Source organism: Bufo bufo, chromosome 8 (assembly GCF_905171765.1).
Source record: "Bufo bufo chromosome 8, aBufBuf1.1, whole genome shotgun sequence".
Classification (NCBI taxonomy): domain Eukaryota; kingdom Metazoa; phylum Chordata; class Amphibia; order Anura; family Bufonidae; genus Bufo; species Bufo bufo.
In genome coordinates this window covers 30,897,742-30,969,830 of record NC_053396.1, presented here as the reverse complement: position 1 = coordinate 30,969,830, position 72,089 = coordinate 30,897,742, and the positions used below count along the sequence as shown (strand labels likewise).

At 47.3% G+C, this 72,089-nt stretch overlaps 1 protein-coding gene and 2 non-coding genes across 5 annotated transcripts; all 3 read left to right on the top strand.

Annotated features, from left to right (window-relative positions):
- The first annotated feature begins 26,024 nt into the window (after positions 1 to 26,024).
- LOC120977109 (H/ACA ribonucleoprotein complex subunit DKC1) lies at positions 26,025 to 45,346 on the top strand. 3 transcript variants are annotated; one of them, XM_040404878.1, is made up of 17 exons: positions 26,025 to 26,141; positions 26,267 to 26,319; positions 31,571 to 31,657; positions 32,613 to 32,704; positions 35,738 to 35,922; positions 38,035 to 38,099; positions 38,419 to 38,545; positions 39,328 to 39,458; positions 39,667 to 39,810; positions 39,899 to 40,019; positions 41,253 to 41,371; positions 41,929 to 42,032; positions 42,107 to 42,161; positions 42,360 to 42,422; positions 43,664 to 43,711; positions 44,595 to 44,702; positions 45,038 to 45,346. In XM_040404878.1, exons 1-17 carry the CDS (start codon positions 26,126 to 26,128, stop codon positions 45,092 to 45,094), a joined length of 1,575 nt encoding a protein of 524 aa, XP_040260812.1. In that variant the 5' UTR covers positions 26,025 to 26,125; the 3' UTR covers positions 45,095 to 45,346. The 3 variants fall into 3 exon arrangements, with proteins under 3 accessions (XP_040260812.1, XP_040260813.1, XP_040260814.1); XM_040404879.1 differs by lacking the exon at positions 45,038 to 45,346 and having other exon boundaries at positions 42,360 to 42,426; positions 43,667 to 43,711; positions 44,595 to 44,697; XM_040404880.1 differs by lacking the exons at positions 42,107 to 42,161; positions 42,360 to 42,422; positions 43,664 to 43,711; positions 44,595 to 44,702; positions 45,038 to 45,346 and having other exon boundaries at positions 41,929 to 42,036.
- On the top strand, positions 39,179 to 39,251 carry LOC120978321. The gene has a single exon (XR_005774071.1). It is a non-coding gene; the product is annotated as a small nucleolar RNA SNORD83 (small nucleolar RNA).
- LOC120978323 lies at positions 41,424 to 41,494 on the top strand. Its single transcript, XR_005774073.1, has one exon. It is a non-coding gene; the product is annotated as a small nucleolar RNA SNORD83 (small nucleolar RNA).
- Positions 45,347 to 72,089: the final 26,743 nt, after the last annotated feature.

Here is a 72,089-nt window from a genome sequence, read left to right as displayed (position 1 = left end):
GAACTCTTCTTTGGTCGTCTCAAAGTTCTCTCTAATCTTTTGTGTTGGCTTGATAACACGTTTAGATCGTACTGCTTGTTCTTCAGTTAGCATGGACACTGCTTCCTGCATATCTGAGCTTTTGGGAGCAGGGTGACTTTCTGTATGTTCAGTTACTGAGAGATCCACTAAGCTTCTTGTGGACATGTTATTCCTATTTAAGCGGTACTGTCTCTTTAAGAGGGTATTCCAGCTTGTGCACTGTGCTTATGAAGCCACGTGCGTGTAAGATGGCGGACAGCTCTAAGCTCGCTGGCAGACTGTGTGTAGACATGCAAGACTGTAGATTTAAGCTTCTTTTTGACTATTTTGCCACAGATGTACGTTAGAGATTATCCCCTGATTGGTTGTGAGTGATAGCCCCTGTACAAGCAATGGTAGATAGCTGAACTCACTAATATCTCCAGATATAGGCACCAGTTGCATGTGATGATCCAGTGAGGCGAATACAATGGTGAAGCTTTGATCATTTATTGATTTGCCTTGAAAACAAATGCAGGGAATCAGGATATGCTAGAGGATATTAGAGGTCAAAAAGAATAGCTCTCACCAGCTTGAAGGTCTGCGACAAAGAGGAAGTACGAAGGACCTTACAGAGGATGTGATGTCACAAAAGAGAGAGGAGAGCAATGCAATGGAAATTTACATAACACACTATAAATGGTATCATAAGAATAACCACAGGGTGGCAGCGTTACACAACATAGTAAATGATAATATAATGAAAACACAACAATTGTAGAATACAAGAATAAAGGCTGGAACAGCACACCGTGGACACATCTGTCAATGGATTTTATCACTGACTTACCTTTGTCTGCGGGTAAAACAGTTATTTTGGTAGTAGTGGACAGGTTTAGCAAAATGGTACACTTCATTGCGTTACCCGCACTACCTAATGCTAAGACTCTTGCTCAGGTATTCGTCAGTGAAATCGTGAAGCTTCACGGGGTCCCCTCCGATGTTGTTTCGGATCGGGGTACCCAGTTTATTTCTAAATTTTGGAAAGCTTTTTGTTCCCGTTTGGGGGTACACTTGTCCTTTTCCTCAGCTTTCCATCCTCAGTCGAAAGGACAGACTGAGCGTACCAACCAAAACCTTGAGACATATCGAAGATGTTTTGTGTCTGAAAACCAAGAGTTGTGGTCATCATATTTACCACTAGCTGAGTTTGCCATAAATAATCGTCGTCAGGAATCCACTAGCAAGTCACCATTTCTTGGTGCATATGGTTTTCATCCCCAATTCTGTACTTTCAAAGAGGGGGGGGTCTTCTGGGGTTCCCGAAGAGGAACGGTTTTCGTCATCTCTTTCATCGGTATGGCAGAAGGTGCAAGCTAACTTGAAAAATATGGGAGGTAAATACAAATGCATGGCTGATAAGAGACGGTCGCCAGGTCTGGACCTAGGAGTGAATAACTATGTGTGGTTGTCTACTAGGAATATTAAATTGAAGGTTTCCTCTTGGAAACTGGGTCCTAGGTTTATTGGCCCTTACAAAATTGTAGCCATCATCAACCCCGTGGCTTTTCGCCTGGAGTTACCTCAGACTTTTAAAATTCATAATGTCGTTACTCAAAAAATATGTTCCACCTCTAGAACCGTCACCGCTGCCACCCCCTCCTGTTGTCGTGGATGGTAATCTAGAATTTCAGATATCCAAAATTGTTAATTCTCGTCGGGTCCACCTCTCTCTTCAATATCTGGTGCATTGGAGAGGTTACGGTCCCGAGGAAAGAATGTGGGTTCCTGCGTCTGAGGTAAACGCCGACAGGCTAGTTCGGGTTTTTCATGCCTCTCATCCTGAGAGACCTGGTCCTGAGTGTCCGGAGGCCCCTCGTAGAGAGGGGGGTACTGTCACGAGGGTGTCGAGAACCACGCCTGACTCCGTTATACCCGGGGTCAGGAAGTCGCAGCGGTTGGCTGCACGCTCTATTTAAGATAGGGCTCTTTTCCTTATGGTAGCTTTCTGGGTTTGCTTTGCAAACCCTTTTGGCTCACTCAGGGATCCGTAGCTCCTTCTCCTCAGCTGTTCCTTGTCCAGCACTCCCAAACCTCCTTATATTCCTCTCTCACACTTCTCTGGTTGCCAGATATAGAGCTTCCTGCCTGGACATCTATTCTGACCTTCTGGAGCTGTGTTGCTGTGTTCTCTGGTAGTTGGTCCAGAACGCTACCCTCCGGATCCCTGTTGGACCTTTGTGGTCTATTGTGGTCGCCCACCTGGGTGTATGTGTTTGTCTGTTTTGTCTGTCCTCTCCCTGGTGTTTCCCTCTTAGTGACAGTGGTGCCGACTAGCGATCCCACCGGCCTGTTCACTATCTAGGGCTCATTTTAGGGAAAGCCAGGGTTTAGGCACGTGATCGCCGCACGGGTGAGGAACCCGTCTAGGGACGTCAGGGCAGTCAGGTGCCAGCCGCAAGGTGAGTTAGGGGTCACCACCTTTCCCTCTCCCTTGGGCAGGGCCTTGCCTTTTTCCTCCCTGTGCGTGACGTCGGTCATTACAAGATCCTACAGAGGGAAGCCGCCCATTTTCAGGCCCTGGGCAATGTTCTCATCTTTGGAGACCTCAATGCAGGAACAGGGAGGGAGAGAGACAACCTGACAACTGACGGAAATGTCTATATATTCGGAGAAGACACTGACTGTGACAGCTCAGTGCACACCGAGAGGAACAGCTATGACAGCACAGTAAACAAAAGTGGCAGAACATTGCTGAACTTATGTCGAAGCCTCGGACTTCATATTCTCAATGGCCGCACCAAGGGAGACTCTCTTGGTAGATATACCCTAAACTCCCATGTAGGCAACAGTGTGGTAGACTATGCCATCACAGATATGGACCCCAAAAATGTTGGTGGCTTCATAGTCACCCCACAGACACACCTGTCAGACCACAACCAACTGCTCCTATACATAAAATCCACAAGTAAACTACCGTCACAAACATCTCAGCAGACCGGCCTTTTTAACCTACCTCCATCTTTTAAATGGTCCAAGATGTCAGCCCCAAAGTATATGGAGACCATAAACAGCGCAGAGATCCAGGAGATGCTCCATAACTTCCATAGGAAAGTGTATGAGCTGAATCCAGAAGGAGTAAATCTCGCGGTAAGGGACTTTAATAATATACTTTGCACCATGGTAGAAATGTCTGACCTCAAAAGATGCAACAAAAAGCAAAAAAAGCAACAACCCAACAGTTGGTTCGACCGGGAGTGTAAATATATAAGGAAGGCGCTAAGAATGTCCTCAAATAGGAAACACCAAGATCTGAACAACCCCAGTCTGAGGGAAGCCTACAACAACATACAAAGGCAATACAAAAATACCCTCAGAAAGAAAAAGCAAGTCAACATCTCAACCAAGCTCCTCCAACTCCAAGATGCTCTCCAGGACAACTACTTCTGGGAACTATGGAAGCAGATGGACAAAACCAGCAAGAATACCAACCTCCACATCCAAAACGGCAACATCTGGCTCCAGTACTTCAAGGATCTTTACAAAGCCGACTCGAGGGAGGACCAAAGCCCAGAACAAAAAGATATCACGAAAAAGCTGAAGGATATGGAGGAAAAAAATCAAAGATTTCCAAAACCCTCTAGACACACTGATCACGCTGCAGTAGGGTGACCACATTTCCAAACTGCCATTCAGGGACACCCGCCCCGGCCCCCCCGCACCCATGTCCACTCCCCAAAAAATATGATTTTTGATACTTTTTTAAAAAAATTAAGTCACTTAGTGACAGCGGCGTACTTTGTACTTACGCTGGCAAGTTCATTGCATCGAAGTTATGCTTGAGATTGCTATAAACATAACTGCCTGTGCATTGTTCAGTAATTTGTGATTGTGCCCTGCACACAATCACTGGCTACCTAAAACAGGTCATATTTTTAATGTGTTAGACATCTCTTAATCCCCTTTTATAGAGAGGGGGATCTGTGGATGACACTGCTATGGGGGGGATCTGTGGATGCCACATACCGTATATAGCATCTTATGCTATATGTGTCATCCCCAGATCCACCCCATGACAGTGTCATCCCCATTTCCCCCTCCATAACAGTGTCATCCACAGATCTCCCTCCCTATAACAGTGTCATCCACAGATCTCCCTCCCTATAACAGTGTCATCCACAGATCTCCCTCCCTATAACAGTGTCATCCACAGATCTCCCTCCCTATAACAGTGTCATCCACAGATCTCCCTCCCTATAACAGTGTCATCCACAGATCTCCCTCCCCGCCTCTCACAGGAGTGTACATATATAAAAAAAGCATATTTCACATGAACACTTACAGTTACTTGGCTTGGCCCTTGGGGATCTCGGACGCCACTTCAACACTTTGGCCGGGGGCTCGGCGGAGCTGATGTTGTGTTTTATCCTAATGAGAAAGATTTCATAATAAGGATTTGGAGAAGGGGCAGAGGGATAGCAGAGCAGGGAGAGGCTGGTGCTGCTACTAGGGGGTCATACCATGGGGGAGTAATAAAACCCACCATAATGCCCCCCAGTAGAAAGAATTCTCTTTATAATGTGCAAAACATACCCCCTTGTAATGCCCCCAGTTGAGCTAATGTCCCCCATAATGTGCCAGTATAAAATACCCCTATATAGTGCCCCAGTAAATGGCTCCATAGTGCTCCTCTCCCCCCTTCCTGCTAGTGCCCCCCATAATGTACCAGTATAAAATGCCCCATATATCGTGCCCCAGTAGATGCCCTCAGTGTCCCCCATAATTTGCAAGTATAAAATACCCCTTCTTAGTGCCCCCCGTAGATGACTCCATAGTACTCCTGTCTCCCCTTCTCCATAGTACCCACCATAATGTGTCCCAGTATAAAATGCTACTGTACAGAGCCCCCCATATAAAACACCCCTTCTTTGTGGCCTCAGTAGATGCCCCTATAGTGCCCACCAATAATGTGCCAGTAATAAGTGCCCTCAATAACGTGCCACTGCCAGTAACAAGAGCCCCCCAATGTGCCAGTAACAAGAGCCCCATCACGTGCCAGTAATAAGCCCCCCATCACGTGCCAGTAATAAGCCCCCCATCACGTGCCAGTAATAAGCCCCCCATCACGTGCCAGTAATAAGCCCCCCATCACGTGCCAGTAATAAGCCCCCCATCACGTGCCAGTAATAAGCCCCCCATCACGTGCCAGTAATAAGCCCCCCATCACGTGCCAGTAACAAGAGCCCCATCACGTGCCAGTAATAAGCCCCCCATCACGTGCCAGTAATAAGCCCCCCATCACGTGCCAGTAATAAGTCCCCCATCACGTGCCAGTAATAAGCCCCCCATCACGTGCCAGTAACAAGAGCCCCATCACGTGCCAGTAATAAGCCCCCCATCACGTGCCAGTAATAAGCCCCCCATCACGTGCCAGTAATAAGCCCCCCATCACGTGCCAGTAATAAGCCCCCCATCACGTGCCAGTAATAAGCCCCCCATAACGTGCCAGTAATAGGCCCCCCATTACGTGCCAGTAATAAGCCCCCCCATTACGTGCCAGTAATAAGCCCCCCATTACGTGCCAGTAATAAGCCCCCCATTACGTGTCAGTAATAAGCCCCCCCATTACGTGCCAGCAATAAGCCCCCCCATTACGTGCCAGCAATAAGCCCCCCATTACGTGCTTGTAATAAGCCCCCCATTACGTGCCAGTATTAAGCCCCCCCATCACTTGCCAGTATTAAGCCCCCCATGATGTGCCAGTATTAAGTCCCCCCATCATCATGTGCCAGTATTAAGCCCCCCATCATCATGTGCCAGTATTAAGCCCCCCCATCATCATGTGCCAGTATTAAGCCCCCCCATCATCATGTGCCAGTATTAAGCCCCCCCATCATGTGCCAGTATTAAGCCCCCCTATTGTAATAAGCCCCCCCCCATTGTAATAAGCCCCCCCATTGTAATAAGTCCCCCCATTGTAATAAGCCCCCCCCATTGTAATAAGCCCCCCATTGTAATAAGCCCCCCCATTGTAATAAGTCCCCCCCATTGTAATAAGCCCCCCCCATTGTAATAAGCCCCCCCAATGCCAGTAACACTATTGTAAAAAAAAAAAAACAACAAAAAAAACCACTTATACTTACCTCAGTGTCAGCGATGCGATGCAGACTCTTCCTGTGTCCCGCACTGTAAGGCTCGGGCGGTGCGATGACGTCATCGCCCCGCCTTCGCCGGCCTCTGATAGGCTGCCGGCCTAGTGCCTGCAGCCTATCAGAGGAAGGGGAAGGGACACGCCTCTCCCTCCCCTGCACCTCCGCTGGCACAGGCAGATTACTAAGGAGATGAGCGCAATGGAAGCGCTCATCTCCCTGTGCCCGGCGGCAGCGGCTCACTTGGGGGGGCATTTTAGTTGGGGGGGCACATGGGGGGGCACAGCATGATGTAGGGGGGGCCGTGGCCCCCCCCTGGCGACGCCACTGAAGTCTGGCAGGCAGTTGATTCCGGGACTCTCTATTGTCCCGGTTTGAAGGCTCCCAGGACACGGGACAAAAACGTAAATTACGGGACGATCCCGGGCAAACCGGGACACGTGGTCACCCTACGCTGCAGGAGATAACAGAGAGGATCTCAGTGATAAAGAGTAAAAAAGCCAGCGGCCCAGATGGGATCTTTCCAGAAATTATCAAATACAGCTCGCCAGGTATCCAGGCCGCATTAGTAAAACTCTACAATGTTGTGCTGAGTGTCGGCTACTTCCCCCAGAGCTGGAACCAGGGCATTATCACCCCCATACACAAGGGCGGAGACAGGTACGACCCAGCCAACTATAGAGGGATATGCGTCAGCAGCAACTTGGAAAAACTCCTCAGCAGTATCCTGAATTAGAGGATCCTCAGTTTCCTCACCAAGCACAACATCCTCAGCAGAAGCCAAGCAGGCTTTATACCAAGCCACCGCACCACGGACCACATCTACACTCTGCAGAGTCTCATCAAGAGCCATGTCCACAATACAAAGCATGGAAAGATCTATGCCTGCTTTGTGGACTTTAAGAAGGCCTTTGACTCAGTGTGGCATCCGGGCCTATTCCTGAAACTTCTTGAAAGCGTGATAGGAGGAAAAACATATGATGTCATCAGAAGTTCCTACACTGAGAACAGATGCAGCGTGAAGGTAAATGGGAGGAGAACGGCTTATTTCCGGCAGAGCCGAGGAGTCAGACAGGGCTGCAGCCACAGTCCAACCCTGTTTAACATCTACATCAATGAGCTGGCGGCGGCTCTGGAGTCCTCCACAGCACCTGATCTCTCAATCCATGACACCGAGGTGAAATTTATCCTTTATGCAGAAGATCTTCTGCTACTATCGCCAACTGAGAAAGGTCTCCAAGATAACCTAAAAATCCTGGAGAAGTTCAGTAACACGTGGGCACTGCCCATCAATCCAAAGAAAACCAACATCATGGTATTCCAGAAAAGAAACCGAGAAGCAGCCGGGCGTCCTCCCTTCCTGCTAAACAACTGTCCAATTTCAGAAACCGACAGCTACACCTACCTGGGCCTAGAAATCAGTCAATCAGGGGTTTTAAGAAAGCCATGGAAACACTGAAAGACAAGGCGAGCAAAACCTTCTATGCCATAAGAAGGCGTCTGTATCACCTTAAAGCACCAGTGACCGTCTGGCTTAAAATCCTTGACACCATCATCGCCCGATCCTTCTGTATGGCAGTGAAGTCTGGGGCCCAGACATATACCCAGACCGGGCAAAGTGGGACATTTGGCCAACAGAATTATTCCACCTAGAACTCTGCAAACACTTTCTCCAGGTCCACAGCATCACCTCAAACAGCGCCTGTCGAGCAGAACTGGGCAGATTCCCACTCTACTTTGCGGTCCAGAAGAGGGCGCTATCATTCAGAGCCCATCTTCATAGCAGCAGTCCCAGCTCCTACCATCACAAAGCCTTGCTACACCAAGAAGCCCCAGAAAGACAAAGCACCCTGCAACAAGTCACCCAAACCCAGCCTGCCCAAGCCACCAACCAATACAGCCTGACAAAGGGCGAAATCCAGAGGACGATACACAAGTACAAAGAGGAGTATATTAGCATCTGGAGGAACGAAATAAGAACAAGCTGACAGTATACCAGAGCCTGCAGAGGGAGTACAAACTGGCCCCATATCTAGAGAAACTCCCCAATCCAAAAGACCGACAGATCCTGAGCCGGTACAGACTGAGCGCCCACAGCCTGCTCATTGAATCCGGGCGTCACCGACAGAGGTACATGCCCAGGGAGAGCAGACTGTGCCAGCAATGTGACCAGGAGGCCGTGGAGGATGAGGCTCATTTCCTGCTGCGGTGCCCCAAATACTCAGCAGTGAGGGAGACTCACTTCAGGAGACTGTCTGATCTCTGCCTAGACTTCATCTCCATGGAGGAGGAAGAGAGACTCTCCATACTGCTGGGGGAAGAGGAGAACACAGCGGCCACGGCAGCACAATATATTACTGCCTGCTGTAGACTGAGAGGAGCCTGATATACCATGGACTCCTATACCCCCACCCTGTATATGTCCCCACCCCCCAACCCTACCCAATTATTTCCCACTTGCTTTGGCAATGCTAAAATGTATTTAGTCCTGCCAATAAAGCTTATTTGATTTGATATAAGATAGATAGATATGAGACAGATAGATAGATAGATATGAGATAGATATATAAAAGATAGATATGAGATAGATATACACTGCTCAAAAAAATAAAGGGAACACTTAAACAACACAATGTAACTCCAAGTCAATCACACTTCTGTGAAATCAACCTGTCCACTTAGGAAGCAACACTGAGTGACAATCAATTTCACATGCTGTTGTGCAAATGGGAAAGACAACAGGTGGAAATTATAGGCAATTAGCAAGACACCCCCAATAAAGGAGTGGTTCTGCAGGTGGTGAGCACAGACCACTTCTCAGTTCCTATGCTTCCTGGCTGATGTTTTGGTCACTTTTGAATGCTGGCGGTGCTTTCACTCTAGTGGTAGCATGAGACGGAGTCTACAACCCACACAAGTGGCTCAGGTAGTGCAGCTTATCCAGGATGGCACATCAATGCGATCTGTGGCAAGAAGGTTTGCTGTGTCTGTCAGCGTAGTGTCCAGAGCATGGAGGCGCTACCAGGAGACAGGCCAGTACATCAGGAGACATAGAGGAGGCCGTAGGAGGGCAACAACCCAGCAGCAGGACCGCTACCTATGCCTTTGTGCAAGGAGGAACAGGAGGAGCACTGCCAAAGCCCTGCAAAATGACCTCCAGCAGGCCACAAATGTGCATGTGTCTGCTCAAACGGTCAGAAACAGACTCCATGAGGGTGATATGAGGGCCCGACGTCCACAGGTGGGGGTTGGGCTTACAGCCCAACACCGTGCAGGACGTTTGGCATTTGCCAGAGAACACCAAGATTGGCAAATTCGCCACTGGCACCCTGTGCTCTTCACAGATGAAAGCAGGTTCACACTGAGCACATGTGACAGATGTGACAGAGTCTGGAGACGCCGTGGAGAACGTTCTGCTGCCTGCAACATCCTCCAGCATGACCGGTTTGGCATTGGGTCAGCAATGGTGTGGGGTGGCATTTCTTTGGAGGGCCGCACAGCCCTCCATGTGCATCTCCATGCACAGCCCTCCAGGTAGCCTGACTGCCATTAGGTACCGAGATGAGATCCTCAGACCCCTTGTGAGACCATATGCTGGTGCAGTTGGCCCTGGGTTCCTCCTAATGCAAGACAATGCTAGACCTCATGTGGCTGGAGTGTGTCAGCAGTTCCTGCAAGACGAAGGCATTGATGCTATGGACTGGCCCGCCCGTTCCCCAGACCTGAATCCAATTGAGCACATCTGGGACATCATGTCTTGCTCTATCCACCAACGTCACATTGCACCACAGACTGTCCAGGAGTTGGCAGATGCTTTAGTCCAGGTCTGTGAGGAGATCCCTCAGGAGACCGTCCGCCACCTCATCAGGAGCATGCACAGGCGTTGTAGGGAGGTCATACAGGCACGTGGAGGCCACACACACTACTGAGCCTCATTTTGACTTGTTTTAAGGACATTACATCAAAGTTGGATCAGCCTGTAGTGTGTTTTTCCACTTTAATTTTGAGTGTGACTCCAAATCCAGACCTCCATGGGTTGAAAAATTTGATTTCCATTTTTTTATTTTTGTGTGATTTTGTTGTCAGCACATTCAACTATGTAAAGAACAAAGTATTTCAGAAGAATATTTAATTAATTCAGATCTAGGATGTGTTATTTTTGTGTTCCCTTTATTTTTTTGAGCAGTGTATATTAGATAGATAGATAGATAGATAGATAGATAGATAGATAGATAGAAATTAGATAGATAGATTGATAGATTATAGATAGATATGAGATAGATATAGATATGAGATAGATAGATAGATAGATAGATAGATAGATAGATGATAGATAGATGATAGATATGAGATAGATAGACTTCGACGTGCCAATAAAGCTTTATTGAATTGAATTGATAGATATGAGATAGATATGTATAAGCAAGATATTGCTGCATTTGTGGGAGGGGAGGCTGATTACTAGGTTAATTACACGCACCTGTGGCCCAGGCTGGCTGATTACTAGGCTATTTATAGGCACCTGTGTGCCCAGGCTGACGCTGATTCAGCTGATTTCACTACCTCTGGGTCAGCTCTAGGATACAGCAGCATGGTGTGGAGGCTCCTTACGGCTGGGTGACGGCAGAATGTCTCAGGAGGGCGCTGGTATTCATGGTAGGATCGGAGTTGTTTGCACGGGGTCCGCGACATGTAGCGCTCTGGGATGAAGCAGAGTTTGGGCGCTAATGGTCGAACCATGGTTGTTTGTATTGTTTGTCTGGCTATTCAGAAGCCTGGTGGGGCCATTGCATACAGTTATTGGGGTAGCATGTGCTTAGAGTGGGCATGGTGGTATGTTTTCTGATACCTGGTTTACATGCGGGGCGCGTGTCTGCAGTTGGCTCAAGCTACGCGTGCTGGGTTTAAGTGATGGTAAATGTGGTTCAATGGTCGATTTAAAAAAAAAAAAACTGTTAGTGTATTTTGTCCGGCTTGTGGGGGGCTATTACATATTGTTATTGGTGTAAGCGTGTCCCTAGAATAGGTATGGTCACATGTTTTCTGATACCTGTTACATACGGGACGCGTGTCTCCAAGCTACGTACGCTGTGTTTAAGTGATGGTATTTTATTCATTTAGTTTTTGTAAGGGTCATGGATCAATGAAAAAAAAAAAAACCTCCTGCAGCATCATGTGGAGGTTCGTTTGCGCCTGGGCAATGGCAGAAGGTGCCAGGCGAGTGCTGGCATTCACGGTAGAATCTGACTTGGTTACACGGTCCATGACTTGTAGTGCTCTGGGGCAAAGGGGGTTGGGCGCTAATGGTCAAATGATTGTGGTTAGGATTGTTACCTTCAAAGCTACGTCTGTGTGTCTGCATTTACATTTTGTCCTATACACCATTCACTACTAGAGCTGCATTCATGCGTCGGCCGTTGCATTACATTAATACTCTGCTCACTTTCAGATTGCGTTCATATGGCGATTTATACCATGCTCTTCATGCTCATACTCAGAGCTGTGCCCATACCATGTTTTTAGGCACCACTCACATCCAGAGCTACATTCACCCACTTGTTCTTACATCATGTGTTATACTCTGCTTCCACTTAAAGCTGCATTTCTTTTCATTGCTACATAATGGTTACTCAGTATTCTTACTACGGTTATCAGCACACCGCTCTGATACTGCTCTTCCGATAAACATAGCTGCTTTCTTTTCAGGCTTACGTTTCTTTCCTCGGTGGTTTGTTACATTCCTTAGGCCTACCTTTTTCTGTTTACTTGGGGGGGAAGGGAAATTTTTTTTTTTTTGGTGTTCTTTAGTCCTGGTTCGCATTCACTCAGACTGGTCTCCTTTTACTTCTGGTTTGCATTCACTCAGATTGATCTCCCGCCCCAGTTAACCAAATAGCTCCCTAGGGGTCAGTGGTCCAATAGGAGTAAGTTCCTACTATGTTTTCACAGTTGTTCATTTGTTTGTCACGACAAGGGTCTTTTCTTAGTGAACTGCAATGCCTCTGGCTCTTGTTTTCCTCCCATCTGTTTCAATTTTGCGGTTGGTTCAATGTTTCGTTTATGCAAGTGGTTCGGATCACTAATGTCTATGCATTTTCCATTAGGTCTGGCTCACGTTTTAATTACTTATCGTCACTGTAGGGTCATCCAGGTCAGTCTCTTGGCTTCGGGGGCCCAATGACCGTTCATGTTGTTCGTTAGGGGTACAATATGGTTGTAGGCTGGTTAGCGTCCTAGGTTTATTGTCGGAGAGGGTCATGGTTATGCGAGTCCCCAAGTCATACTGGTGCTGCATAAGTGGTTTATAAAATAAATAAAAAATCTGCCATTAGAGCCTCTCACGCGTGGCTCTGCCAGCCATTAGAGCCTCTCACGCGTGGCTCTGCCAGCCATTAGAGCCTCTCACGCGTGGCTCTGCCAGCCATTAGAGCCTCTCACGCGTGGCTCTGCCAGCCATTAGAGCCTCTCACGCGTGGCTCTGCCAGCCATTAGAGCCTCTCACGCGTGGCTCTGCCAGCCATTAGAGCCTCTCACGCGTGGCTCTGCCAGCCATTAGAGCCTCTCAGGCGTGGCTCTGCCAGCCATTAGAGCCTCTCAGGCGTGGCTCTGCCAGCCATTAGAGCCTCTCACGCGTGGCTCTGCCAGCCATTAGAGCCTCTCACGCGTGGCTCTGCCAGCCATTAGAGCCTCTCACGCGTGGCTCTGCCAGCCATTAGAGCCTCTCACGCGTGGCTCTGCCAGCCATTAGAGCCTCTCACGCGTGGCTCTGCCAGCCATTAGAGCCTCTCACGCGTGGCTCTGCCAGCCATTAGAGCCTCTCACGCGTGGCTCTGCCAGCCATTAGAGCCTCTCACGCGTGGCTCTGCCAGCCATTAGAGCCTCTCACGCGTGGCTCTGCCAGCCATTAGAGCCTCTCACGCGTGGCTCTGCCAGCCATTAGAGCCTCTCACGCGTGGCTCTGCCAGCCATTAGAGCCTCTCACGCGTGGCTCTGCCAGCCATTAGAGCCTCTCACGCGTGGCTCTGCCAGCCATTAGAGCCTCTCACGCGTGGCTCTGCCAGCCATTAGAGCCTCTCACGCGTGGCTCTGCCAGCCATTAGAGCCTCTCACGCGTGGCTCTGCCAGCCATTAGAGCCTCTCACGCGTGGCTCTGCCAGCCATTAGAGCCTCTCACGCGTGGCTCTGCCAGCCATTAGAGCCTCTCACGCGTGGCTCTGCCAGCCATTAGAGCCTCTCACGCGTGGCTCTGCCAGCCATTAGAGCCTCTCACGCGTGGCTCTGCCAGCCATTAGAGCCTCTCACGCGTGGCTCTGCCAGCCATTAGAGCCTCTCACGCGTGGCTCTGCCAGCCATTAGAGCCTCTCACGCGTGGCTCTGCCAGCCATTAGAGCCTCTCACGCGTGGCTCTGCCAGCCATTAGAGCCTCTCACACGTGGCTCTGCCAGCCATTAGAGCCTCTCACACGTGGCTCTGCCAGCCATTAGAGGCCGGCTGCATGGTCCCACAAAGTAGGTTCCATGCCTTTTTCTGCCTTCAGACCCGCTCACATGGCTCGGTCACCTGTGGCTCGCAATACAATTTTCTTGTGGTGGCTCGCACGCGTTGCTTGTGCCATTAGTTTTCCCTGACTTTTATTTTCTAGGTTGTTGGGTTTTCATTGTTTTCTTTATAAGCAGTCATCCCAAGCCTGCCTTTGCGGACATCATCTTCTCCCAGGCATGCTTACTTCATCTACAAACTTGGGCCGAGGGTGTTGGTGTCCGGCCTAAGTCCTGGGTATCGGTCCGTCTTCCAGTAGGAGGTACAGTAATAAAGCGCAGTTTACGAAGTCTGTCATGTCTTCAGACACGACAAGTCCTATCACTACTATAGGCACAGCATACAAAGTTTATCAGGACCTTAAGCTTATTTTCAGGTATTATGCAGGTATTATGTGCACGTTCTGTCCTTATTACAGGCAACATTAGCTTGTTAATCGAAATAGCTAAACTTCTGAGATGACAATCTTGAAACATACATGCGACCTTCCGAGACTTGATCATGAACTTGTATTATATGGATTAGAAAATACAGTAAGACCAGAAAAAAGAGAGTAATGTGGACTATGCTCAATTGTGTAAAAAATGCAATCTGGAAGGCCGCGCAACATCCTGCTCTTCAAAAGAGAGCTTATTGAGGAAAAAGACTGTGTGAATATGGCTTTGAGCGAAATATATGTATATTATTTGCAGGACTGGAAGATGGGAAGAACAGCTGCCAAACTATGGAACATATATACAGTGGGGGAAATAATTATTTGACCCCTCACTGATTTTGTAAGTTTGTCCAATGACAAAGAAATGAAAAGTCTCAGAACAGTATCATTTCAATGGTAGGTTTATTGTAACAGTGGCAGATAGCACATCAAAAGGAAAATCGAAAAAATAACTTTAAATAAAAGATAGCAACTGATTTGCATTTCATTGAGTGAAATAAGTATTTGAACCCTCTAACAAAAAAAGACTTAATACTTGGTGGAAAAACCCTTGTTTGCAAGCACAGAGGTCAAACGTTTCTTGTAATTGATGACCAAGTTTGCGCACATTTTAGGAGGAATGTTGGTCCACTCCTCTTTGCAGATCATCTCTAAATCCCTAAGGTTTCGAGGCTGTCTCTGTGCAACTCTGAGCTTGAGCTCCCTCCATAGGTTTTCGATTGGATTAAGGTCCGGAGACTGACTAGGCCACTCCATGACCTTAATGTGCTTCTTCTTGAGCCACTCCTTTGTTGCCTTTGCTGTATGTTTTGGGTCATTGTCGTGCTGGAACACCCATCCACGACCCATTTTCAGTTTCCTGGCAGAGGGAAGGAGGTTGTCGCTCAGGATTTCACGATACATGGCTCCGTCCATTTTCCCGTTTATGCGAATAAGTTGTCCTGTGCCCTTAGCAGAAAAACACCCCCAAAGCAAAATGTTTCCACCCCCATGCTTGACGGTGGGGACGGTGTTTTGGGGGTCATAGGCAGCATTTTTCTTCCTCCAAACACAGCGAGTTGAGTTAATGCCAAAGAGCTCTATTTTGGTCTCATCAGACCACAGCACCTTCTCCCAGTCACTCTCTGAATCATTCAGGTGTTCATTGGCAAACTTCAGACGGGCCTGCACATGTGCCTTCCTGAGCAGGGGGACCTTGCGAGCCCTGCAGGATTTTAATCCATTGCGGTGTAATGTGTTTCCAATGGTTTTCTTGGTGACTGTGGTCCCTGCTAATTTGAGGTCATTAACTAACTCCTCCCGTGTAGTTCTAGGATGCTTTTTCACCTTTCTCAGAACCATTGACACCCCACGAGGTGAGATCTTGCGTGGAGCCCCAGAGCGAGGTCGATTGATGTTCATTTTGTGCTCCTTCCATTTTCGAACAATCGCACCAACAGTTGTCACCTTCTCTCCCAGCTTCTTGCTAATGGTTTTGTAGCCCATTCCAGCCTTGTGCAGGTCTACAATTTTGTCTCTGACATCCTTGGACAGCTCTTTGGTCTTTCCCATGTTGGAGAGTTTGGAGTCTGCTTGATTGATTGATTCTGTGGACAGGTGTCTTTTATACAGGTGACTAGTTAAGACAGGTGTCCTTAATGAGGGTGACTAATTGAGTAGAAGTGTCTAACCACTCTGTGGGAGCCAGAACTCTTAATGGTTGGTAGGGGTTCAAATACTTATTTCACTCAATGAAATGCAAATCAGTTGCTATCTTTTATTTAAAGTTATTTTTTCGATTTTCCTTTTGATGTGCTATCTGCCACTGTTACAATAAACCTACCATTGAAATGATACTGTTCTGAGACTTTTCATTTCTTTGTCATTGGACAAACTTACAAAATCAGTGAGGGGTCAAATAATTATTTCCCCCACTGTATGTGGAACAGTTTAGTTTAGTTAAAATATAGAAAGTTTCTTTTGATAAGATAGATTGTAATTTTGAGATTAAATAGATAGGATATATATTTTGAGCTAGGCATGCTTATCGTTTTTCTCTAATTTGCTGATTGTAATGTATATTTTCTAGTTTAATAATAAAAAATTAAGAGAGCTGGTCTTGAATGTGTCATAGTGCACAAGGCTGCCATTGTAAGGTATGTTGACTGCACCTGTCTCATGGATAGGTTGTTGGCTTCTACATACCCGGCTTTTGGCATATAGCTTTTGTGTGAGTGTCTGTTTATTATAAGTAATGAAATTGCGCATGCAATATATGCATATTATATTGCCAAGCAATCACGAATTTGCAAATTTATGGCGAATATTCGGCCACTATTGCCTATGCTGCTTATCAATAGTAATACAGTACCAGCAAAGACTATGAGGGAGATTTATCAAAATGGTATAAAGGAAAACTCAGGATAGATTATTAAGATCAGACTGGCGGTGGTCTGACTCCCGGCACCCCTGCCAATCAGCTGTTTGAAGAGAACACTGCTTATGTGAGCGCTGCGTTCTCTTCACTGTTTGCCACTCGCTGCAGAGGAGAACAGCGTAATTACAGCTCCACTGTCCCATTCACTTTAATGGGACTGAGAGTAACTACAACTGCTCCTTCCCATTCAAGTGAACAGGATAGAGAAAAAAGCTGCACAAAAACAATGCGGTGCACCAGCCTCAAAGGGTATCTATCGTTTCTTAAACCTTTTGACATATCATAGTGGCATCTCAGAAGTTTTGATTAGCTTGGATCCAGTTGCCTCCTTCATTGATCTCCAAAATAAAAGGGATGTGGCGCCCCTTCGGCATCGATTGACTTTGCTCAGAACATCTGGGGCAGGGATCAGCAACCTCCATCACTCCTACCGTTCTAAAACTACAATTCCCAGAATGCTACATTCACTTCTATAGGAATTTCAAGAGCAGCTGAGCAAGTGTGCATGCTGGGAGCTGTAGTTTCACCACAGCTGGCGTGACAAAGGTTGCTGACCTCCGATCTCGTGTTTGGATACTTGCTATGGATCTGTACGCTGCATGCTTTGCTCTTCGAGCAGACCAGAGCCAAAAGGTCAAAGTGATCAGCTGAGTGGTTTTAGCCATCGGTGGGATCTCATCACCAGGACCCTCACTGATGAAAACATCTGTTTGATGAAACGTTTACCACTTAGAGACAGAAAAGGCCAACACTGGTTTTGAGTGGTAGACATAGACTATAAGACAGTCACATGTTCAACGAAAGTAATAAGAGATATATCTTTGGTTCCTAGGATCTTCTGTCCTCCTGGCTAAACCTAAAGAAACTGTCTTCATCCAACCAAAGGACTTTGGTTGGATGACCAATTTTGGCATCCAGAGGAAGACCTGACCACAGGTCCACCATCCCCATCCTTGGCTACATGAACAAGTGTCTAAAAACAGAGAGTAACACCACGTTATGAAGACATGCACATGAATTTATTGAGGTCGTAAGCCTAATGGACGAGGTCCGATGAGTGACGGTCATCTACGACAGTAATGGAATGTATAAGGTTCTAGAGGACACAACAGATCCAACCAGGATAATGCTAGAACATTCCTGATCATTTATATACAGCCGACAGCCATCGTGGTTAAAGTACTGAGAGTCTCCAGGGTCGTTACCAGTAATTCCACCTATACTCATCTCTGGCAACAAAGTGGCTCAGTGGTTAAATGCACAGATAGGACAGAAATATTACAGGCCTATGCAGCACACAGGATCTGAAAGTGGCCACTGGTAGGACAACCAACCCCAAGAAGGTATAGAGACAGTAGTGCAGGTCAGGGACAGACATTTTGTAGAAGAACTGTTCACATTTTGATCATTCAATTTCATTCTTAAGCCATTTATTTAAAAAGAAAAATAGTGCAGAGAGGTATGAGGGATGGCGGCGTCTCTCTTCTGTGTTCGCTACCATCATAGGTACCGGGATGAAGGAAAGTTACAGCAGGTTCATCTAACCAAAGGCAGCGGTGTCACGTCCAGGGTTATATACTCCAGGGCATCTGGAAGGCGCTGGCCAAGAGGGGGGTACAGTGCGTGGCTTCAAAACTGCTTAGATACTTCTGTGCCTGTGGAGAGTGGAGGCGGTTACATAGAGCAAACAAGATCGAATGGCTACAAGTTTTTTGGGTGGAGGGGGAAGACAGGGGTGAGCTGAAAATCAAATACAACTACATTTCTTTGATCCAGCTCCTGATAATCCAGAAAGTCTGATATTATGTGATGTTTGCAAAAGCCAGAACCTCCTATGATGATCCTATAATCCAGAAGATCTGATAATCTGGTACCTCCAGCTGACTGATCAGTTTTCAGTAAAGGGGTATTAACAACATAGACATTTATGGCATATCCACAGGAATGTCTAATAGAGTCTGAGAGGTGGAACCTGCATTAAAGTGGACACCCTGAACCTGCACGGTGAGGCGGCTGCCACACCCAGATGGAGCACTGATAGAAATATGGCAGCATACAAGCATGTTCTCCTGCTTCAGTGACTCCCATAGAAATGAATAGAAGGAACCACAGCCACCTTTTCCCTCATTCTCCACCTGGATGCAGCAGCCGCCATCTCACATGGTGGCAGAGTGATGCCTTATTCTGGAGTCGGGTGTGGGCTTCTCATCCATCAGACTTTTACAGTAGGAGGGCATGCCTTAAAGAGGTGTTCACGGACTTAGATATTCATGACTTATCCTCAAGATAGGCCACCATGATCATCCGTTTTGAGTAGCCTCCAGAAACTATACAGTGTATGGAGCTGGAAGCTGAGGGCTCTGTCCTCTGTGCAGTTACTGGCACCGAAAAGTAAGCTTCTATTTACTTGCATTGGAGCTGAGCTCCAGTACCCTGTCATAGACGCTACAAACGTACAGAGCCAGGGGCAGATAGACCTTACAGGGAAATTTCCTGGTGGGCCGATGCCAAGGGGGCCGCCTAAACCCTCCTAATGGCTGACCAATGGAAGTTTTTGAGGATGCATTTTGTTCTGCTGGCGGTATTTTGTGAAGAACTGTGGTATTCGGCTTTGTTAGGGTGGTATAATGTGCCACAGTATGGTATTGTTGGTCCTGCTTTCCATCAGTTTGGACCAGACTACAAAACTGGGGACACTTTTAGTACTTTTTCCAGGGCCACTATAAGTTTCTAAAAAAAAAATATTAAGCAACTTTGCAAATAGTTTTTATTAAAAATAGCCTACCATTTTCGGTACACAGCTTCTATGAAAATTTACCAAAAAAAAAAGTATAGCATGATCCTACACATGTATAACCCCACAACCTTTGCCAATCCTTTTATTTTATTAGTTAGTGCTGATCTATTCCACACTGCTGTACATAGAATAAACATGCAGGGAGGCCCTTGCAAAAGTTAGATTTCCAGTACCCCTCTCTTCTTGCAAACCTACAGACAACTGAAAGGAGTTTTCCAATATCTTTACTGATTACCTATCCTCTATCACCCAGGACCCCTGCCGATCGGCTGTTTTGAGAAGGCACCAGGCTCTCAGTAGCACCATGACCTTCTTCAGTTTTTCCTAGGCTGTCTGACGTCACTTGGCCTAGACGCAGCTTATCTCCATTGAAGTGAATGGGGCTGAGCTGCAATACCAAGCAGTGCCGCTATGCACAGGCGCTGTGCTTAGTAAGAACGGAGAAGGTCGCGGAGCTACTGTGAGCGCCCCGGTGACTTCTAAAACAGCTGATCAGCAGGGGTCCTGGGTGTCGGACTCCCACCGATCAGATACTGATGACCTGCACTGAGGATAGCTCATCATTATAAAAGTCTCGGCAAACCTCTTTAAGCTGGGGTAAATAAATGAGAGTTAGGCCTTATTCATGTCTGAAGACATCCATGATAAGATGGTCAGTGGCTTATTCACAAAGATGGCATCCGTGCCATCAGTGGCAAATACAAATGGCATCCGTGTTGCGTGTCTGCATGGTTTTCATGGACTCATAGACTATAGTGTGAGTGAGGAATATGTAATGATTGAAAAAAAGAATAAATAGGGCATGTTCCCGTGGCATCACAACAGACTCACAGTTCCTGGAAAACCGCTGATGTCTGAGTGCATACATTACAGTCAATGAGTATGTGCGCGATTCATGGAGACCACAGACCGCACATGTCTGTGATTGACCGACGTGTAAAAGAGGCCTAACGTATACCTACAGGATATGACTACACAGAGTTTTTTGTAGTCTGTTACCATGGAGACATATACAGATGAAACTCGAAAAATTTGAATATTGTGCAAAAGTTCATTTATTTCAGTAATGCAACTTAAAATTAGAATATTGTGAAGAGGTTCAGTATTCTAGGCTCAAAGTGTCACACTCTAGTCAGCTAATTAATCCATACCCCCTGAGCAAAGGGGACCTGAGATTGTGACTTTAAATGATGGACAAACATCGACCGGGACGGTTCGCGAACGCGCGTTTACGATCAAATTTCGCGAACCACGCGTTTGCAGCGGGCCCCATTGACTTTAATAGCAGGCGAACTTGAAAAACCTTCAGGTCATATTTGCAGCCACTTACTAGAAGTGCACAAATAGTCCCACAACATGGACAGTGACATACCAGAGGGGGATCATTGGCAAAAATTCCCACAAAAAATATGTATTTTAATCAGGAGACATTTTTATGTGCCTTAAAGGGAAACTCTCAAAAATGTGCACTGCTGGAGCCTAGAAAATTTTTATTTTAGGCCACGGGAGTGCAGTCCAATAGGTGCTGAAGTCCGACTCACAGCCAAACTCCCACATATCTCCATAGTAAGATCACTAATACAATGGGAGGGAGGAGGAGGCTGCGAGCCCCACCTATAACAAGCCATGTGACACAGGCTACCAGGTGCACAGAATGTTACCAATGATAAACTATGGCACATTCCATATACAGTACAGACCAAAAGTTTGGACACACCTTCTCATTCAAAGAGTTTTCTTTATTTTCATGACTATGAAAATTGTAGATTCACACTGAAGGCATCAAAACTATTGACACATGTGGAATTATATACATAACAAACAAGTGTGAAACAACTGAAAATATGTCATATTCTAGGTTCTTCAAAGTAGCCACCTTTTGCTTTGATTACTGCTTTGCACACTCTTGGCATTCTCTTGATGAGCTTCAAGAGGTAGTCCCCTGAAATGGTTTTCACTTCACAGGTGTGCCCTGTCAGGTTTAATAAGTGGGATTTCTTTCCTTATAAATGGGGTTGGGACCATCAGTTGCGTTGAGGAGAAGTCAGGTGGATACACAGCTGATAGTCCTACTGAATAGACTGTTAGAATTTGTATTATGGCAAGAAAAAAGCAGCTAAGTAAAGAAAACCGAGTGGCCATCATTACTTTAAGAAATGAAGGTCAGTCAGTCATCCGAAAAATTGGGAAAACTTTGAAAGTAAGGGCTATTTGACCATGAAGGAGAGTGATGGGGTGATGCGCCAGATGACCTGGCCTCCACAGTCACCGGGCCTGAACCCAATCGAGATGGTTTGGGGTGAGCTGGACCGCAGAGTGAAGGCAAAAGGGCCAACAAGTGCTAAGCATCTCTGAAAAATCCTTCAAGACTGTTGGAAGACCATTTCAGGGGACTACCTCTTAAAGCTCATCAAGAGAATGCCAAGAGTGTGCAAAGCAGTAATCAAAGCAAAAGGTGGCTACTTTGAAGAACCTAGAATATGACATATTTTCAGTTGTTTCACACTTGTTTGTTATGTATATAATTCCACATGTGTTAATTCATAGTTTTCATGCCTTTATAGTCATGAAAAAAAAAAAAACTTTGAATGAGAAGGTGTGTCCAAACTTTTGGTCTGTACTGTATAAAAAATAAATACCGTATTTTTCGCTTTATAAGACGCACCTGATGATAAGACGCACCTAGGTTTTTGAGGAGGAAAATAAGAAAAAAATATTTTGAACAAAAAGGTGTCCTTTTGGTAGGTTTTGAACTAATGGTGGTCTGTGGATGCGGCACTGTTATGAGGGATCTGTGGATGACGCACTGTTATGGGGGATCTGTGGATGACGCACTATTATGGGGGATCTGTGGATGACGCACTATTATGGGGGATCTGTGGATGACGCCGTCTTAATGCTATACATGCGGTACTACAGTAAGTACAGAACAGTGCGGTATACATGAAGATATGGATTGAATGTACTTAACAGCTGCGGGGCCCGGTGTATTAGAGTACAGTCACTGCACCGGGCCCCGCCATGAGTGCCCCCGCCTCCTCCCTCCACACTGATACTTTGCTGGCCGCGCTGTTCAGCATAGCGGCCAGCGAAGTATCCGCTTAATAAGACGCACAGCCATTTCCCCCCCCAGGGGCGTAACTAGAAGTGCCTGGGCCCCACAGCAAATTTTTGTATGGGCCCCCCCAGCCCCCCGCCCAATTTTTGATATACTATTTTTACCCCCACCTGTCCTTTTTATTTTTGATAAAAATCTTTTTTATTTATATGCAAATTACCTTCCTAACGTGCCCAAAGGGCTGTCCCTCCGGCCGTTTGTGCCCAGCTGCGTCCATTATCGCCAAGCCCAGCGCCGTCTCGCTATTAATTATTCACTGCTGTCCTCGTCTTTTTTTTTTTCTAAGTGTGCCGTAATCTCACGCATGCGCCGATGTTACTCACGTGCGGGCCCGCGCGGTGTCCTGGCAGCAGCCTCAAGTAATGTAATTGCGCATGCGCCAGAAAGCAGAGAAAGCTGGCGCATGCGTGATTGCACTACTTGAGGCTGCTGCCAGGACACCGCATGGGCCCGGACGTGAGTAACATCAGCGCATGCGCGAGACTACAGCGCACTTAGAAGAAAAAAAAGACGAGGACAGCAGTGAATAATTAACAGCGGGGCGGTGGTGGGCTTGGCGATAATGGGCGCGGCTGGGCACAAACGGCCGGAGGGACAACCACTTGGGCACGTTAGGAAGGTAATTTGCATATAAATAAAAAAGATTAAACTTGACTGACACGCTGTCGGGCGCCGGGCCCCTTGTCAGCCCGGGCCCCGAAGCAGCCGCTTCCCCTGCTTCCCCGGTAGTTACGCCACTGTTCCCTCCATTTTTGGGTGGGAAAAAGTGTGTCTAAGGCCTCTTTCACACTTGCGTTGTCCGGATCCGGCGTGTACTCCACTTGCCGGAATTACACTCCGGATCCGGAAAAACGCAAGTGTACTGAAAGCATTTGAAGACGGAACCGTCTTCCAAATGCTTTCAGTGTTACTATGGCACCCAGGACGCTATTAAAGTCCTGGTTGCCATAGTAGGAGCGGGGAGCGGGGGAGCGGTATACTTACAGTCCGTGCGGCTCCCGGGGCGCTCCAGAATGACGTCAGAGCGCCCCATGCGCATGGATGACGTGATCCATGTGATCACGTGATCCATGCGCTTGGGGCGCCCTGACGTCACTCTGGAGCGCCCGGGGAGCCGCACGGACGGTAAGTACACTGCTCCCCCGCTCCCCGCTACACTTACCATGGCTGTCAGGACTTTAGCGTCCCGGCAGCCATGGTAACCACTCTGAAAAAGCTAAATGTCGGCTCCGGCAATGCGCCGAAACGACGTTTAGCTTAAGGCCGGATCCGGATCAATGCCTTCCAATGGGCATTAATTCCGGATCCGGCCTTGCGGCAAGTGTTCCGGATTTTTGGCCGGAGCAAAAAGCGCAGCATGCTGCGGTATTTTCTCCGGCCAACAAACGTTCCGTACCGGAACTGAAGACATCCTGATGCATCCTGAACGGATTTCTCTCCATTCAGAATGCATTAGGATAATCCTGATCAGGATTCTTCCGGCATAGAGCCCCGACGACGGAACTCTATGCCGGAAGACAATAACGCAGGTGTGAAAGAGCCCTTATAAAGCGAAAAATACGGTATATAAAAATAGATATCTTATGTACAATATTTACACTATTTACAAAATATAAAAAATAAACACCATAAAAAAACCCCCATAAAAACACTATAAAACAAACACTAACTACATATAAACAAATATAAAACAAAAGGTGGCAGGCAGTTTTGCATAGTGGGTAATATCAACTGATGGTGGCTGTGGTATTCGGGAGTGGCTGGTGGCGGCTGGCAGAATGTGTTGACAGGTTGTGGCGGCTTTTTATAGTTGATGGTGGGAGACGGTGGTAGTGGCAGCTGGTTGTATTTGGTGGTAGCTTCTCATGACAGGTGGTACTTGGCAGTGACTGAGTACGAAGAGATTAATCTGTTTAGAAAGGAGCAGAATTTTGGGTTAACATTTGCCTTGCATTCTTCCACTACGTCCTTGTAGGAAGGCGCAAGGGGCCGTCATTGATGGAAGATATGTGTCACCGAGATTCCTGGCCTCGGTGTGGTAAGAGCCGGTAATTTTTAAGTGTCAGCGGCAGCTAGTGCTGACTGACACTGTTTTGTTGTTAGTATGGCTATAAAGCCGATCCGGGCCGGCTCTTACTGGGAGTAGCCAAAGTGCTGGGTGGGTGGCTTCTCCCCACGCTCCAGGCCGGGTCTTTTTTGGCCTATATAAAACCCGGCCAGCAGTCTCAGCTAGGTGTGGTTTATCCTCCATCTGACAGAGAAGCTGGGGAGTCTCTGTGATTTGGGACCTGTGAATTTGTGCCGTGCTAAAGGGCTGAGAGCCGCATTCCGGGAAACAGGCCCCTAAAGCCTGCTGTGGACGGAAAACTGCTAACCAGGTGAAGATTTTGTTCTATGGACATTGCATGGTGTGAACAAACACCAAGACTGTGAACGGCCATTTTGTTTTTCCTTATGTGCGAATAAACACCAAACTGTTTAAGTTAAAGACTTTGTGATTGCCTCTATACTGCGTCCGCTAGCCTGTCTACCAGAGCAAACCCCCACAGTCCTCTACTCTAATAAGGAAGCTCTAGCTTTCTTTTCTATGACTATTGGTAATACAGAATATCTATTAATCCAGCGCCTGTCAGCTTTTTGTAGCATATTTAGGGTGAGAACATATGGAGCAGAATTTTACTACATTTCCTCGTTTTCTATGAGGATTTCTGTGAATTTACTGCATTTTAAACGCTAAAGGTTCCCTTTATTTGGTCTGGATGATCTTCTTTCCGTCATATTGGCGGCTCTTAGGTCCTCCTCACTTCACAAATTTGTGAATATAAACTGACGCAGTTTTGCTGTTACTATGTAATATATCAGTTAGGCCGCATGCACACTAACGTGGTGTGTTTTGTGGTTTGCAAAACACGGATGGGGTCCGTGCGCGCTCCGCAATTTGCGGAACGGCACGGACAGCTTTTAATATAAATGCCTATTCTTAGCGCGGACAAGAATAGGACATGTTATATTTTTTTTTTTTGCGGGGCCACGGAACGGAGCAACGGATACGGAGTGCTGTCCGCATCTTTTGCGGCCACATTGAAGTGAATGGGTCCGCATCCGAGCCGCCAAAACGGCGGCTCGGATGCGGACCAAAACAACGGCCATCCATGTGCATGAGGCCTTACTGGCAGAAGAGTCTGTTGCCATAGAGATAGAATGTCTGACAGTTGGGAGGTCTTCACTCAATGTGTTCTGCCTCCAGCAGAGGGAGATTCATTTCAGTTCACGTCTATTTCATTTCTAATTTGCTCTGCTGCAATTTCTGTATTCCTGTAGTTATTAGTGAGGTTTCGCACATGCAAATGAAGTAGGTGCTTCTCCCGCAGCGGTGCAATTATTTTTACGAATCCAGTGGATCTGCGCATGGGCAGATCCACACTCACCCTCCTCCTCCAGCTTATTCCGGTGCGTCTGCGTCACTTCCGGGTATAGCATTCTGCCAGGTATAGGCTGCCGACCCACGTGACCTATGGATGTCACGTGATCTTGTGACAGTGTATGGCATTTAGCCTTCACCGACGCGGAAGGGGCGGAGCCAGCGCACAAGTCCTCCCACGTGCTATATCCGGCTGCCGCGCCAGCGCTGAGTTCTCTCCCTCATTCACCGCGTGGCCGGAGAGCAGACATGGCGGAGGACGCGGGTGAGCGGAGGCCTCGGAGCCTAACGCCTTCTTTATGGGGGCCTTGAGTAAAGGGCAGAATAACGCAGGTCCACGTCACGTGGTGCGGCTCCTGAATGTTTAATTTATTTTATTATTTTTTTAAGGTTCAAAGAAAAAGTCCAAGAAGCGCAGGAGTCAGACGCTGGGGGAGATCGCGGTGAGTGTGTCTGCGGCTTCCCTCCCTGTGCCCGAGAGCTAATGCCAGCTGGGCACGTGGTGTGTGGCTGCAGCCGTCCTGTGGGCAGAGACCTCCACCTGGGCAGCGGCTCCGGAGCCTTCATGGCTGTAGCCGTCCTGTGGGCAGAGACCTCCACCTGGGCAGCGGCTCCGGAGCCTTCATGGCTGCAGCTGTCCTGTGGGCAGAGACCTCCACCTGGGCAGCGGCTCCGGAGCCTTCATGGCTGTAGCCGTCCTGTGGGCAGAGACCTCCACCTGGGCAGCGGCTCCGGAGCCTTCATGGCTGCAGCCGTCCTGTGGGCAGAGACCTCCACCTGGGCAGCGGCCCCGGAGCCTTCATGGCTGCAGCCGTCCTGTGGGCAGAGACCTCCACTTATAGTACCCTTCTAAGTACTTAACAGTACTAAAATGCGGAACGCACATGGCCAGTATCTGTTTTGCACATCCGCAGTTTGCAGACCTCCAAACACTTATGGTGGTCTGAATGGACCCTGGTAATGGCCGGCAGCGACCCTTGTACCCTCTCCTGGGTTACTTGTAAGGTTTTATTCAGGGTAGAGGAGATTAAAGCGATGCCGTGTAGGTCAGAGCGAGTGTCTCATGCCAGTAGTGGAAGCGGGCCCCTATTTAAAGGGCTTCTGTCACCAGCTTCACGGCGTTAGACGGGCCGACCTTAGACTGGTGTGCTGGGCAGTAGAATTGATCCGTCTGGGTCTTATGCCGACCACATTTCCTGTTGCCATTACTCCTAGAAGCTCGGTCTTCCCTGCAGCTGGTGCGCCCCCATGATTGGCAGGCACGGCCGGGCATTGTGGACATCATCACACCTGGCCCGTACTTCAAGATTCCTGCTGCTCAATGCGGTTCAGTAACTGGCGCAGTACAGCAGAGCCGCTGCTCTGTACTACACCCGCATCTTACGGAGCAGCGCCAGGCGCGGTGACACTGACGTGATATTATAGAAATAGACAGGCAGACTTAATTTGGAGTAATTCGGAGATATTAGGTTTGCATTATCCATAGATACACTTATCAATCAATACAAATATACACCTGTAGATAAAATAAAAAAAGTTAAAAAATAGCCGGCATTAAAAGTTATAGAATTACAATATCTAATTGCCCCTCTGTTTGCTGTGTATGGAACAAGCGGATTAGATTATCTCCCACACAGCAACCAATGAGGGACCTCAAATATGGTCTCCACTAGGGTTGTCCCGATACCGATACTAGTATCGGTATCGGGACCGATTCCGAGTTTTCTCGGCGGTACTCAGCCGCCGATACCCCGCCCCGATACATAAATAGAATACTTTTTTTTTTTTCCCGCAATGAATATTTTTGCGGCCCGGCAAAGATGCAGCATCGGGAGAGAGGAGTGGCTGGAGTCCGTAACTAGGGGCAGGGCCCGGTGCAGTCACTGTACTCTTACACCGGGCCCCGCCGCTCACCAAAGTATTTATAAACGTGAATCCTTATCCTGTTATTAAGTTGAACTAACGCTGCCCTCTCCCATGTTCCCCTGTATCCCCCTGTAAGCTTCAATAGCAGGCAGAGCGGACGGCAGCAGTAACGTCACTCACTGACGTAGAGCGCCTGCTCCGCCCACTTTATGAATGAAGCAGGCGGAGCAGACGCGCGACGTCAGTGAGTGACGTTACTGGTGCCGTCCGCTCTGCCTGCTATGGAAGCTTAAGTGCTGTGGGGATACAGGGGAACATGGGAGAGGGCAGCGTTAGTTCAACTTAATAACAGGATAAGGATTCACGTTTATAAATACTTCGGTGAGCGGCGGGGCCCGGTGTATTGGGGGACACTGTTATGAGGGGGATCTGTGGATGACATATAGCAGTGTCATCCACAGATCCTCCCCATAACAGTTCCATCCACAGATCCCCTATAACAGCACCATCCACAGATCCCCCACCAAATAACAATGCCATCCTCAGATCCCCCCACCCCATAACAGTGCCATCCACAGATATCCCACCCCATAACAGTGCCATCCACAGATCCCCCATAACAGTGCCATCCACAGATCCCCCATAACAGTGCCATCCACAGATCCCCCATAACAGTGCCATCCACAGATCCCCCATAACAGTGCCATCCACAGATCCCCCATAACAGTGCCATCCACAGATCCCCATAACAGTGCCATCCACAGATCCCCATAACAGTGCCATCCACAGATCCCCATAACAGCGCCATCCACAGATCCCCCATAACAGCGCCATCCACAGATCCCCCATAACAGCGCCATCCACAGATCCCCCATAACAGCGCCATCCACAGATCCCCCATAACAGCGCCATCCACAGATCCCCCATAACAGCGCCATCCACAGATCCCCCATAACAGCGCCATCCACAGATCCCCCATAACAGCGCCATCCACAGATCCCCCATAACAGCGCCATCCACAGATCCCCCATAACAGCGCCATCCACAGATCCCCCATAACAGCGCCATCCACAGATCCCCCATAACAGCGCCATCCACAGATCCCCCATAACAGCGCCATCCACAGATCCCCCATAACAGCGCCATCCACAGATCCCCCATAACAGCGCCATCCACAGATCCCCCATAACAGCGCCATCCACAGATCCCCCATAACAGCGCCATCCACAGATCCCCCATAACAGCGCCATCCACAGATCCCCCATAACAGCGCCATCCACAGATCCCCCATAACAGCGCCATCCACAGATCCCCCATAACAGCGCCATCCACAGATCCCCCATAACAGCGCCATCCACAGATCCCCCATAACAGCGCCATCCACAGATCCCCCATAACAGCGCCATCCACAGATCCCCCATAACAGCGCCATCCACAGATCCCCCATAACAGCGCCATCCACAGATCCCCCATAACAGCGCCATCCACAGATCCCCCATAACAGCGCCATCCACAGATCCCCCATAACAGCGCCATCCACAGATCCCCCATAACAGCGCCATCCACAGATCCCCCATAACAGCGCCATCCACAGATCCCCCATAACAGCGCCATCCACAGATCCCCCATAACAGCGCCATCCACAGATCCCCCATAACAGCGCCATCCACAGATCCCCCATAACAGCGCCATCCACAGATCCCCCATAACAGCGCCATCCACAGATCCCCCATAACAGTGCCATCCACAGATCCCCCATAACAGTGCCATCCACAGATCCCCCATAACAGTGCCATCCACAGATCCCCCATAACAGTGCCATCCACAGATCCCCCATAACAGTGCCATCCACAGATCCCCCATAACAGTGCCATCCACAGATCCCCCATAACAGTGCCATCCACAGATCCCCCATAACAGTGCCATCCACAGATCCCCCATAACAGTGCCATCCACAGATCCCCCATAACAGTGCCATCCACAGATCCCCCATAACAGTGCCATCCACAGATCCCCCATAACAGTGCCATCCACAGATCCCCCATAACAGTGCCATCCACAGATCCCCCATAACAGTGCCATCCACAGATCCCCCATAACAGTGCCATCCACAGATCCCCCATAACAGTGCCATCCACAGATCCCCCATAACAGTGCCATCCACAGATCCCCCATAACAGTGCCATCCACAGATCCCCCATAACAGTGCCATCCACAGATCCCCCATAACAGTGCCATCCACAGATCCCCCATAACAGTGCCATCCACAGATCCCCCATAACAGTGCCATCCACAGATCCCCCATAACAGTGCCATCCACAGATCCCCCATAACAGTGCCATCCACAGATCCCCCATAACAGTGCCATCCACAGATCCCCCATAACAGTGCCATCCACAGATCCCCCATAACAGTGCCATCCACAGATCCCCCATAACAGTGCCATCCACAGATCCCCCATAACAGTGCCATCCACAGATCCCCCATAACAGTGCCATCCACAGATCCCCCCATAACAGTGCCATCCACAGATCCCCCCATAACAGTGCCATCCACAGATCCCCCCATAACAGTGCCATCCACAGATCCCCCCATAACAGTGCCATCCACAGATCCCCCCATAACAGTGCCATCCACAGATCCCCCCATAACAGTGCCATCCACAGATCCCCCATAACGGTATCGGTGACTACTTGAAAAAAAGTATCGGTACTTGTACTCGGTCCTAAAAAAGTGGTATCGGGACAACCCTAGTCTCCACCTGCTATTTGTCTTTTCCTCTAATTTAATCCAGTTTTTAATGTTTTGTAGATATCAGAAAACATTCTGTAAAAGGTATATAGAATATGTAATTATATTGTCTTTCTTTCTAGTAAAATATATGAACAGTTCCAAAGGATACTCTGTATTGTATAATTATATAGTTAATTTATTCTTCCAATGGATGCTTTGTATTATGATTGAAATCGGCGCACTGTGAATATAAATAAACCACACAATCATATAATACAAAGCATCCATTAGAAGAGGTTGTTGGTTTACAGATCGCCGATCAGCACATTGGAAATATAAATGAATTATATAATTATAGAGTATCCTTTGGAACTGTTCATATATTATACTGGAAAGAAAGACAATATAATTACATATTCTATATACCTTTTTGAAAATGTTTTCTGATATCTACAAAAGATTAAAAAAAAACTGGATTAAATTAGAGGAAAATACATAAATAGCAGGTGGAGGCCATATTTGTAGTCCCTCATTGGTTGCTGCGTGGGAGATAATCTAATCCGCTTGTTCCATACACAGCAAACAGAGGGGCAATTAGATATTGTAATGCCGGCTATTTTTTTTTTATTTTATCTACAGGTGTATATTTTTATTGATTGATAAATATATATATATATATCTATCTGATGCAAACCCAATATCTCTGTAGTCTGCCTGTCTATTTCTGTAATCCATTTAAGTTTGACGGGGTGAGACATAAAGTCAGAGCACCTCATCCAGAGCAAGAAGGGGTGAGCCGCTGAATGAAACATTTGTGATGCCGCTCCCAATGTCTGGTTCTGTCAGTGGAGGGATAATGGATCCTCAAGGAGTAATGTCGATTCCCCAGTTGCTCCTAGAGGCTCATTTGTATATATTAAAACTTCTTTCATCAAAATGCAGCCAGGTATCGGGATGGGATCAAGACAGATCCGTTCTGCTGACCTGCGTGGAGGTCTAAGGTCAACCTGTTCTAATGCTATGAAACTGGTGGCCGAAGCCCTTTATCCACAGTACAAATGGTTTGTGTTAAGACTTGTGTTCCCTTCTTTACAGGATATACAACATGAAGAAAGCTTTTTGATACAGCCAGAATCCAAAGTTGCCCAGTTGGATACATCTCAGTGGCCGCTGTTGCTTAAGGTTAGTATTGGTGGTCATGTCCGTATACCCTGTAGTGCTGGGCTTGTCAGTGGAGGATCTTGCTAATAGATTCCATACATTGAAAACGTAAGATGCTGTTTGTCCATTGGGGATTCGTGTGCGTTTCAGTTGACTTGTGGCGCATGTCCCATTGTGTAGAATATATTGTGGACCGAGCCCTTGCAGACAAACCTGAAGTAGTTTTTTTAAGGGGTCGTCTGAGATGATTTAAAACCTTGTAGAAGTCCTACAGCTGCTTAAAATGAGAAGGTTCTGCTAGCTTGTCCCCTTGAACATTTCAAAATAATGTTCAATTTTATTCTATGTGGATAAACTTTCCAGATTGTAATTGTAGGTTCACCGGAATGTTTGGTCTAGCTAGAAGAACACTTCAGTCATTATCTTAAATTTAGGGCTGATTCACACGGCTGTGAAACATGGCACATGTGTGGACCACATCTCCCACTAGACCGGCCGCGGCTCTCCTGACCCGAATCATGACTCTCTATGATTCAATCGGCTCCGGTCAGTTCAGGAGATGTGGCCGACACAGACCCTGTTTGAGCGAGCACAGTTGAGTCTTAAGGTGGGTTTAGATGGGCCGACTGCTTATGTGGTCGTCTTCCCTTATTTACATCTATCTCTCGTCAGAATCATGGCTTCTGAGCAGTAGATTGCTGTTTAGACCTCACGATCGGTGGTGCCTGCATGAGTAACGGGATCAACCGATGAGTGAGCATTTCGCTCGTTCATTAGGTGATCGCCGGCACACTTAGACGGCTAGATCGGTCTCTCCCAGTAATCTCTATAATTATGGTGCGTCTAAATGCACCTTTAAGCTGCTCAAAATGATTTGACCGCTGAAGCCCAGACTTGAGTTTGTCCTGTGGGGAGGCTGCATCTTGTCTGTTGTGAAGCCTGTATCTGTCTACTAATTTCTCTATCAATTTTACAGAACTTTGATAAGCTAAATGTTCGGACAACACACTACACTCCCATACCGTCCGGGTCAAACCCTTTGAAGAGGGACATCACAGAATACGTTAAGTAAGTATTAAGGGGTGTGGTAAGTTCTGTACTCGCCGCTCTTGTTTGAGACTGCACATTCAGATTAGGCCCATTGAGAAGAATGGTGTGAATGGCGGTCGCAGTAATACCGGACAACCTCTTTAATCCGCATTTGTTTGAATTGGTCATTTTAAGCATCAGCTTGTCTGTTCTGTCAGACTTGTTGTTTTTGACGGGAGAAAGTCCTGTCTTGTACTTAACACTGAAAGTTGAAAGGTTATTCCATTGATCAGATATTCAGTCCATGTAATGGATGATTTTTTTCTTCTGTTCCTCTGATGGAGCAGAGTCGCCTACATTTACTGATGTCTGAGCCAAACATGTTGGCAGCACAATTTTGTCACATCTAGCTGTTAAAGTATGAGCCCACCGATCATGAGGGCACACCTCCTGTGCAATGACACAACTACGTCTTAGATAGCCTTGCATTAAAAAAAAGTTTACTTAATTAAGTAAATGGCTTTTATCATGTAGATAAAGTTAAAAGGGTTATCCTATGACTAATGCAAAAAATGAAAATCAGACCTTTATATAGTACGTGATAGTATCGTTCCAACAAAGCTAGAACCAGCCCTGCACCTCACATGGGTCCTGAGATCTCCCCAGTCATTGCTCTGCTAGATTTATATCGTGCTGGAAGCTCAGGGGAGTGTCTTTACTGCTGCAGGTAAGGGGGCGTGTCCGTGCTCTCCCTATCACAGCTCAGGGGGCGTGTCCGTGCTCTCCCTATCACAGCTCAGGGGGCGTGTCCGTGCTTTGCCTATCACAGCTCAGGGGGGCAGTTTAAGGATAAAACTGAGCATGTGCGACCTTCGCAGTGAGCAGGACAAATAAGAGAACTGGTGGCGCCATACAGAAGTTTTATTTGAGTAATTTAATGACTGACTTTTAAGTACATGCAGTTACAAAAGAATTCAGATCCAGGTGCTGGTTTAAAAACCATAGAATATTTTTACTGGAACAACCGCTTTAATGCAAGGCACCTATTAATGTATGTGGTTTTCCTTCCTGTTATACACTGCAGGCTTCCAGGGGCCATCAACATCACTGCAGCGCAGATACAAAATGGGAGCTGCTGTGCATGCGTGCTCCCACGGTCCCGGCCACCAGAGAGGCCAGTACTTTTTCCTCCAGTGTGCAAGCACGGCCACCACTGCTGGACTGCACGGTGGAAACGAGCAGTGTATAATGTGATGGAAAAATTAATCGCCAGCAAAGGAGGCAATATGGATAATCGCAGTACATTAGTAATTCCTTGTGTTAAATGAGTGTTCCAGTTCCAACCTCCTATCCACAGCGACTGGTCAGAAACGTGTGCCATCGCGCCATTCCTTTCTGTGCTTGCTTGTGTTTCACTGGAACGTAAGCCTGAAGACCTCATACACACCTTGACCTATGGAATACAATACAGTATTGGTCTGCTGGTAAAACTTCTCATTCTTTGGAGTTAGACAGTAGGTGTACTTTATATACCCAGTTATTGTAGTTGAATACCTGTTTGTAGTAATAGTCGTCCCCCCCCCCCCATTGGCATCCACTATTTAAATGCATTAAAGAGGACCTTTCAAGGGGTCGGACATTATAAAATTAAGCAGCAGGATATGAAGGTAATAGAGCAGTGATATAACTGCGCTTACTTTTGTTACTGTGTGCGGCTGTAGCGCAGTTATATCACAAAAGGTCTGTCAGGGGGAAAACCTTATGAAGGAAATCCAGCGGCTCACCCCTGTCTCGTATGGGTAGGTGCTCACCCTCTAGTCCTACCCTCAGGACTGGAAAGAAGTGATAAAGTATGCAAAAATGAGGGGGCACACTCAAGAGAGAACCACTAGATGGATGATGGCATAATATTTTATTACTCTAAAAACAAACCCCTAAAAATATATAAAAAAACAATCATAAAATAGCATATATTAATGCAGCAATCCTATAGTGCATGACAAGCGGTACTACACATATATGACAAATACCATATGATATATAACATGCAGCAGTATAACAATGCGTGACACGCTAGTGGTATGGAACCATATGTGATAGTCCTGTAGCCGTCCTATTGATAGGTAAAATGTCAGCACTTTCGTGCATAAATGTCCCACTGAGACTTGATGGTAATGGTACTATGACCAAATGTCCCAATAAAGATGATGCCACTATTATTAGGGCAGTGTAGCTAAATCCAATAGGGGGAAAACCTTGCCTTCTCCCTGGATGTGACGCTCTCCGCTGCGATTGGACCGCACTACCGCCAGGGAGAAGGAGACTCCCTTTGAGAAACGGGGCAGTCTCCTCCTCCCTGTTCAGATGCTAAAATTAACATACCAGGCGGGAGAATACAACGGAGCCCTGCACAGTAACGAGTAAGCGCAGTTAGATCCCTGCTCTATTGCCTACATATCCTGCTACTTATTTTATAATGTCCAGACCTTTTGAAAGGTCCTCTTTAACTTCTGTAATGGCATGTACGGCTACGGTCACACTAGCGTTTAGATTTTTTCCGTTATTGAGATCAGTCATAGGATCTCAATACCGGAGAGAAAACTCTTCCGTTTTGTCCCCATTAATTGTCAGTGGGGACAGAACGTACTGCTCCAAAATAAATTCTGTTTCATTTGGTTGCGTTCCCGTACCGGAGAGTAAACCACAGTAAGCTGCGTTTTTCTTTCTGTCATGGGATGCAGAGCAAAATGGATCCGGCATGACTCACATTGTAAGTCAACGGGGACCGATCAGTTTTCTGACACAATAGAACACTGATCCGTCCCCCACTGACTTTCAGTGGAGTTCATGACTGATCCGTCTTGGCAATGTTGATGATAATACAACCAGATCTGTTCATAACTGATGCAGGCGGTTGTATTATTGGTAATGGAAGCGTTTTTGCTGAACCCTGCCGGATCAGGTGAAAACGCAAGTTTGAAAGATGTAGTCTTCATTTTTTCCTTTGACAATACTTGCTTTTAGTTTGCTGCTTATGTTCTGTGCAGAGCTTTAATTGTGACTCCTTTTCAGAACAGGTTTTATTAATCTGGATAAACCGGCTAACCCGTCCTCGCACGAGGTGGTTGCATGGATTCGTCGTATTTTAAGGGTAGAAAAAACTGGCCACAGTGGGACGTTGGATCCTAAAGTCACTGGTTGTCTTATAGTATGCATTGACCGTGCCACCCGACTTGTGAAGTCACAGCAAAGTGCAGGTGAGGTTAAAACATTTTTTTAAAAACTCAATGGGATACAATGTAATGTGAGCAAAGTCCTGCCGTCTCCCATTTTTATATATGATTTATTTTATTTTTTAATTTTTCTCCAATCAAAACTGACTCATTTGACGAATTGCTTCCCTGGTGATCACTTATTATTCTTGTACAGCCTTGCCTGGCTCTAAAATGGTTGGAGCCTTCCTCTACTGCTCTATCTGCAATACGTTCAGGTATATTAGAGGTTGTTCCATCTGGAACATTTATGGCTTATTTCTATGATATGCCATAAGTGTTGGATAGGTGCGGGTTTGGGACCTGCTCCAATCTCCAGAACGAGGACCCAAAATGAAGGGAGATTAAGCCATGAATGTGCTGCCTTCCACCGTTTACCCTTTTGAGACTTTCAAAAATAGCTGAGCGCTGAAGGGGACATCCGCTTTCAGCCTCGCCCTTGGCAAAACCTGCCAGTTCAGCTGCAGATGTAAATGGTAGAGATCTGAGGATATGAGAGCATGTCGCCCAGATCTACTAAGTTTAAAAATCACGTAAATGTAAGGTCCCTTTACATGGGACGACAGCAGAATATTGTCGCAAAGGAACTTCCTGACAATCTGCTGCTCGCTGGTGGAGGACCTCTCCAGAGTAGGGAAAGGAGTGATCGCTAATGCCACTGCTCTTCCCCATACTGACTCGCTGTTTGCACCATCTGCTGCCGGCAAGCTACTATTTTTGTCTGTGCACAATCTGATTACTCTATAAATGAGTGTTTCGCTCGTTGGCCGTACGGTTACACCACCAGAAAATCGCTAATGAGCGTTACTATGATTAGTGGTAATCTTTAGGATTTTCAGCACGTTAAGTCTTTTTAAGACCTGCACTAGATGTATCAGGGGCTCAAGCAGTCTGATAAATGCGGTGCAGGGGTACGCTACTTTGACACCATACAATCTACTGGTCGGTTTACATTTAAACATTTTTACGCCATAATTGTGACACACATGGACCTCTTGTGCCGACCTTCTCACAAAGCTCTGCCTTTTTCTGCTAAGCCCCAGCCCTTGCAGGAAAAATGAGGCACCACGTTTTAGACAAATTTTTGGCACACATTTGTAAATATTGGCCACTTTTTCACAGACTACTCTACTCTAGTCAAGGTTTTCTTCTGCTTGCTTCTATCCCCCCCCCCCCCAACCTACGTCACCTGAAAGATTCATATCTGAATCCCTGCACTTTGGTCCTGTCATTCCTCCATCTCCCAGTTCCAAGCTTGTTTTCTAACGTCTGAGACTTATCTCAAAGGCTAATATTACCGGAAAACCCCTTTTAATATTTTCATTTAAGGTCTGTTTGATAAGTAGCTTTTATAATTTTAATATGTTGTCCCTAATCCCCTAAATAAAATGAATATACTTTATTTAGCTGAGCGCGTTCCTCTTAGCAGAGCAGGCACAGGCAGAACTGTCATGCAGTGCTTAGCGGATCAGGCAGGAGCCCGCTCCGCTCAGTTAATCCTGGCATAGTACATGGTACCCATGTACTATGCCAATAGTTAGTAATTGTCCATGCGCTGCTGCGGCCCCATTCATAAATGAGTTCTCCGTACACTGCGGAGCTGTCAGCGGCGCAGGGAGAACAGTTTTAAGGACACACTGAATGGTGCAGTTTAGGGATATAAAAGTACAGTAAAAACAGAAAATTTATAAAGTATATTGGAAAAACTTTAGGGGATTAGGAACAACATATTAAATAAATTTAGTTACTCTTTAAGGCTGAATTCACACGTCCGTGGAGCACGGTCCATGAGATCCCAGCCTGGCGTCCTGCTGAGTGCAGGAGCGCACGGCATCATTGGTTATGACGCCGTGCGCTTCGTGCCGCCGCTGCTGTACAGTAATCCTCGAGTGTATTACTGTCCTGCACTCAGCAGGACGCCAGGCCGGGATATCACGGACCATGGATCACAGACGTGTGAATTCAGCCTAATGTCAAACATTTTATTAAAAGATCAATATGTGGACGATTTAATGTCTGCCGGGGATGTCTGTTTCCTAAGCTCGACCTGTCCATGACGTGTTTTAGCATGAAGAATGTTTAAATTTTGTTTTACAGGGAAAGAATATGTTGGTATTGTGCGACTGCACGATGCAATAGAGAATGAACTGCAGCTTTCGCGGGTAAGTGACCTCTCCTCGGTGCTTTGGTTGCTCTTAAGGAAGTGGACCTTCCAGTTTACATGATGACACGGTTTATCCATTCGCTGATCCTTGGTCTGTCTCTAAAGCACTTGCTTCCTGTATTGGGATCTGGTGTGCTCGGAGCACTGTTGGAGCCGGTGACCTGCGTTTTGCAGTGTGACTTGCCCCTGGTGTGAAGAGCAGGAGGTAACAGATCAAGGTCAAGAAGAGACTTGCCGTCTGATTAACCTGGAATGTCTTGTTGGTTCTGTGCTGCGGTGATCATTACTTTTTCAGACTCTTGGTTCTTCCCTTGCAGACCCTGGAGACCCTCACCGGTGCACTGTTTCAGAGACCGCCATTAATAGCTGCTGTAAAGAGGCAACTGCGCGTCAGAACAATCTATGAAAGCAAACTCATAGAATACGACCCCGAGCGTAGACTGGGTGAGTAACGGCTCGCCAGATTAATGCCATAAAGAATAGTCAGTGCTCATTCACACAATTGTGTTTTGCATCTGTGTCCGTCTGAATTGTGGTTTTTACGGAAATTATAGAAAATGATGATCTTGTTTATTGTGGACAAGAAGAATGGATTCTAGTGATGGGAGTGAGAATAAATGGGGATCGCACATTGAAGGAATCTGTGGTTTGTAGGCCACAATTCGGAAATGGTTGTCTGCCTGAGGCTTAAATCCCTACTTTCCACTGAGGCCTTATGCCCATCCACATCAGTCATTTCTGTACCTATTTTCACACAATGTTGAAAGGCATCAGTCGCCCGTAGGTGCCCACATTAAGTGTGTGGTGTTTTCTCTAGGGCTTGCCTCTGTGTAGAACAGCGTGGTCTGCTTCATGTGGTCAGGATGTGCATTGTTGTCGTGGCTCCTGCATGTGGTTGGCTGCAGTGACTGCTGTGGGGCTGGTTATTACCCAAATGGAGATGACTGTAGCAGCAGATGTATTGATCAGGGGATCCTCCGGCCGCCTTTCATTGCTCTCTGGACAAGTGGCGCTTAACCATTTCTCACTAGTATTTTGTGTCTGTATATTTGGTACGTAGGTATTTGAGCACGTAGAGCCATATGATGTATGCGAACGGTCATGAACTTTGTGATGGTGACATTTATCTATCACCCAGTAACTGATGGCTCTTATTGAGCGAATAAAATGTGTACTTTTAAAAAAAAAAAGGACAAATGTGTAACTTCTATCTTCACTTTCCTCAGGTATATTTTGGGTGAGCTGTGAAGCCGGTACATATATCCGTACTTTATGCGTTCACATGGGTTTGCTGCTTGGGGTTGGTGGCCAGATGCAGGAGCTTCGCAGGGTTCGTTCAGGTGTCCTAGGAGAGAAGGTAATTGCCTTTCACGGTATACTAACCCCCCAGCCCCCCTTCTCCCCAAATGCGTTGAGTTCAGCCACAGGCTTCTCCCTCTGGTTTGATAATTGGCTTTGGGACAATAATACGCTGTCAGGATAAGGCAAACTTAGTCTTGCCCTGGAGCTGACAATTAGATCTCAACAATATCTGTTTTCTCACATTTGTGTGTAATCTTTTCTAGGACAATCTGGTCACGATGCATGACGTTTTGGATGCTCAGTGGCATTATGATAACAATAAAGATGAAAAGTATCTTCGTAGGGTTGTCTTTCCACTGGAAAAGCTTTTGGTGTCTCATAAAAGATTGGTTATGAAGGACAGTGCAGTAAGTTGGCTCTTCATATTGTGCGTCGCTAGATTACCGGAAGCAGAACGTCGCCCAGTGACTTCATGGTGCTTTTTTCCTTTTTAAGGTGAATGCTATATGTTATGGGGCAAAGATCATGCTTCCCGGTCTTTTGAGATACGAGGATGGCATTGAAATGAACCAGGATATTGTGGTAATCACAACCAAAGGGGAAGCAATCTGCATTGGTAAGTATAATATGGTAATGATTGGTGCCAAAGATTAAAGGGATTGGATAGAATTTATAGCGGGAAGCTTAAAACGTAAAGAGAATAAAAAAATGACATCTGTTTGATATTTCCCTCACTGCTCTGGTGCTATGGATGGTTAGTCAATCACCATAGGAATAATATAGCAAAAACAGACAGGTGCACTATGCGGTCTTACTAACCCCCGTACTGGTGTACAATTGAGAATTGGCCGACATGTCCTGCTTGGAGGACATGTCTGAGCCCGAGCACCGCGCCAAGGTTTCTCAAGTAGCTTGGGACCTAACGCGAAACCTAGGCCGTATGGGCAATACCAGGAGCCAGTGGGCGAATTACAGGAGCGCAAGGTCCGACTCTTAAGTAATCTCCAGCATGTGACCATGCATACAATGAGAGGAGGCAGAGAGCTCTGAGCCCCACCCAAGACTGGCTGATATAGCCCGCGCCTCACATGTGCACCAGAATGCTGCCTGTGGATGGAAATAAAGGCGCGCTACTTGAGAAACCTTGGCACGGTGCTCGGGCTCAGACATGTCCTCCAAGCAGGACATGTCGGCTAATTCTCAATTTTACACCAGTACGAGGGTTAGTAATACCGCATAGTGCACCTGTCTGTTTTTGCTATATTATTTTTACTGTCTATGGGGGACCCTATCCCTGCATCGGAGACTTTCTCCCTCCTCTCTTACATGAGAGGGAGGAAGTTTACATTTTTGGTGATCGCTGCAATACACTGCATCACGGCGATCACGTGATCCGAGACCGTGACTTCCGGTAGCTGCGGGCATGGAGCTCCAGTGCTTTGATTTAGGCGCTAACTTGGGCTGAAGTGCTGCAATAAAAAGGCGGCGCTCCAGCCCAAGGCCCCTTGGTGATCGCTGTAAAAATACATATGGGTGGTCCCTAAGGGGTTGAGTTTCAAATATGTGCAGACTCTAATCCTCACCGTCCTGAATGTGACATGATGACACAGTTTATCCATTCTCTGAACTTCCAGGCTTCCTTGCATCTCTGCGCTCCTAGGGGTGCGGAGTCTTGCTCGCTTGTTGGCGCTGGTTTCTGTGTTCTGCAGATGACTCGCCATAAGGGAGTGGGAGCAGGACGGCTGGCTAAGTGCGCAGGATGATGAAGCTGCTCTGATCACACCTTCTAGAGGCTTAGGCTAAGCAAATGTTTTGTACTTGACCATCAAAAACGTGTATCCCTTTCCAGGTACTGCCCTTATGACTACAGCTGTGATATCTACATGTGACCATGGAGTTGTGGCAAAAATTAAACGTGTAATTATGGAGAGGGATACCTATCCCCGCAAGTGGGGCCTTGGTCCTAAGGTAAGTTTGTACAGTCTACATTGGCAACCGTTGCAGTTTCCAAGGACTTTGAGCCATATGATGTGTATGTTTGATGAACGCTGTAATGATGACTCTACATCTATCACCCTATAACTGATGGCTCGCCCCTTATCTTACAGGGAATCGGTCACCACTTTACGCTGCCCACTTGAGGGTGGAATGAAGTAGTAACTGACTCATTGGTTTCATCATTGTATGTTATGTGCCCATGGTGTACTTATTACTGGCAGTGTTCACATCGTACTGTAAGCCCGGAGTCTGATATTCATGCGCTGCGGGTTCTTCATCCACTGAACTTTATCCCTATGGAGAGTAACTGGGGAGAAAGCGGTCATTTATGGTAGGGGCCCAAGGTACATGAATAGGCAGCACGGCTTGATGCAATTGTAAATCTTCCCAAAGTACACCATGGGCACATATAACTGATGTCTTACGTTGTGCCACCCTCAAGGCATCATGAACGTGGTGACAGATTCCCTTGGTCACGGCGTGCATTATATTCTGAGCCACTTTACATTTCACACTCCACTGTTCAGGCCAGCCAGAAGAAGATGATGATCCAGAAAGGAATGTTAGACAAGCATGGAAAGCCCAATGAGAACACCCCTGCAAGTTGGAGCCAAGGATATGTTGATTACAGGTAACGGCGGTAATGTCTAACTTCTTCGGGTTTCCGTTTTACAGTGGGTTTATCGTGTGTTTTGTCTTTTGTAGTGCGGGACAGAAGAAGGAGAAGGTGATCAGTACAGAGGTAGAGCCACCAGTGAAGGTTCGTTCTTGCTCTACTATTCACATATGCAGGAAGTTATCCCCTTCTTGCCGATCTGTGGCATTTTAGGGGAGTCATCCTGCAAAATCAACTTGCTTGTCCTAATCAGAGAAGCAGCAGGTTTCTTCTGTTAAGGTACCAAGCGCACATGTGACCATTTATTTTGCTTTGATAACCTGGATTATTATTTTTTCTTAGAGGAAGCATGTAAGCGAGTCAGATAGTGACACAAGAGCACAAACTTCCACCAAAAAGAGAAAGGTAAGCCGTATACACAGTACAGCTGTCCCTGCGTTGTTTGGAAGTAAAGGGTGTACAGTACTTGTTCCATCAACTGAATTACAGCAACAGCCCTGACAAACCTGTCTCTAAACAGCCAGTGTCTTCTCCGCCACATGGACCCGCGGCAGCTGTAAATAAATGTGGCCAGACCCGTGGAGGGAAGTAATACATACCTGCTCCACACCCCACGTGTTCACTAGCGGTTTGCCGGCTGCCTCAGCAGTTACACGTCCCGTGACCTATTGATGTGATGCAGGGGGGACGTGCTACTGCTGTGGCCAGTGAATAAATCCTATATAAACCAACAGTAGCAATATGTGCCATATACATCACCTGGAGGGAGCAGGTAGATGTTGCTTCTGTCCGTATGTCTGGCCATGTGATTTTGAGGGCTGCCTAAAAGGTCCCTGAAGGTGGGAACCCATTTAATGATGGCTTGAGAAGCTACATACACTTACTTTTTTGGACCTTTTCCTATTTATATCAATACTTTGGGCTCTAACAAATTTAAATTTGAGCTTTATTTCGACTCTACTTTAATGTAGTCCTACATTAGGTCCACAGAACACCTTTTGAGGGGCTGGAGAATGACCAGTCAGATGAGCCAAGCTCTGATGGACCTCACTGGACAGCATTCTGCAGCTTAAACTGGGAAACCTAGATGTTTCATCTGTCAGCATGATTAACCGTATTAATCTAGGCGTATTGCTTGCTAGGGTTACTAATGCCAAGTAAAATGTTTTGCTTTTGACATCTAGTCTTACTCTGCGTTCTCGTGCCGACCCTGCATTGATTGTGCTTGCCGAGTGGACCAGATGCTGTTTCCAAGCTCATTAGATTAACGGCAGAAGTGCAGCCACTGAGCAGACTCGACACTTACACAATGGATCTGCTACTTCCCAAAGCGCGAAGCAGTATCTGATCCACTGCGCAAGTGAGATGGCTAGCCCTGTAAATCGCAGGCCTGCACAGTGGCTTTCTTAGCGGTGCACTAAGAGCTGAGGCCAGCCCCTTGGTGCTCAGAATTGCTAATTTGCATACATTTAAATACAAATGTGTATCTGCAGCAGTGCAACCTACAGTAATCTATAATTTTACTTGGCATTATCACCCCAGGCAATATGCTTGAGTTGATGATCACGACAAATGCTCTTTAAAAGTGAAGCCTATTAATAACAATGTTAAATCATTAAGTTTTGTTCCCCCCCTTTTCCTTACAGAAGAAAGGCAGTGACGGTGAAGAACCAGATGCAGACACATCTGTAAAGGTAACATTGACAGTATATGTAGAGGCCACTTGTGTGCTCCGTGCCGTCTGCTGTAGTTTATGTAGTGCGCTTGTGCTGTGTATGTCGGCACTTTTCTCCTGTCATTTTGGCTCAAACCTCACTCAATGCGTTCTTGTGCTTTTATAGATTTCCTTTGGTTTAAGTTTCTAATGACTTCCGCCAAACTTTATCATTGACTTTTTTCATGATGTGAGAGGTAGCCTGACTTAAGGAGTAATTATGGCCCTTTGGGAACAATGGTCAGTGCTCTGTAATCCAATATAAAGATTTGACATGTTCAGTGGTCCTAAAGACTAGGACACTCACTTGGAGACTAGCAGTTAGGATATATAAGTGTCCAAAAGGTAGGTTCCTTGCTCTGGATCCCTCCCCTGTCTGGGCCACTGCAGAGCACTGCTATTAGAGTAGCTGCCCCCCATACTAACTGGAACTGTTTAATGGGCTAAAATGCTTGAATTTAAAAGGATAATACCGTTTCAGTAATGTGAAGGGTTATCTGCGTTCAGAATTGTGATGGCTTGTCAGAATACGCCATCAATATCGGATCAATGTGGTCCAACGCACAGCTGCAAATGAGCCATTTGAAGACCCTATTCCTTGAGCTTGGCAGCCCCTTGAAACAGGGTATATGTTTAATATGTGCACCCTTAGCGGTATGTCATGTATTCAGGTGTAGGGAAGCGGTATAATAATCACTATTACCCAAGAAAATTGGCAGCACTGTTTTTGGTGGTTTGGAAGGAAATGAGAAATAAAAAGGAATAACTCCTAATTTATTCATTCTTCTGCTGGATCCACATCTTAAAATGCTGTGAGACTCCATCCTAGAAGGTCCCACCATTAAGAACGTCTTTCCCCACAGATTACCGGTAAATCGGAGACTGGTAGTGACGGTGAGAGTGCCTTAAAACCAAAGAAAAAGAAGAAAAAGAAACAGGAGGAAGAAGTGACTGTGACGGAGTCTCCTGAGGTAAAAGCTTTGGTCTTTCCAAAACTGTCCAGAATGGTTTTGATGCAATGCGAAAATGGCCCGTCTGGGAATGCTACTACGAAGACGCCCCTTCCTTTTCTAATGTGTCAGTACTTGTGACGAACACTTCACGTATGCTCCATATCCGTAGCACAAAAGGGTCTGTGTAATAACTGAATCACCGACCCATTGTCCGTATCCCTTCTTGTAAAGACAGATTTATGTGAACATATTTTTCCTGCCTTGTGAGCTAAATTTGACAAATGAGCCATAATTCAGTTGTATAACTCGTACGTTCTACGCAAACATCTCATGATGTGCTTTTTCTTTTCTAGTTGACAAAAAGCACAAAGAAGAAGAAAAAGAAACACAAAGAAGATCTTTCTGAATAAACATATCCATGCCTACTATTCAGTAGTGAACCGTCCAGGCTTCTTGGCTACGACTACTGAGCTATGTCCTGTTTTAAGGATTGTATAGACTTTTTACAATGCGACCCTTTTGTACATGAGTTGATAAATTTAATCGCCATTATTTTTGGTTAGTCCCAAACATTTGGACTATTCCTATGGATCTTGTGTTTGGGAAAAGATTTGGTTAAACCCAGATTTTTTTTTTCCCCAATAAACATTCTTTGAGTACTATATTATTGGTCTGCCATTTGCTGGTGCTCGAGTGCTGCTAATATGGGTGCTGTTACTAGACGGGGGGTGCAGTATGGGTGCCTGTGGGCCAGATTAGTGAGCAGTTGGGCCTCTTTCACACAAATGATACGGATTGTCAGGATGCGTTCAGTGAAACTTGCGTTATTTTGCAAGCAAGTTCTGTCAGTTTTGTCTGCAGTTGTGGGTGCAATCAGTTTTGTGTTTTCACGCGTGTGAACAATTTCGCCTAGCGACCATCAGAGAAAAACGCATTATATCTGGTTGCAATGCATTTTCCACTGAAGCCCCTTTCACTTCTATGGGGCCAGGGCTGCGTTAAAAACGATGAATCTAGAACACGTTACGATTCTCGTGCGACGCAGAAATGAGTGGAAAATTCAGTGCGGGTGCTGTGCGTTCACGTCATGCATTGCACCCAGGCTGAAAACTCGCTTGTGTGAAAGGGGCCTTAAGGTTCTTGGTGGTGGAGATGGCTGAAGGTAAAGTACCTGAGGGGGTGGGAGGGTATACAGTTACTTTAACCCTTTACCGACCTGTGCCGTACTAGTATGGCGCTTGCCGGGTCTTTAAAGATGGCGCCCGCTCCTGAGCTGTTGCCATAGACACGGGTGGCCTGCTGTTTCTTATAGCAGACATACGCGGCTAATGTCACGGACATCTAACCCCTCAGACGCCGTGGGCAATCCTGACCACGTGTAACACCGGAAGCATGCACTTCCGGTAATGCTCTGGCTTCCCCGTGCGGTGATCGGAGGAGCCGGATCGTGTGTGCAGCAGCCCCGTCTTTATGAATGGCAGGAGGCTGCTGCATAGTATTTCCTATGGAGCCCTTGCCTGTAATAAAGCTCCATAGGAAACTAGCAAATTTCTCAGACTCCAATCACATGGGGGTCTATAAGACTAGCAATCTAATGATTTGCATGTTATAGTCCCCTATGGGAAAAGTGTAAAAAAAAATAAAAAATACCCCCCCCCCCCCCCTTCCCCAAAATAAAAAAAATACATATCATGGGTATTGCTATGTGTGAAAACACCCATAGTATAAAAATATCTTCCCCATACGGCAAACAGTGAAACGGAAAAAAAATCGTCAAAATGGCCGATTTGCTGTTTTTGGTCTCCATTTTCTACAAAAAGTGATCAGTCATACACAACCCAGAATGGTATCAATGAAGTCATGGATGGATGAGTCTGGACCAAAACGATTGATTTGTTTACCTTACTATACAAACCTATGGGGTCATTTATCAAACTGGTGTAAAGTAGAACTGGCCTAGTTACCCATAGCAACCGATCAGATTCCAGCTTTCATTTTCCAAAGGAACTGTCAAATATGAAAGGAGGAATCTGATTGGTTGCTATGGGCAACTAAGCCAGCTCTACTTTACACCAGTTTGATGCTATACAAACCTATGGGGTCATTTTAAGGTAAACAAATCTGTTTTGGTCCAGACCCATCATCCATGAACCCTTGGCTCCCCCTGCTAATTCCATCAACTTCATGTGTTTGGGCGGCTTTTGGTTGAACATCATTATGGCTCTTTTCACTTCTCTAGTTTTCAGACTTCAAGTCGGGTAATATTTTCCAAATTGCATGTTTTGTGTTGGCCCCAGAGTGATCAGCCGTTTGAGGAGGCTGCTGCACTACTGTGTGCGCCACAACCATCTCGGTGCCATGCACTGAATAGCGGGCGGGCGGTCCGTATTGCAGTTGAGCCCTATTCACATAAATGGGACTGGACTGCGCCTAGGCCACATGACCAATGACCGTGACGTCGCTGAGGAGGCCACAAAGCACCAAACAGCTGAGCAACATGGTCCTGGATTTGGGGCCTCTGCCTGAGCATATGTCATCAATATTAGAATCTCTTTAACCTCCTTTTCTCGTACTTTTTTCCATTGGGGGACACAGACCATGGGTATAGCTTAGAGGTATTAGTAGGAGGGACACTATGCAAATGAAAGAGCTCCTCCTCCTCAGGCTATACCCCCCGACTCCACCAGGAGGAACTCAGTCTTTGCTTAGTGTCCGGTGAAGGAGGTTGACACGATCACTATCTCTACTCCGGTTTGTTATTTTCTTTCTAGATGGGGACACAAGTCGGCATGGCGCCTTCCTGGTCCCCCGTGGAGTGCCCGCCGCCGTCCTTGGACGCTGCCTGGCTGCCTCCATTGCCCCACCAAAGAAGACAAGTGGATCCGGGCTCGACCTGCAGCTCCGGTTTCCCACCAGCCACTGGGTCACCTGCTGCCACCCTCCTCCAGAGCACTGCACTCCTGGGCAAGGAGTCAGAAGCCTGAAGAGGTGCATCCCTGCTGGTCCTGGAGTCGAGGGAGATCTGCAGGAGCAGATAAGTATTACCTGCATCCCTGCCTGTATCGCTCTTTTTTTCTCCTGAGCAGGGACGCACCACAGAGTTCGGCGGTGGTACTCACTGCGGCTGCGCTGGCTCTTTCCTTCCTAACACCCAGGGACATTAGCCCCCGATACATGTGAAGGGGCCCTGGTAGCGACGGGTCCATTTTTAATTTTTTTATTTTCATACGGCGCGCGCCTTCTTTTCGCGCCATTATGACGCGGCCGGGGGGCCGAGCCTCTGTTCTGGCGCGTCCTCTTGCTGTGTTCGGCCGTGCAGTTCCGAACTCTCGCGCGACTTCCCCTGCTCCCCCTCAAATCAGGAGAATGGCGGAAAATGCCGCCGGGGGTCTTCTGCTGCCCATTAAGACAGCTTTCTGCTGTATGAGTAAATGCCTTGCTTTTGAGTGACAGATACAGATGGGCTTTATCAGACCTGGCTGCTAAGCTAAAGCAGGTGTGGGGATAAGTCTTCCCCTTAGTCTGCCATAGCTTTTTCTCAGGCCCCACGGGGTCCTGTCAGGTGTGCCATTCAACCTTTTTTCCGTCACCTGTCTCTTGTGCCCTGCCCCTGGACAGGATATCCTCCGTCTCTTGCTCAGCCCAGTCCTCCCTCCGCATGACGCTATCCTGCCTCTCTGCGGAGACGGCGGTACTACAGCTCATAGCTGTGAGAGTAAATGTCTTGCCTCTGATGTTAAAAAATAAAAAATAATTAAATAAAATAAAAAATTCCCATCTGGGCTTACAAAGACCTCCGTCCCTGGGAGCATGCGGTCCCCGCTTGGGCATCTGCCATGTCCAGCACGGACGCTGAACTGGTCTTAGTCGCCAAGGTAGCCATGTCCTTTAATCCTGTGGCGCTAACCACTCCATCTCTCTGTGGTCCCCACAGTGGGTGCCTGACTACGTAGAGGCAGCGTGAGCGGCAGCATCCCACCTCGGATGTCTTCCTTTTGCCCTTCTCCGGCTAAGGGCTCTTTCACACTTGCGTTGTCCGGATCCGTCGTGCACTCCATTTGCCGGAGGTGCCCGCTGGATCCGGAAAAACGCAAGTGAACTGAAAGCATTTGAAGACGGATCAGTCTTCAAAATGCGTTCAGTGTTACTATGGCAGCCAGGACGCTATTAAAGTCCTGGCTGCCATAGTAGTAGTGGGGAGCGGGGGAGCAGTATACTTACCGTCCGTGCCGCTCCCGGGGCGCTCCAGAATGACGTCATCCATGCGTGTGGGGCGCCCTGACGTCACTCTGGAGCGCCCCGGGAGCCGCACGGACGGTAAGTATACTGCTCCCCCTCTCCCCTGCTCCCCACTACACTTTACCATGGCTGCCAGGACTTTAGCGTCTTGGCAGCCATGGTAACCATTCAGAAAAAGCTAAAAGTCGGATCCGGCAATGCGCCGAAACGACGTTTAGCTTAAGGCCGGATCCGGATAAATGCCTTTCAATGGGCATTAATTCCGGATCCGGCCTTGCGGCAAGTGTTCAGGATTTTTGGCCGGAGCAAAAAGCGCAGCATGCTGCGGTATTTTCTCCGGCCAAAAAACGTTCTGGTCCGGAACTGAAGACATCCTGATGCATCCTGAACGGATTTCTCTCCATTCAGAATGCATTAGGATAAAACTGATCAGGATTCATCCGGCATAGAGCCCCGACGACGGAACTCTATGCCGGAAAAAAAGAACGCAAGTGTGAAAGAGCCCTAACCCCAAGGAACGCACTCTGCATTCCCTGGATGTCGTACGGGCCCTGAAGGTGTATCTCGCGGCTACTGCTTCCGTCCGCCATTCATGGCGCTCTGGATCTGCTCGGCTATTTCAGCGGCTTATCGCGCTTGTGGTAGAGTTCCCCCGACTAGGATTACCGCTCACTCCACTAAGGCGGTGGGGGCTTCCTGGGCAAGACGCAATCGAGCCTCTGCGTCTCAGCTGTGTAAGGCGGCCACCTGGTCGTCCTTACATACCTTTACAAATTTTTATCAGTTGCATTCACTGGCTTCGGCTGATGCAGTCTTTGGCCGCAGGGTTTTACAGGCTGTGGTTCCTGTTTGACCGTTGGACGTTCCTCCTGGCGGTGCTGAGATTTTTTTCCCACCCCATGGACTGCTTTAGGACGTCCCATGGTCTGTGTCCCCCAATGGAAAGTACGAGAAAAGGAGATTTTTGTAAAACTCACCTGTAAAATCTTTTTCTCGTCTTTTCCATTGGGGGACACAGCTCCCACCCATTCTGTCTGTTGCAGGAGGGGTCTTCAATTCAGTTTCTGTTTATGGTTGGACCTTATGGCTTGGTCCGATGGTTTCCATAATTTTTTTCTTGCTCCTTCTCCTACTGCTTGTGCAACGCCTGAGTTCCTCCTGGTGGAGTCGGGGGGGTATAGCCCGAGGAGGAGGAGCTCTTTCATTTGCATAGTGTCCCTCCTACTAATACCTCTAAGCTATACCCATGGTCTGTGTCCCCCAATGGAAAAGACGAGAAAAAGATTTTACAGGTGAATTTCACAAAAATCTCCTTTTTGGCCCCCACTAGCTCCAGCGCTTGCGCAGCGGTCTGCAGTGCTGGGACTTGAATGTCTTGGGTTTCAGAACATCATTTTTCCATCAGACATTTCGGAGGCTGTGAACAGATCCAATGACTAGATTTGTGACACATGCGCCAAGCCTTTTAAATGGAAATGTGCGGATCTAGTTCTAGGACTCCTGTGCTGCTCATCTCTAGTCACTTTTTGTTATTCGAGCCATTATGTGTTAAGGGCAGATTTGGTGCCCATTCTTCTGTCGCTGTAAACCCATTCCCTACATTGTAATGAGGTTGGTCCTGCAGCATGTGCATAAAAACCCATCAGATGTGGGGACTAGTCACCGCAATCTCTGCAGCCAATCGCACATACAAGTGCATCTGTTCGTCCTTCATTTTTGGTGACTGCTCGTGCTGCCTCAGTTTTACAATTGGAACAAGCGGCAAATGATGCAGTCATTAACTCTTTAAGCCCACCTGCCCCCTTAGTGTAATATGCGTGGATCCAATGCAGAATAACACCAGCAAAGTGAGATTAAACAAATCTCGCGTCCACTTTACTCATGATTTCCGTGTGGAAATTGATCTGCGTTGCTGATTTTAAAACCACAATCATAATTGACATGCTGCAGATTTGATCTGCAGATTTCACCCTGCAGAAAAACGGCATCTAATCTGCTGCAGGAGCGCAGTAATCGGCGTGTCTTATGTGCCTGCACACTGGTGTTTGCTGCATTGCAGAATCTAATGTAGTTCTCAACAGTGCAGCACGTCCAGGTGTACTTAACCTGTACAAGCACCAGAGCTGTGACCGGTTTATCCCATGGTAGGTTACTCTAACTGTACCACATCCCCATAACTATTGAAGGGAAGTTCTGAATTTATTTTACTCTTATATAGCGCTGACCTAATCCGTAGCGCTTTCTAGACATTGGCACCAAGCTGTCCCTGCTGGGGCTCACAATGTAAGTTTCCTATCAGTATCTCTTTGTGTGGGTTTCCCACCGCACACGCTGTATTGGAACTCCATCCCCTTACGCTACCAAGGGTTAAAAAATAAAAATCTGAGATCAAATTGAAGATATCCAGAGGAACAACACAAGCTGCAATCAACCCGTAAGATCTGACCATGAATAATTCCAGCATAACCCTGTAAATTGAGTGGGTGGGCACAGACTGTGCCAGTAGCAGTGGGTGCCTGCTAGGACTGTAGGTAACTATCAGCAATCTTCACCATTTAGGTCTGTGATGGCTTTACCTCCTGTACTCCAGCTGTGGTAAAACTACAACTCCCAAGATGCATACTTGTTTGGCTGTTCTCAAAACGCCATACATGCTGGGAGCATGCTGAGAGTTGTAGTTTCACCACAGCTGGAGGTTAGCCATCACTGCCTTAGGTGCTGTGGTCAGTAGTAACATCCCGTCGGTACAATGCGTTTGTGGTTATCGTGGCAGCTGGGTTCTGTGTTGACCTGTTAGCCGCTGCATGAAGAAAAATCCTTTGCTGCCCATGCGTTTTTACAGGTGCATGGCAGGCTCAGGTGTTATGAAAGCCCATCTGGATTGTTTGGTCTGGTGTCTTCTTGACAATACCCCATAGATTATCTATGGGGTTTAGGTTGGGTACGTTTGCGGGCCAATAAAGCATAGTGGTACCATGGTTGATAAACCAGGTATTGGTACTTTTGGCAGTGTGGGCAGGTGCCAAGTCTTGCTGGGAAAAAGATATCGGCAACTCCATAAAGCTTTTCTACATTGGGGAGCAAGAGGTTGACGGACTCTGAACTTGATATAACACAGTGGACCAACACCAGCCGTTGACTGCTCCCCAAACTATCACTGAGGGCTCATGCACACGAATGTATTTTCTTTCTGCTTCTGTTCCGTCTTTTTTTTGCAGACCGTATGCGGAACCATTAACTTAAAAGGGTCCGCAAAAACAACATAAGGTACTCGGCTATTTTCGGCGGCCCCATTGAAATTAATGGATGGCGGCTGTGCATGCGCAGTGCGCCCTCCGTTTATTTCCCAGCTCCGCTCTCATTGTAGGTGCGGGTCCCAGCGGTGGGACCTGCACCTATCAGACAATGGGGGCATATCCTAGCGATATGCCCCCATTGTCTGAGATGGGAAAACCCCTTTAAAGGTTTGGGGAAACCTTTGGAGGTATTGTGTTGATAAGCTGATTGGAGTGTGACACCACATTTCACAACCAAAAAGCCAGTGGGCTTAGAAAACCCCAAAAAAATGCACATCCAGTCATTATAAAATCCATAAAGCAATTTTATTGGACAAGACAAACATACAGAGTACTTTAAAAATTGTGTACAATGACAGATGTGCTGGTATGGGTAAAACCAGGCACCGACAACAAGCCCACAAATAGGGACCAAACATGTGCAGTCCGGGGTAACACAAAATCAAATCCAATACCAAAAGAAGAAAATAAATAATATAATAATAATAATGTGGCATCAAAAAATATGGAGCAATACCTGAAGAAGATGAAGTGCAAAAATACTAATCCCAGACACGTATGTGGCCTATGTCAAAGAGAACGCCCCACGCGTATCGCCGGGTGAACCCAGCTTCCTCAGGGGTAAAAGCCTTCATGTACGATTGCCCTATAAATACCCAGATAATTATTAAGATATTAAGGCCCCTTTCACACGAACGATACGGATTTGGTCCGGATGCTTGTAGGATGCGTTCAGCGAAACTCGCACCATTTTGCAAGTTCAGTCAGTTTTGTCTGCGATTTGCGTTCAGTTTTTTCCGCGCGGGTGCAATGCGTTTTGTTGCGTTTTTCACGCGCGTGATAAAAAAAAACTGAATGTTTGTAAACAACATCTCTTAGCAACCATCAGTGAAAAATGCATTGCGTCCGCACTTGCTTCCGGATGCAATGTGTTTTTCATGCAGCACCATTCACTTCTATGGGGCCAGGGCTGCGTGAAAAACACAGAATATAGAACCTGCTGCGGTTTTCACGCAACGCAGAACTGATGTGTGAAAAACAACGCTCATGTACACAGACCCATTGACATGAATGGGTCAGGATTCAGTGCAGGTGCTATGTGTTCACGTCACGCACTGCACCCATACGGAAAACTCGCTCGTGTGAAAGGGGCCTAACGCATATAAAATACAATCACCTGTATCGGCTTATTTGATAGAGACATAGTACGTGTGTTCCTGGCGTCCCAGGTTACAGACCCCGCCTGCGCAAAATGGACGAAAACCGGAAGTGACCTAAAATGGCCGCGTGCAAGAAATACTTATTTCAAGCATGGAACGCATTTGCGTTCCAAATGGAAGGAAGTCAATTGGCCATAAGAGAAAGTATCATGCGTGCCAGTTATAGAGTGCACAAACTAGATAGAACGAAATAAAATAAATAAGCTCAATAAAAAAAAAAGTGTTACGTACCAGTGTCCAAAATTAATATTGCAAATATACATAAGATAATCGATCATGGTGAAAACACATATAAATAGGACATTATTAGCAATCAATGAAAATATATATATAGTATTTTTCGCCCTATAAGACACACCTGCCCATAAGATGCACCTAGGTTTTTGAGGAGGAAAATAAGAAAAAAAATATTTTAAGGGTTTTGAACTAATGGTGGTCTGTGGATGATGCACTGTTATGGGGGGGATCTGTGGATGGCACTGTTATGGGGGATCTGTGGATGACACTGTTATGGGGGGGATCTGTGGATGACACTTTTATGGGGGGGATCTGTGGATGGCACTGTTATGGGAGATCTGTGGATGACACTGCTATGGGGGGATCTGTGGATGACACTGCTATGGGGGGATCTGTGGATGACACTGCTATGGGGGGGGGCTATATATGTGTCATCCACAGATCCCCCCCCCCCCCCCCATAACAGTGTCCCTGTGTAAATAGTGACCCCCAATACAGGGGGTGGAGGCCATCAACTGCTGTAGGAATCGCTGCGGGGCCCGGTGCAGTCACTGTACTCTATTACCCCGTGCCCCGCTCACAGCAGTATTCATATGTAAAGTGTGGGTATGGGAGCTTTGTTAAAGTATTACAATCCTCTGCAGCAGTATCGCAATCCTCTGCAGTACTCACTATGAAACTACCGTAGCAGGCTGGCCGGTAGCGTAACGTCACTCACTTCGTCACGCGCATGCCCTGCCTGCTTCATTAATAAAGTGAGAGGAGCATGCGCGTGACGAAGTGAGTGACCAGCCAGCCTGCCTGCTACGGTAGTTTCATAGTGAGTACTACAGAGGATTGCGATACTGCTGCAGAGGATTGTAATACTTTAACAAAGCTCCCATACCCACACTTTACATATGAATACTGCTGTGAGCGGGGCCCGGGGTTATAGAGTACAGTGACTGCACCGGGCCCCGCAGCGATTCCTACAGCAGTTGCCGGCCTCCAGACCCTCCTCTCTCCGCACTGATATATCGCAGGCCGCGCTCTGCAGCATCGCGACCGGCGATGTATCAGTGTTAGCAGAGTAAAAATGGCAACATTCGCTCCATAAGACACAGGGGCATTTTCCCCCCACTTTGGGGGGGGGGGGAATTTGTCTTATGGGGCGAAAAATACGGTATATGTTAGCCCAAAACACGATTAAAAATTAAATAGATAAAAATTGTGAATTCATAATGAGGATTGATAAATAATGCTAACAAAAATATTTATGCAATTACAAACAAAAATTATATTTACCCATGTGGAAATAATACTGAATTAGGGAAATAGATCCAAAATTAGAAAATACAACATGATTAAGAAATTTGCATACTATAATATTGAGATTACCAGATATCAAACAATATGAAATTATGAAAAAGCGCAGCGCAAAGATACCTGGGACACCAGGAACAGACAACGAAAGAAGAAAAGACAGGGAAAAACTGAGAAACCAGAAAAAAAGAAGAAAAAAGCGACGATGGCGGGTTAGGGGAGGACTACGTAAATCCCCAAAAAAGGGCACCGGGCCATTGGGAACAACTATTACCCTCCATTTCACAAGAAACGGTTCCAACAACATTAAGTATGCAAGAAGGTGATGTGGAAATCAAGGGAGATTCTTTGAAGATCACACCCACTCTCACAGGTTGAAAAATCAGTATTGGAAATGGACTTATCATTCTCGCCCATGAATACCTTGGATAAATTTGACTTTATCAAAGATGTTTATTTATTTTGCAGAGAACTCTGTTTCAAATTACTCAATGACCAGCCGTCCATTTTCCATCAACTCGGGGCCGTGGCCTAGCCGAGCGGCGGACGCATGGTTTGTCAGCTCCGGGAGTGAAGGACCACAATCCACCTTTTAACCCCGCAATCCCTCTCACCAGCACCAAGATCTGGCCTGGGGCCCTCTCCTCCACACTTGGGCACCCTCTTTCACTGCTCCTACCCTGCCTTCTGCGAACCGGGACCAAGGGCCAGCAATCTGAGGCCTGCTCCTACCCGCCATCGTGGAGATGGAACCTGCTGCCTAGGCTTCCCTGAAGCCTCTAAAATCTTGAGGAGGAGGTTCTCTCCAGACTCGATACCCACAGAACCCGGAGGTGAGCAGCAAGAGAGAGGGGACCCCGTCGGAGCCGTCCAGACACAGAGTAGCACTATTTTCTACAAGCGCCTAGCGGCCTACCCCCTGATCTACTGCCCAGCCGAGGCCCGCCTCCAGTGCATTCATACACTGATCCTGTACCTCGGCTGGAAAATATGTGCTTCCAGTTGATGTGGGGGTTCCTAGGTGTTGGGGAATGAGTGTCATCTAGCGCCAGTGCGCATTCAGCTACAAGGAGACTCCAGCACTCCCCCCCCGCCTTTCACCCACCCTATCGATTGAAAAGAAACCCCAGCAGGTGACAGCCACAATATTTGAGACCCAGCAGGGTGACAGTCCTACTCACCCTTTTGAAGTATTTAGCCTTAGATGGAGTTTATCACCCGCTTTGGGCTGCAGGGAGCCGGGCTAGGTGCAGCTACCGGCTTTAAACCATCTGCTGACTGGGCCTTGATCAGAAGGACTTGGGCCCCTGCGAGCGATGCCGGAGTAGGTCCAATCTTCCGTACGCCACATTTCCCGCGTCCGCCGGGTGCACAGGGATTTAGCGCTGGGCTTCTCCCTCTTCACTGGCCGTTACTTAGGCTCAATTCACACCTGAGCGTTTTACAGCGCGTTCCTACGCGCTGTAAAACGCTCAACAAGGAGAAACCAATGCTTCCCTATGGGAATGGTTCTCACCTGGGCGTTTTACAGCGCGTACGATCGCGCTGTAAAACGCCCGACGCTCACACAAGTTCGGTAGCGTTTTTTTGGGCGCTTGTCGCGCGTTCCCGTACATAGACTTTCGGGAACGCGCGACACTGTGTGCACACTTGTCTCTGTATGCGCGCTTGTAAACGCCCGTACAATCGCGCATACAGAGCGCTCGTTTCAGAACGCTCAGGTGTGAACTGAGCCTAAGGGAATCCTGGTTAGTTTCTTTTTTTTACATGGTACCTAAACTCCATGGGCCAGATTTATCATTAGCTCAGGTCAGAATAATGGAGTGAAAAAGTCCCAAAAAAGTCCCAAACGCTAAAACTGCGCACAAATTTGCGACTTTTTTCTGCTCTGCACTATGCTCGCCAGTTTTCTGAAAGTGGGCGTGTTTTCTTATGTAAATGAATCTCTAGACAGATTTACTATTGGGACTATTTAAAAAAGTCGCAAAAAAGTCGCAAAAAAGTCCCAATTTCACTCCAGTGAGGACCATGCTTATCTTATGAGACTTTTTAATAGAACATGCGACTTTTTCATAAAAACGTGCGACTTTTTCGTAAAGATGTGCGACTTTTGTAAAGCTGCTTACTGACGGATAAACTGCTACCGTCAAACCACATTTATTACAGTCTTAAAGGGCCGATCATAAATCTGACTTGGCTAAAACTGACTTTAGTCATATGTGAAAGTGGAGTGAGCTGTCAGAGTCATGATAAATCTGGCCCCATGTCTGCCAATTGAAGCCTGCAAAATCCATATTGAAGTTTTACCTAGTGGAGCCTCTTGGATCCCAAGCATTGCTAGAGGTCTTCACAAAACACCATCTCCCTCTGGCTATAAATCCACACTGCCATCCAGTGGTCATCTATCTCATTTTACTTTACAAACCTTACTAATCTGATATTTTTGTATTCATTATGGTGTAAATACCCATGTGACCTTAGCTTTTTACCCCAAACCAACTAGCTATCAACCACCAACACTAATTGACAAGATGGTCAAGTACCGAAAAGATGTGATTAGAGAGGGTGGTCAACCCCAAAGATCCACCCCTGTTAAAGGAGACATCAAGAAGTTCATGAAAAAAAATCCAGGAGTGGCACCTACCTCCGCTCCCAAAATGTCATGCTCCCAGAAAGTACAGCGCCAACTTGCCTTGCCTATTTCTCGTGCCTTTTTGCAAAAAGCTCTGACCAAAGCCTTAGAACCCCTAGCCAAAGTGACATTAAACAAGATATGTGGCAAATTGGGCCAAGAGTGGACACTTTGGAAAACACTCAAAAATCTATTTGTGAGTACACAGAGGAAGTCGCTAACCACTTAGGACCACATGCCTTTAAAAGGCCAAATCTGTGCAAAGATGTGGATTCATTGTCATTCTCTGTCAGGTAGTCACACGTTGTGATGGCAAAGGCAAAAAAACTCTCCCTTTTTGAACGTGGTCGGGTTGTTGAGCTGCATAAGCAGGGTCTCTCACAGCGCGCCATCGCTGCTGAGGTGGGACGCAGTAAGACAGTCATTTGGAATTTCTTAAAGGATAACTGTCGTATTATTATTATTTTTTTTTTAGTATTGGATTGTGGTGATTAATATCACCTTGGTGGCCCTATTTCAACTTTTCACTGTGTATTCAATTACCCCTTAATTCCACAGTTTTGTTCCCTGTACTGCCTACTTTTACCTGTGCTTAAAATAGAGTTGCTAGGCATGGTCCGTCTATCTGTTGAAGGACGGAGGACGCAGAAGCACGCAGCCTGCAAGGTCACATTACTGACAGCCAGGGACTGTAAGTAAATGATTAAAGCCAGGTCCTCCCCAGCAGCTGATAACAGTGCCTGGGCTGTGTGCACTTCTCCCTGTCCCTGCGCTTGGCAGACGCTCCCTCACTCAGCAGAGCTGGAGAATGCAGAGTTGGAGCAGCGCAGACCAGGGAAGGGAGATCTGCCATCTGCTCAGTGTATACATTTTTTTTGTTTGTAATTACATAAATATTTTTGTTAGTATTATTTATCAATCCTCATTATGAATTCACAATTTTTATCTATTTAATTTTTAATCGTGTTTTGGACTAACATATATATATATTTTCATTGATTGCTAATTATGTTCTATTTATATTATATGTGTTTTCATCATGATTGATTATCTTAGGTACCAGTATATTGCAAATATACAGTGGGGGAAATAATTATTTGACCCCTCACTGATTTTGTAAGTTTGTCCAATGACAAAGAAATGAAAAGTCTCAGAACAGTATCATTTCAATGGTAGGTTTATTGTAACAGTGGCAGATAGCACATCAAAAGGAAAATCGAAAAAATAACTTTAAATAAAAGATAGCAACTGATTTGCATTTCATTGAGTGAAATAAGTATTTGAACCCTCTAACAAAAAAAGACTTAATACTTGGTGGAAAAACCCTTGTTTGCAAGCACAGAGGTCAAACGTTTCTTGTAATTGATGACCAAGTTTGCGCACATTTTAGGAGGAATGTTGGTCCACTCCTCTTTGCAGATCATCTCTAAATCCCTAAGGTTTCGAGGCTGTCTCTGTGCAACTCTGAGCTTGAGCTCCCTCCATAGGTTTTCGATTGGATTAAGGTCCGGAGACTGACTAGGCCACTCCATGACCTTAATGTGCTTCTTCTTGAGCCACTCCTTTGTTGCCTTTGCTGTATGTTTTGGGTCATTGTCGTGCTGGAACACCCATCCACGACCCATTTTCAGTTTCCTGGCAGAGGGAAGGAGGTTGTCGCTCAGGATTTCACGATACATGGCTCCGTCCATTTTCCCGTTTATGCGAATAAGTTGTCCTGTGCCCTTAGCAGAAAAACACCCCCAAAGCAAAATGTTTCCACCCCCATGCTTGACGGTGGGGACGGTGTTTTGGGGGTCATAGGCAGCATTTTTCTTCCTCCAAACACAGCGAGTTGAGTTAATGCCAAAGAGCTCTATTTTGGTCTCATCAGACCACAGCACCTTCTCCCAGTCACTCTCTGAATCATTCAGGTGTTCATTGGCAAACTTCAGACGGGCCTGCACATGTGCCTTCCTGAGCAGGGGGACCTTGCGAGCCCTGCAGGATTTTAATCCATTGCGGTGTAATGTGTTTCCAATGGTTTTCTTGGTGACTGTGGTCCCTGCTAATTTGAGGTCATTAACTAACTCCTCCCGTGTAGTTCTAGGATGCTTTTTCACCTTTCTCAGAACCATTGACACCCCACGAGGTGAGATCTTGCGTGGAGCCCCAGAGCGAGGTCGATTGATGGTCATTTTGTGCTCCTTCCATTTTCGAACAATCGCACCAACAGTTGTCACCTTCTCTCCCAGCTTCTTGCTAATGGTTTTGTAGCCCATTCCAGCCTTGTGCAGGTCTACAATTTTGTCTCTGACATCCTTGGACAGCTCTTTGGTCTTTCCCATGTTGGAGAGTTTGGAGTCTGCTTGATTGATTGATTCTGTGGACAGGTGTCTTTTATACAGGTGACTAGTTAAGACAGGTGTCCTTAATGAGGGTGACTAATTGAGTAGAAGTGTCTAACCACTCTGTGGGAGCCAGAACTCTTAATGGTTGGTAGGGGTTCAAATACTTATTTCACTCAATGAAATGCAAATCAGTTGCTATCTTTTATTTAAAGTTATTTTTTCGATTTTCCTTTTGATGTGCTATCTGCCACTGTTACAATAAACCTACCATTGAAATGATACTGTTCTGAGACTTTTCATTTCTTTGTCATTGGACAAACTTACAAAATCAGTGAGGGGTCAAATAATTATTTCCCCCACTGTACATAACACTTTTTAATTGAGCTTATTTATTTTATTTCATTCTATTTAGTTTGTGCACTCTATAACTGGCACGCATGATACTTTCTCTTATGGCAAATGCGTTCCATGCTTGAAATACGTATTTCTTGCACGCAGCCTTTTTCTTTATGTCACTTCTGGTTTTTGGCCATTTTGCGCAGGCGCGGTCTGTAACCTGTGACACCAGTAACACACGTACTATGTCTCCGTCAAATAAGCCGATAAAGTTGATTGTATTATTTTATATGTGTTAGGCCCCTTTCATATGAGCGAGTTTTTCGTGCGGGTGCAATGCGTGACGTGAACGCATAGCACCCCCGCACTGAATCCTGACCCATTCATTTCAATGGGTCTGTGTACACGAGTGTTTTTTTTCACGCATCAGTTCTGCGTTGCGTGAAAATCGCAGCATGTTCTATATTCTGCGTTTTTCCCGCAGCCCTGGCCCCATAGAAGTGAATGGGGCTGCATGAAAAACACATTGCATCCGGAAGCAAGTGCAGACGCAACACGTTTTTCACTGATGGTTGCTAGGAGATGTTGTTTGTAAACATTACGTTTTTTATCACGCGCGTGAAAAACGCATCAAAACGCATTGCACACGTGCAGAAAAAACTGAGCAACTGAACACAAATCGCAGACAAAACTGACTGAACTCGCTTGCAAAATGGTGCGAGTTTCACTGAACGCACCCTGAACGCATCTGGAGCCAATCCGTCACGCTCGTGTGAAAGGGGCCTTAATATCTTAAATATCTGGCAATCGTACATGAAGGCTTTTACCCCTGAGGAAGCTGGGTTTACCCAGCGATACGCGTGGGGCGTTCTCTTTGACATAGGCCACATACGTGTCTGGGATTTGTATTTTTGCACTTCATCTTCTTCAGGTATTGCTCCATATTTTTTGATGCCACATTATTATTATTATATTATTTCTTTTCTTCTTTTTGTATTGGATTTGATTTTGTGTTACCCCGGACTGCACATGTTTGGTCCCTATTTGTGGACTTGTCTGTGCCTGGTTTTACCCATACTAGCACATCTGTCAGTGTACACCATATTTAAAGTACTCTGTATGTTTGCCTTGTCCAATAAAATTGCTTTATGGATTTTATAATTACTGGATTTGCATTTTATTGGGGTTTTCTAAGCCCACTGGCTTTTTGGTTGTGAAATGTGGTGTCACACTCCAATCCACTTATCAACACAATACCTGCAAAGGTTTCCCCAAACCTTTAAATGGTCCATTAGTCTTCAGTAGGCTACACAATCATGGGGAAGACTGCTGACTTGACAGTTGTCCACACTATGTACATGCCCCACAGCATGGATAGATGTAGAGTAGGACCCACCTGGTTGAGACCACCTTGGAGTGAGTAGGCGGGCACATTTGTGTTTTGATCAAAATATATTGGCTGAGAGTCTCAGATTTTATATCAGAATGAGGGAATAGTCTATATACACTGTATATGTTTGCATCTATGTTTTAGTGCATTATTTTCTGAGATTTTTTTTTTTCAATATTGTGGGCATGTAGTTTCTGTCAAGAGCCACCACACAAAGACGTATCCAGGACATGGGCTACAACTTTCCTTGTGTCAAGCCACTCATGACCCAGAGTCATCAGCAGTGTCTAGTCCAGGGATGGCTAACCTGAGGCTCTCCAGCTGTTGCAAAACTACAACTCCCAGAATGCCTATAGCTATCAGCCTACAGCAGGGCATGATGGGAGTTGTAGTTTTACAACAGCTGGAGAGCCACAGGTTGGCCATGCCTGGTCTAGTCCTTTTTCTCCATAGCCCAAGGTAAGACTATTGCTCAGTGGTCCAAAGCCCTGCTTTCAAATTAAAATTTAGCATTTCATTGAAATCAAGGTCCCAGAGTGAAAAGGCAGTGTGAAGTTCCCACAGTCAGGGCTCATGCACACGACCGTTGTTTTGCAGTCCGTTTTTCACAGATCCGTTGTCCCGTATCAGAGGTTTTTTTCTTCTCTGATTTAGGTCATTTCCCGTTCTGTCATTCCACAAAAACTATCCGTATGCGATCCATTTTCTGCGGATCAGAAACGGAAATAGTAACTTATTAATCACCAAACACATGAGCAATATGGACTGGACATAGTATTTCTACAGTATGGATCGGCAAAATACGGATGACCTATGGATGTGTTCCATATTTTTTGCGGACCCATTGACTTGAATGGGGGCCTCGGACCGTGATTTGCAGACATGCACTACTTTTTTGCGGAACGGAAATAGAATGCACACGAGTACCTTACGTTGCTTTTGCGGGCCCATTGAAGTGAATGGTTTACACATACGGTCTGCAAAAAAAAAAAAAACAGAACAGAAGCAGAAAGAAAATACGTTCGTGTGCATGAGCCCTCAGTGATAGTTTGGGGAGCAGTCAACGGCTGGTGTTGGTCCACTGTGTTATATCAAGTTCAGAGTCCGTGAACCTCTTGCTTCCCAATGTAGACAAGCTTTATGGAGTTGCTGATTTCTTTTTCCCAGCAAGACTTGGCACCTGCCCACACTGCCAAAAGTACCAATACCTGGTTTATCAACCATGGTACCACTATGCTTTATTGGCCAGCAAACGTACCCAACCTAAACCCCATAGATAATCTATGGGGTATTGTGAAGAAGACACCAGACCAAACAATCCAGATGGGCTTTCAGAATACCTGAGCCTGCCATGCGCCTGTAAAAACACATGGGCAGCAAAGGATTTTTCTTCATGCAGCGGCTAACAGGTCAACACAGAACCCAGCTGCCACGATCACCACAAATGCATTGTACCCACGGGATGTTACTACTGACCACAGCACCTAAGGCAGTGATGGCTAACCTCCAGCTGTGGTGCAACTACAACTCTCAGCATGCTCCCAGCATGTATGGCGTTCTGAGAACAGCCAAACAAGTATGCATCTTGGGAGTTGTAGTTTTACCACAGCTGGAGTACAGGAGGTAAAGCCATCACAGACCTAAATGGTGAAGATTGCTGATAGTTACCTACAGTCCTAGCAGGCACCCACTTCTACTGGCACAGTCTGTGCCCACCCACTCAATTTACAGGGTTATGCTGGAATTATTCATGGTCAGATCTTACGGGTTGATTGCAGCTTGTGTTGTTCCTCTGGATATCTTCAATTTGATCTTAGATTTTTTTTTTTAACCCTTGGTAGCGTAAGGGGATGGAGTTCCAATACAGCGTCTGCGGTGGAAAAACCCTCGCAAAGAGATACTGATCGGAAACTTACATTGTGGGCCCCAGCAGGGACAGCTTGGTGCCAATGTCTAGAAAGCGTTACAGATTAGGTCAGCACAATATAAGAGTAAAATAAATTCAGAACTTCCCTTCAATAGTTATGGGGATGTGGTACAGTTAGCATAAGGCTACTTTCACACTTGCGGCAGTGTGATCCAGCTGGCAGTTCCGTCGCCGGAACTGCCTGCCGGATCTGCCGATCTGCATGTGACTGAAAGCATTTGTGAGACGCATCCGGATCTCTCACAAATGCATTGCAAGAATGGATCCATCTCTCCGCTTATCATGCGGACAGACGGATCCCACTTGTATCTGTTTTACTGGTCTGCGAAGGACGGATCCGGCATTCCGATATTTTGAATGCCGGATCCGGCACTAATACATTCCTATGGGGAAAAATGCCGGATCCGGCATTCAGGCAAGTCTTCAGTTTTTTTTGCCGGAGATAAAACCGTAGCATGCTGCAGTTTTATCTTTTGCCTGATCAGACAAAATGACTGAACTGAAGACATCTTGATGCATCCTGAACAGATTACTCTCCATTCAGAATGCATGGGGATATAACTGATCAGTTCTTTTCCGGTATAAAGCCCTTGTGACGGAACTCTATGCCAGAAAAGAAAACCGCTAGTGTGAAAGTACCCTAACCTACCATGGGATAAAACGGTCACAGCTCTGGTGCTTGTACAGGTAAAGTACACCCGGAAGTGCTGCACTGTTCAGAACTACATTCGATTTAGCAATGCAGCAAACACCAGTGTGCAGGCGCATAAGACACGCCGATTACTGCGCTCCTGCAGCAGATTAGATGCCGTTTTTTCTGCAGGGTGAAATCCGCAGATCAAATCTGCAGCATGTCAATTAGGATTGTGGTTTTAAAAATCGGCAACGCAGATCAATTTACGCACGGAAATCATGAGTAGAGGACGCGAGATTTGTTTAATCTAACTTTGCTGGTGTTATTCTGCATTGGATCCACTCATATTCCAAAGGGGGCAGGTGGGCTTAAAGAGTTAACGACTGCATCATTTGCCGCTTGTTCCAATTGTAAAATGGAGGCAGCACGAGCAGTCACCAAAAATGAAGGACGAACAGATGCACTTGTATGTGCGATTGGCTGCAGAGATTGCGGTGACTAGTCCCCACATCTGATGGGTTTTTATGCACATGCTGCAGGACCAACCTCATTACAATGTAGGGAATGGGTTTACAGAGACAGAAGAATCGGCACCAAATCTGCCCTTAAGGCTCCATTCACACGTCCGCACCCGTTCCACAATTTTGCGGAACGGGTGCGGACCCATTCATTCTCTACGGGGACAGAATGTGCTGTCCGCATCTGCGGAGCGCGGCCCCAATCTTCCGGTCCGTAGCTCCGCAAAAGATAGAACATGTCCTATTCTTGTCCGCAGCTGCGGACAATAGGCATTTCTACAGGGGGTGCCGGCCGGGTGTGTTGCGGGTCCACAACACACCACGGATGTGTGAATGGACCCTTAAACATAACGGCTCGAACAAAAGTGACTAGAGATGAACAGCACAGGAGTCCTAGAACTAGATCCGCACATTTCCATTTAAAAGGCGTGGCGCATGTGTCACAAATCTAGTCATTGGATCTGTTCACCGCCTCTGCGAAATGTCTGATGGGAAAAGGATGTTCTGAAACCCAAGACATTTAAGCCCCAGCACGGCAGACCGCTGCGCAAGCGCTGGAGCTAGTGGGGGCCAAAAAGGAGGTTAGAGATTCTAATATTGATGACCTATGCTCCGGCAGAGGCCCCAAATCCAGGACCACATTGCTCAGCTGTTTGGTGCTTTGTGGCCTCCTCAGTGACATCATGGTCATTGGTCATGTGGCCTAGGCGTAGTCCAGTCCCATTTATGTGAATAGGGTGCAACTAATACGGAACGCCCGCCCGCTATTCAGTGCATGGCACCAAGATGGTCGTGGCGCACACAGTAGTGCAGCAGCCTCCTCAAACAGCTGATCAAGTCGGGTAATATTTTCCAAATCACATCTTTTGTTTTGGCCCCCGAGTGAAGTCTGAAAACTAGAAGTGAAAAAGGAGATTTTTGTGAAACTCACCTGTAAAATCTTTTTCTCGTCTTTTCCATTGGGGGACACAGACCATGGGTATAGCTTGAGGTATTAGTAGGAGGGACACTATGCAAATGAAAGAGCTCCTCCACCTCAGGCTATACCCCCCGACTCCACCAGGAGGAACTCAGGCGTTGCACAAGCAGTAGGAGAAGGAGTAAGAAAAAATTATGGAAACCATCGGACCAAGCCATAAGGTCCAACCATAAGCAAAAACTGAATTGAAGACCCCTCCTGCAACAGACAGAATGGGTGGGAGCTGTGTCCCCCAATGGAAAAGACGAGAAAAAGATTTTACAGGTGAGTTTCACAAAAATCTCCTTTTCTCATGCTTTTTTTCCATTGGGGGACACAGACCATGGGACGTCCTAAAGCAGTCCATGGGGTGGGAAAAAATCTCAGCACCGCCAGGAGGAACGTCAAACAGGAAACACAGCCTGTAAAACCCTGCGGTCAAAGACAGCATCAGGGATGCAGCTGATAAAACTTCGTAAAGGAACGTAAGGACGACCAGGTGGCCGCCTTACGCAGCCTAGACGCAGAGGCAAGATTGCGCCTTGCCCAGGAAGCCTTCACCACCCTAGTGGTGTGAGCGGCATTTCGTGCCGGGGGAACCCGAGCGCGACAACAGCAGAGCAGATCCATCGCGCCACAGTGACCTTGGAGGCCGCCAGAACCCTACGAGGCCCCTCAGGAACCACAAGGAGGAATCAGAACTGCGGACGTAAGTGGTAGCCGTGAGATACACTTCCAAGGCCCGGACGACAGCCAGGTAGTGTAGAGCACGTTCCCTGGAGTTTGCCGGAGAAGGGCAAAAGGAGGGCAGGACAAGATCCTTGCTAAAGGTGGAAAGAAGAGACCACCTCGGGCAAAAAGGAGGGAACCGGACGGAACACAACCGTATCCTGGAGAAAAACTAGAAAGGGGCTCCTGGCGGGAAAGAGCGGCCAGCTCCGACACCCGTCTGATGGGAGATGTGGCCACAAGGAAGACCACTCTCCAGGTGAGAAAGGTCAGGGAGACCTCTCTGAGGTTCAAAAGGGGCCGTCTGCAGAGCGTGCAGGACCAAATTGAGATCTCAAGGAGGCAAAACATACGAGAACCGAATGTGTCACCCTCTGAAGAAAGAACTTCACAGGACCCATAAGAGCAAGGGACCCTTGAAAAAGGACGGCAGCGCCGAAACATGACCTTTCAGGGAACTCAGCGACAGTCCCATCTCAAGTCCGGACTGAAGAAAAGACAGCACCATCGGGATGGAAAAGCGAAGGGGTGGGAACCCTGAGTTCTCACAAAAAGTCATGAAGGCCTACTAGGTACGATAGTAATCCGGAAGGAAGCAGGCTTCCCCTGATCATGATTCTAACCACCGAATCCGAGAATCCCCTCTTCTTCAGGATGGCGGTTTCAACAGCCACGCCGTTAAACGAAGAGACCGTAGATTCCGGAGGAAGAGAGGACCCCCAGACAGTAGAACCTCCCTGTCGGGAAGAAGCCATGGGGCATCCGCCAGCATCAGAGCCACGTCCGAGAACCATGCGCGGTTAGGCCAATCTGGGGTGATGAGGACAGTCGAATCCCATCCACCGCAATCTTGCGAAGACCCCTCGACAGAAGAGAAGCGGAAGAAAGACAGAGGAGCCTGAAGACTTGCCACGGAGACACCAGCGTGTCCACCCCATACGCCTTCGGACCTTGGGCGCGAGCCGGAGACCTGGGAGCTTGTTGTTGAACCTATGACGACATCAGATCCACATCCGGACGGCACCACCTGCCCCGCACGTCATCGCAGACACCCGGATGCAGAGACCCTCGCCTGGCTCCACCTTGTTTCGACTTAGAAAGTCCGCAGCCCAGATGCCTATTCCCGGAAGGAATACTGCTGGCCACACCGGAACATGCGACTCTGCCCACAGCAGAATTTTTATTTTATTTTATTACTTCCCACATCACTGTCCGGCTGCGGTCCCACCTTGATGGCTGAAGTAATTCACTCTCAGCTCAAGGATGTTGATAGGGAAAACGATTCCGTCGCCGACCAAACCCCCAGAATCGAGTAGGACCGGAGAACGCCGCCCCAGCCAGAGGCAGGCATCAGTGGTCCAGGAAAAGAACGGGAGTAACGATCTTCCCGCCATCAGGTTCTGTAGAAATAAACTGAACGTGCCACCTGCAGATGTAAGTGTACAGACCACGAGAGGTCTCGTCCCAGAGGGAAAGATCTCCTGTCGCGGCGACAGAGTGTGAGAAAAAAACTGGACATATGGTACGGCCTCGGAAGAGGCCACCACAAAACCGAGGACCCACAGGTACCCCCGAAAGGAGAGACACAGGGAGCGCAGAAGGTGCGACACCGCCATCTGGATCCAGAAGACCTAGTTGTCTGAAAGAAAAAATCTCTCGGTCAAGGCATCCAAAAATATCCCCAGAAGGAGAGCTTCAGGGACGGGAGGAGAAGGATAGTGGAAGTCGATCAACCATCCGAGCTGTTTAATTTGAACAGTGATCCGGACGCCAAGAAATGTCCTTGGTGCGAGGAAGAGCCATCAAAGGCGCTAGGATCATGGTACAGAACCTAGGGGCAGTCGCTAACCCGAAAGGGAGGGCGTCAAAAATACATAGAGTCGGCCACCCATGGCAAGCGCAGGAATCGTTGAGATTCTGTGATCGGGCCATGCGGACAGTCTACGGACGCAAGGAATTACCAAGAAGAGAAACAATAACGGAGCGGAGGGATACCAATTGAAACCTCCTTATCCGGAGGAAAAAATTTGAGCAGCTTCGGATCCAGGGTCGGACGCACCGACCCCTCCTTCCTTGGAACGATGAACAGGTCTGAAAAGAAACCTGTGCCCTGTTCCTCTGGAGAAACCGGGGTAATAATACCCCTGGTCCAGAAGGGAAGAAACTGCCATCCAGAGATCCGAGGCGCGGAACGGATCCCCCGGAACGCTGGATGTAAACTATCTTGTAACCAGACGTTACAATTCTTAGAGCCCAGGCGTTCCTGAACATGAGCCCTCCAAACCTGTGGAAGTAGCAAGGAGGCCGACTGCGTCCTTGGACACCATGACGGCTGGGGCTTGAAGGGGGAAGGTTCCTGCGGGAGTCCTGTAGCCCCCCCAGCGGCGGGGCAGCGAAAGGACTGGTACTGGAACCGGAGGATCCGGTTCGAAAAGGACGTTAGGACGTAGGTGTGGCATGTAAGAGTTCTTGCCCCCAGATAGCGGTAGAGAAGAACTCGTCCAGCTGAGCCCTAAAAAACTTGGAACCCTCAAAGGGGAGGTTCGTAAGGGGACACTTGGAGAAGCGTCAGCGTCCCACACTATCAACCCAACCTCTCTGTGCAGAATGACCGAAAGGGCTGCAATGCGGGCAAAGAGGGAATCAATGCCCATGGAAGCCTCGCAAAGGAATTTGGAAGACAGACACCTGGAGAACCAAATCCGGTGTGTCAATAGACGCATCATGTTCCTCCAGGTTCAGGTGGTGGCGCTGCAACCACACTTGGGGAGAACACTGACCTAACGTGCCTACCAGAGATAAATGGCTCTTGAGAGAGAATCTAGGCGCCTGTCCAGAACGTCCTGCAGAGAGGAGCCGGTAAGGACAGGGAAGGCCGTGATCCTGGACACTGGGGGATCCACCCTAGGGGAGAAGACCAGCCCTCCACACTGCTCAGTCGTAAAAGGATGATCCTGTCCCAGGTCCTGGGTATGACCGCGGAAATTCCTCATGGATAGGAAAAAATGCAGCAACCTATGGCTTCTTGGACAGAAAACAAAAAAGGGGGGGGGGACTCCCGCGTAGAGGAGAATCCCCTTGGAGATTACAGGTGTCACGGACAGCCGCTACTAAGTCCGCCAAACGTGGGGAGCTTAGGCGGAGGGACCCGCTCCATGACCTCGTCCGAGCCGGACAATCCCCCTTCAGACCTGCGCTCCTTAAGGGGGGAGAGTCGTCTGAACAAACCTCTAGACGAGGGGGGGAAAACGGAGTCAAAGATGGATGCTACCGCTCACGCTGCCGCCTATTAGTCAGGCAACCTCAGCGGGAACCACTGCGGGGAGACGGAGTGGTAGGGGCCACTGGATTGGCAACTGCCATACGGTCCAAAAAGGACATGGCTGCCTTGGCGACTCAGGCCAAATCAGCGGCTGCGCAGGGCCTGGCAGATGCCCAGGTGGGTAGCGCCAGCTCTGCTGGGACAGAAAAACTTTTTTCCCACTTTTTTTTTTTTTTTTTAAAAAGGCTGAAAGTGGTTTGAACTCAGAAAGCCTGGACTGGGGCAACAGCCTTATCACTGAGCTACCAGCTTGCCTTAGGAGCTGGGTTGGGCAGGAAGGAGATCCTGTCCAGGGCCAGGGCAGGAGGCACAAACACCAGTGGTCTAACCGGACCCCATTGGAGCCTGAGAAGGTGACTTGGCTTAGGCATGATAACTATGCAAGATTCTACAGTTGCAGTTAGTTAGAGAAAAGAAACCTTAAAAGTGTCTTCTGGGAATCGAACTAGAGATCGTTCACATCAGAAGCAAGGCATTTATACACACACATACACAGCTAGACAGCTGTTCAGAGAGAAGTAGATTGAAGAGGGTTAAGATGCCATACCACACATACCCTTGTGGACCAGTATGGTGCTGCACATGAAAAAAGAAATGGTAAAATGACAGCCCATTTAGGCTGACACCCTTAATCCATGACTGTGTTGTTCAGAGAGAAGCAGGGGAGCGGATAGGAGCGTGGGAACCTTTGTAGCAGACGGAGGAAGATGCCGGAGCGAGCGCTAGGCTCCGCCCACCGGCCGCATTAGGCTCCGCCCCCGGCCACGTCATAGAATCGCGAAAAAAATCGCGCGCTCCACTCCCTGCGATTCCTGAAAACATGTCCCCCAGTGCCGAACACAGCGAAGCAGGGGTTAAGAAGGAACGCACGCCTGCCTGCAGTTGCAGCCCAAAATCCTTGTTCTGTCCGAGGTTAGCTGGCGCCGCCAGGGAAAAGTCATGCCTCAAAAAAAACTCAGAGGGAGCAGAGTCCCAGCAGGGAGATTAGCCAGTATAGTGCCTCCATGCCCCAGAACCCCCGGACAGAGAACATCCTCAGTTCACCCAGGTGGCCCATAGACATAAGACAGGGAGGGGAGGGGAAGCAGAGGAGGATGCAGCCTTATACTTATCTGCTCCTGCAGTCTTCTCCCTCCGTTCAGGACCAGCAGGGCTCACCTCTTCAGACGTCTGACTCCAGGAGTGCAGTGCTCTGGGAGGAGGGCGGCAGCAGCAGGTGACCCAGGAGCTGGTGGGATGCCGGAGCTAACAGGTCGAGCCCGGATCCACTTATCTTCTTGGGGGGAAATGGAGGCAGCCAGGCAACGTCCCAAAGACGGCGGCGGGCACTCCACGGGGGACCAGGAAGGCGCCATGCCGATCTGTGTCCCCATCTAGAATAAAAATAACAAAAAGGAGGAGTAGAATCAGAGAGAGTGTCAACCTCCTTCACCAGACACTAAGCAAAGACTGAGTTCCTCCTGGTGGAGTCGGGGGGTATAGCCCGAGGAGGAGGAGCCCTTTCATTTGCATAGTGTCCCTCCTACTAATACCTCAAGCTATACCCATGGTCTGTGTCCCCCAATGGAAAAAAGCACGAGAAAGAGCTATAATGATGATCAACCAAAAGCTGCCCAAACACATGAAGTTGAAGGAATTAGCAGGGGGAGCCAAGGGTTCATGGATGATGGGTCTGGACCAAAGCAGATTTGTTTACCTTAAAATGACCCCATAGGTTTGTATAGCATCAAACTGGTGTAAAGTAGAGCTGGCTTAGTTACGCATAGCAACCAGATTCCACCTTTCATATTTGACAGCTCCTTTGGAAAATGAAAAGGTAGAATCTGATCGGTTGATATGGGTAACTACGCCAGTTCTACTTTACACCAGTTTGATAAACGACCCCATAGGTTTGTATAGTAAGGTAAACAAAATCAATCGTTTTGGTCCAGACTCATCCATGAACACCCCCCCCCCCCCCCCAAGGGCTAAAGTAACTGCAAACCTTCCCACCCCCTCAGGTCCTTTCCCTTCAGCCATCTCCACCACCAAGAACCTTAAGGCCCCTTTCACACAAGCGAGTTTTCAGCCTGGGTGCAATGCATGAAGTGAACGCACAGCACCCGCACTGAATTTTCCACTCATTTCTGTGTCGCACGAGAATCGTAACGGGTTCTATATTCATCGTTTTTCACGCAGCCCTGGCCCCATAGAAGTGAAAGGGGCTTCAGTGGAAAATGCATTGCAACCAGAAATAATGCGTTTTTCACTGATGGTTGCTAGGAGAAATTGTTCACACGCATTAAAATCAAAACTAATGGCACCCACGCGGGGGTGGGGGATACTGAACGCAATT

Coding starts and splice junctions, on each gene's coding strand:
- LOC120977109 (XM_040404878.1), top strand. Junction 41,372..41,928: donor AGTGGGGCCTTGGTCCTAAG/GTAAGTTTGTAC, acceptor TCCACTGTTCAG/GCCAGCCAGAAGAAGATGAT. Junction 44,703..45,037: donor CTGTGACGGAGTCTCCTGAG/GTAAAAGCTTTG, acceptor TTTCTTTTCTAG/TTGACAAAAAGCACAAAGAA.